The sequence below is a fragment of the Heteronotia binoei genome, chromosome 21, assembly GCF_032191835.1.
Source record: "Heteronotia binoei isolate CCM8104 ecotype False Entrance Well chromosome 21, APGP_CSIRO_Hbin_v1, whole genome shotgun sequence".
In the NCBI taxonomy this organism is placed as follows: domain Eukaryota; kingdom Metazoa; phylum Chordata; class Lepidosauria; order Squamata; family Gekkonidae; genus Heteronotia; species Heteronotia binoei.
Genome location: NC_083243.1, coordinates 86,778,535 through 86,850,623, shown reverse-complemented (window position 1 = coordinate 86,850,623; position 72,089 = coordinate 86,778,535). Strand labels below are relative to the sequence as shown.

General features: G+C 43.6%; 3 protein-coding genes across 3 annotated transcripts; all 3 read right to left on the bottom strand.

Annotated features, from left to right (window-relative positions):
* Positions 1-13,337: 13,337 nt before the first annotated feature.
* Positions 13,338-16,226, bottom strand: LOC132589613 (disintegrin and metalloproteinase domain-containing protein 20-like). The gene is made up of 2 exons (XM_060262362.1): positions 14,176-16,226; positions 13,338-13,439 (listed from the first exon to the last, which is right to left on the bottom strand). Exons 1-2 carry the CDS (start codon positions 16,201-16,203, stop codon positions 13,338-13,340), a joined length of 2,130 nt encoding a protein of 709 aa, XP_060118345.1. The 5' UTR covers positions 16,204-16,226.
* Positions 16,227-33,862: 17,636 nt separating this feature from the next.
* On the bottom strand, positions 33,863-36,058 carry LOC132589827 (disintegrin and metalloproteinase domain-containing protein 20-like). Its single transcript, XM_060262570.1, has one exon. It carries the CDS (start codon positions 36,056-36,058, stop codon positions 33,941-33,943), a length of 2,118 nt encoding a protein of 705 aa, XP_060118553.1. The 3' UTR covers positions 33,863-33,940.
* A 6,969-nt stretch (positions 36,059-43,027) lies between these two features.
* Positions 43,028-66,006, bottom strand: MED6 (mediator complex subunit 6). Its single transcript, XM_060262554.1, has 8 exons — positions 65,888-66,006; positions 59,461-59,620; positions 58,187-58,278; positions 48,480-48,562; positions 47,802-47,910; positions 47,109-47,224; positions 45,090-45,117; positions 43,028-44,305 (listed from the first exon to the last, which is right to left on the bottom strand). The coding sequence occupies exons 1-8, from the start codon at positions 65,907-65,909 to the stop codon at positions 44,175-44,177; spliced, it is 741 nt and encodes a 246-aa protein (XP_060118537.1). The 5' UTR covers positions 65,910-66,006; the 3' UTR covers positions 43,028-44,174.
* Between the last annotated feature and the right edge of the window lie 6,083 nt (positions 66,007-72,089).

The window sequence follows — 72,089 nt, the reverse complement described above, 5'->3', positions numbered from 1 at the left end:
CTGTGGGTATATGTGAGTAACTCCCCCCCCCTGCTGTGTTGACGGCTAATGAGACTGTCCAGGCAGAAAAGGCTCTTGCCAACATTGTTCTGAGTGTCGGGGACAACCAGTTGATTTATGTTCGGGGCAAGGACTCTGCCAAGGATGTGTGGGATGCTCTAAGAGGAATCTATGTGCAGACCACTGCGGGCTCGTTAATGGCTTTGATCCTCAAAATGTACCGCACTCTCATGCCTGCCGGAGGATGTGTGCGGAAACATATTAAGGAGCTGACTGATTGTTTTGTGGAGCTGGAGACTTGAGGCAAGGTGGTCGCTGAGGATGACAGGGTGTCTATCCTGCTATCAGCGCTTCCTGCAGAGTTTTCTCCACTTATTACAGCTTTGGAAACTGTGGACACAGCTGTGCTGACCATGGAATATGTCTGCGCGCACCTGTATGACTTCCAGGCAAGAGCAGAGGCTGTTTTATGTCCAGGCACGTCTGCCAAGGAGCGTCTGTCTGGGGGAGTTCCTGCTCGAGCAGCGGCTGCTAAGCAACCGAAAGCAGAGGCTGAGCCAAGGGCTCTATCAGTGAGGAGGTGTTATCGCTGTGGCTCAAGTTCACATCTGCAGCATTTCTGCATGGAAACAGGATGGCAGAGGAAGCAGGGGAGAAGAGAAGCCCAGCACAGGAGGAATTACGAGGAGCAGGCTCAACTGGTGTCATCTGCAGCCTGTGCTGAATCTCCATGGCTATTTGACTCTGGGGCAGCCAGCCACATCTGTAATTCAAGAGGCTTGCTGCTGAACTCCCAGGACTCTAATCTCTCCCACGTAAGACTTGCTGACAGTTCTTTGGCTGCTGTCCAGTGCGAGGGAACTGTTGACTTTCCAGCCCTCGGGTGTCAGTTAAAAAATGTGTTGTGTGTCCCGTCAGTGAAATCTAATCTGTTAAGTGTTAGTTCACTGGACGATCAGGGGTTTGATGTGCTGTTTACCCATAGAAAGTGCAAAGTGTTAAAAGGAAACAGGGTACTTGCCACTGGCAACAGAGTTGATAAGATGTATGTGTTGGGAAGTGAATCTGTAGGAGTTGATTATGTGTCAAATGTGCCTGATCATGATCAGTGTTTACATCTTTTACACTGCAGATTAGGGCATTGTGGGTTCCATGCGTTGAACAAAACTTTGTCCCTACTACCAGACCTGAAAGTCAAACCTTGCAAGAAATATCTTGATTGCCAGGTGTGCAAAAAGGTAAAAAGCAAGGCTTGCACAGTGGCCAAACAGAGCTTGAGAGTCTCAAAACAAGCTCTTGAATTATTGCACTTAGACATAATAGGCCCTTTCCAAAGGAGCCATTCAGGTAACCGGTTCGCCCTAATTGTAACCAATGACCACTCTAGGTTTTGCTGGGTATTCAATATGAAGCATAAGGCTGATGCTTTTCAGTGCTTCACCCAGTGGGCTAAGACCATAGAGAAGCAGCTTGATCTGCAGATTAAAGCATTGCAGTCTGACAGAGGAGGGGAATTTACTTCCAAGAGTTTTGAAGCATGGGCAAAAGAACATGGTATTGTGCATAGGTTGTCTAATCCTGCAACTCCCGTGGAAAATGGCGTGGCCGAGCGAAAAGGGGGTGTCTGCTGCTGGGCTGCTCACTCCCATACACACATTCCAGCCACTGTCTATGACAGCTAACTCCTGCACTTGGTACTTCCTGCATGTCTGCCTGCCATTGGCAGAGTCTCTGACAGCGGGAGGGTGTGAGGGGATTGACAGCTTCTCTGTGGTCCTGTGCAGGCCTGTTTCACCCCCACCCCCGCCTCACCACCAAGCCAGGCTTCTCGTGCGCGCATGCCCAGCCTCACTCCTGTTCCCTCCCCGTGTTGGTGGGATGTCTCTCTTTTGCCTTTGATGGTCTGCCCATCATTGGCTCCGTTCTCTGTTTGGGGGCAGGTTGGGGATGGCTATCAGCCTCTCTGGGGCTGCCTCTCCCCATCCCTGACTGTCATGAGCCGCAGCACATGTGCCAGGACTGGCCAATGTCGGGGTGGGCTGGCCCTCCCCTCCAGTTGCCTCCGCCTCCCTTGTATGCCTATGCCAGCAGCGTTGCCATGGCGATGTCTCCCTCATGGCAAGCTACACCTGTCCCCTCCCCATGCTCCAGCGTGCCAAAGTCCTCAGGAAGTCTACTAGTGGTGCGGCAGCTATGCCACGGTAGGCTGCCACTTATGTCTGGATTGGGCTGTAACTTACTTAGGTGACCTCATATAACAGGGTATTTTTTATTATTAGGTTCTTTAATAGCATTATATTATAGGTGTAGGTTTACTGTACGTGATTTTTCTTCTTTTTCTGCTCCAAGTGTTAATTTAAAATAACATTAATTAAATAATAATATAAAAATTATTTAATTTTCTTTAACAAAAATAAAAAATCATTTTTAAAAAGTTATCTAAAATAAAAAATAACATATATATATACAAAAAACAAATGGTTACACAAATCTTGGAAACATTACAATAATAGAGTGATATACTTATATACAAAGGCATAGTTATAAAGCTAATAATCAAATCCAATTTTTAATTAAAAATAAATTAATTAAATAATTCACTATTCATCATCATTAGACAATGAATTTTTTCTACACGATCAACTCTATTAATGTATGTGGTTTAAATAATAAAATCAAACTTAAACGCATGGCATCATTTATTCTGAAAACTAAACCTGACATTGTCCTCCTTCAGGAGAATCATTTGAAATCTAATACCAACACAGTCTTGAAATCTTCTTGGTACAACCAACAATTTCACACACATGGTTCCTCAGAATCCTGTGGTGTGGCAATTCTATTAGCCAAAACACTGCACTTAATGTGCAAAGACATTCTTTTTGATTCCACAAATCCTATCTCTTCCTAAAAGAGACTCTAGATGACAAGCCTTTTACAGCCGCCACAATATATGCTCCCAACACTCAACAAGAATACTTAGAAAAAACATTTCAAGCCCTACAGAATTTCTCTGAAGGCCATGTACTAATTGGTGGGGATTTTAATTTCATTGCTGACTCTGCATTAGACAAATCTGGTCATAACAAAAAATCCAAGAAAAATAGAAAGGAAGAGTTACTAAACTATATGATTTGCTGGGAAAGATTCAATTTTGTGATATTTGGCAAAAAGTACACCCAACAGTATGTGGTTATACCCCATTTCCAGTCCTATACAAGAATTGATGTTCTTCTATGTTGTTATTCTCTAATTGACCAAATTACTGATGCCAAAATAGGACAGTTTGTGTGGTCTGACCATACTTTTGTTGAAGGTTCTCTTCAAAAAACTGACCATATCCCAAAACAGTTCAATTGGAAATTGCCTAAATGGATCTTAGCACAGGAAAGCTGTAAAACAGAATTGACTTAACTAATAACAAATTATTTTAAAGAAAATGACAATGGTAAGGTAGATTCTCCGGTAGTTTAGAATGCCTCTAAGACAGTCATGAGGGGTAAGATTATTGCTTTAACAGCTCACTTTAAAAAAGAACAAAGACACAAGATTAAAGACTTATTTGACAGAATTCGTGACGTTGAAATCAAACAAAAAAAATCTATAAACGTTTATTAGCAGAAGGTAAAGTTCTAGAGATGTTAGAGACCTATAACATTAAAAAAAAAACTGTTGTACTTAAAACAGCAGCTGTGGCAAAAGTTCCCCTGAAATATCAAACTATTAGCCTGGAGAGTCCGGAAAAAGGTTCTATCACATTGTATTTTCTTCATGCTAGACAATAATGTAAGGCACACTGATACTATACATATTAGCAAGTGCTTCATGGACTACTATCAGTCATTGTATACCTCTTCAGCTCCAACAAATGAGTCTATATATGACTTCTTTTCTAAAAATGACTTGGTCAAAAAATTGTCCATGGAACATTGGAACTTTATGGACAGACCTATCTCTGAAGCAGAACTATCTAATACCATCTCACAATTAAAATCTCAAACAGCACCAGGCCAGGATGGATTTCCCTGGAATTTAAAACTTTTTTTTAAAGTTGAACTAACTCCTCATCTTACCAAAGTATGTAATCACATACTAGACTCACAAAACATGTCTTTTACATGGAATGAGGCCAACATAGTAACAAACCTTAAAAAGGGTAAAAAATTAAAAAATCCAGCCAATTACAGACCCATCGCCTTACTAAATTGTGGTGCCAAAATCTTTTCTAAAATTCTGGCTAATTGTTTACAGACTATCATAACAAATTATATAAACCCAGATCAGACTGGCTTTATGCCCGATCGTTTGCTTATGAATAATATTCAAAAGGTTTTAAATGTGATCTACTGTAAATTTAAAAATCTGGAATCCATCTTGTTAACCATAGACTTGAAAAATGCCTTTGACAGTGTTAAGCTCCCATACTTACTTCAGATGTTAACAGAAATAAATTTTGGCCCAAAATTTCATAATGCAATAAGAACAATTTTTCAAATCCCACAGCTAAAATACAAATAACTACCTAAGTGATAACATACATTTATACAGAGGGACCAGAGAAGGCTGTCCAATGTCCCCTTTACTGTTTGCTTTAGCAATAGAGCCCCTTGCTGAGGCTATCCACTCTGATAATGGGATCACAAGACTCTCAATAAATAATGAGATTCACACAGTAAGCCTCTATGAAGATGCCTTGATAATCTTTTTGTCCAACCTGGAAACTTCTCTGCCAAAACTATCCTCTATTTTTTCCTCCATTAATTCTATCTCTGCCCTTAAAGTAAACATCAACAAATCCAGTCTTATTACAATCTGCCTAAAGCCAGGTAAAAGGACGACTATGGAAAAATTTCCAGTTTGTTTGGAAAGATGATCACTGGAGATGTCTGGGTATTCAGATCCCACAAAATCTCAATTATCTTCTTTCTTGCAATTTTGGAAAGGTCTATGAAGAAATAAATAACAAACTGAAATCCTGGGATGCTATGGGATTCTCCTGGTCTTGCCTAATTAAGTTTTATTCTTCTGAAATTCATATTTCTTTTTGGGCTTTCCCTGTCTCTGTTTCTAAAGCTGAATTAGATAAATGACAAAAAAACAACAACAATTTTTTGGGGCATTCAAAAAACCTCAGATTAATTTCTCATCACTAAGATGCCACAGCAAGAAGGGAGGTTTAGGTTTTTCTGACCTCTCAGCTATAGATTTAGCATCTGTAATGAGATAAAAAACTAATATCCCTGATGTATATGGTTGTTTGTTTTTGTTTTTTCATTGAAAGGACTTCTTTATTTTGCTATCCCTTTTGTTGTAGCCCCTATTTGTTTCAATAAAGGTTGATTTATGTGTTTATTTTTTTAAAAAAGGAAGTACTTCTTCACCCAAAGGGTGATTAACATATGGAATTCACTGCCACAGGAGGTGGTGGCAGCTACAAGCATAGGCAGCTTCAAGAAGGGATTGTATAAACATATGAAGCAGAGGTCCATCAGCAGCTATTAGCCACAGTTTATCGTTAAAACTCTCTGTCTGGGACAGTGATGCTTTGTATTCTTGGTGCTTGGGGGGGGGGCATCGTGAGAGGACTTCTAGTGTCCTGGCCCCACTGGTGAACCTCCTGATGGCACTTGGTTTTTTTGGCCACTTTGTGATACAGAGTGTTGGGCTGGATCCAACATGGCTTCTCTTATGTTCAGTGCGGCCTGGGAGTTGTGCTGTTGCTGGCGGAATCTGAACCCATGACTGCCTTTTCCAAGTGGAGTTACTGGCAACAGGACTGCCTTTTATGAATGTGCAGTTGTGTGTTTCCTTGTTGCTTCTCTCAGTGTCTGTATTCCCCTTGAGTGATAAAAAGACTGGTGCTTTGAAACACCCGCCCCCCCCCCCAAAAAAAAAAAAAATACCTGAAACATTCTGAGGGAGAACATTTTGGGTGTTCCATTGTCACTGCCTCTCCTGAGTGAGTTATGTGCATGCAACTGCTTGGCAAGAGTGCAGAGTTTATTCCCCACCCCACCCCCCTCTCTCTGTGCCTGGCACTTGGTTACAATAACAGGCTCAAATCTGCATCTGCAGAACTCCCTGGAGTACTTTCTCTCCACAGCTTCTTCTCCTGGTCAATGCTATAGTGCTCATTTTGTTCAAAAATACTGTGTTCCATTTATCATCTTCCTTAGGATGTTCTGCAGTTGTGTGGAAATGACCTGATGTCAAGGAAAGTGGCCACATCAGCATGTACTGATTGGCTCTCTCTATCAGCTTGCTACATAGTGACACTGGCATGGTGCTCCACAATAGGTAATTTGTGGTAGGGTTTCGTGTTCATTGCACTTTACTGGCAGATGTTCTTTTCACTTATTTTCCCTGTGCAGAGAAGGAATTGTATACCAACTGGTGGCACCAGCCACACCCTGCTCCAAGCAATGTGATATTTATTATTTGTGCATGAGCTTTTCAAAAATGATTCAAAGTACTGATTGAAATAAAATTTACAATAATGCCATATTATAAAATCTAAAATGCACAAACTTTGCTTATAACAGAAAAAAGACAGAGTAGCAGATAAGACCATCATTCATAGTTATTCATCACTAGGAATAAGGCCTGTTATGAAGAACTAGGAGTAAGGGTCTGTTGTGAAAAAAAATACAACAGGCTCTAGAAGGAGACTCTGGGTGAGTGCCCACCACCTTTGCTGTCTTCCCACCCACCCAAGCGAAGGCATTGACTCCCCCCCACCCACCATCTCAAGGGGAGGTGCTCTCTGCCATCTAGAGAGCAATTGTAAAGCTGAGTGCAATAAAAAAGGCCAACACCATGCTGGGAATTATTAGGAAGGGAATTGAAAACAAATCAGCCAGTATCATAATGCCCCTGTATAAATCGATGGTGCAGTCTCATTTGGAGTACTGTGTGCAGTTCTGGTCACCGCACCTCAAAAAGGATATTATAGCATTGGAGAAAGTCCAGAAAAGGGCAACTAGAATGATTAAAGGGCTGGAACACTTTCCCTCTGAAGAAAGGTTGAAACGCTTGGGACTTTTTAGCTGGGAGAAACGTAGACTGCGGGGTGACATGATAGAGGTTTACAAGATTATGCATGGTATGGAGAAAGTAGAGAAAGAAGTACTTTTTTCCCTTTCTCACAATACAAGAACTCGTGGGCATTCGATGAAATTGCTGAGCAGACAGGTTAAAACGGATAAAAGGAAGTACTTCTTCACCCAAAGGGTGATTAACATGTGGAATTCACTGCCACAGGAGGTGGTGGCGGCCACAAGCATGGCCACCTTCAAGAGGGGTTTAGATAAAAATATGGAGCAGAGGTCCATCAGTGGCTATTAGCCACAGTGTGTGTGTATATATAAAAAATTTTGCCACTGTGTGACACAGAGTGTTGGACTGGATGGGCCATTGGCCTGATCCAACATGGCTTCTCTTATGTTCTTATGAGTGATCTTCAGTAGTACCCCTGGAGGAAATGTACCTGTCTGAGGTCCCCACCCCTCTTCAAACCCCTCCCTCTCCAGGCCCCACCCCTTAAATCTCCCATAATTTCTTAACCTGCAGTTGGTAACCCTATCTCCTTCCCTTTACCTGCCCCTCTGACTTCAGCTTTCCATCACCTTCCCCCTCCCTGCAGCCTCTGCATAGGAAATTGACAGTCTTTCTCCGAAGTTGGGGAGGACCAAAGCAGCTTACATCATTCTCCTCTGCCCCCTTTGATATGAATAGCCCTGTGAGGCAGATTAGGCTGAAAGTCTGTGACTGGTCCAAAATCACCCAGTCAGCTTCCACAGCAAGAACCTGTGTCTGCCAGACCCTGCTCTGAAGCCCTAACTCCTATGCCCCCCTCAGATTCCACAACAGAATCTCCAGGAATTTCCCACCAACCTGGAAAGGTATCACTAAAGGCCTCTGGGTGAGTGCCCCCTTACCCTTGCTGTCTTCCAACCCACCCAAGTGAAGGCATTCACTCCGCTCCCCACCTCAAGGGGAACTGATCTCTGCCATCTAGATAGCAGCTGTAATTCTGAGTGATCTCCAACCTTCACCTGGAGATTGGTGGCAGTGGTTCCCCAGGAGGAAAGGCCTCTCCCTCAGAGGCCTGTAGGAATTTCCCACCAACCTGGAAAGGTACCACTGAAGGCCTCTGGGCAAGGGGCCCTCCAGCCTTGCTGTCTTCCCACCCACCAAGTGAAGGCATTAATCCCCCCCCCCTCAAGGGGAGGTGATCTCTGCTATCTGGAATTTCCTAACCTGGAGCTGGCAACCCTGCAGCCTCTAGATAGGAAAAGGACAGTCTTTCTTCACAGTGGGGGGGGGGGGGGCAAGGCAGCTTACATAATTCTATTTCCTCTCCCCCCTTTGATTTGAACAACAACCCTGTGAGGCTTCCCTATCTCCTTCTCAGGCAACCGTCCTGGGCCGAGGCTGAGGGAAGGAGGGAGAGAGGGAGTGAAAGACAGTAAAGGTGGGACAGCCATGTCCTCTGAGGTGGTGCCAGGCTCCCTTGCTATTGCAGTGGCCTTTGGAGTCTGTGTGTGCTGGGAGACCGTTTGTGTGGGATGTTGATAGGGCCTTTTGTGAGACCACAGGAACTCTGCAGCCCTTTTTGAGGCTGGTTGACAGAGAACAGCTGGTGATGTGGCTGTCTCTGAGGTAAGACTGCTTTTGCCAGTGTGTTCAACCTTCCTGGGCCCACAGGAGGTGGGGGCAAGGGAGTCAGCCAATGGGAGGCCAGAGATGGGTGACCAACGTGTGATGGGCCAATAGTAACTGCCAGAACTAAGGTTGGTTGCGTTTTACTGACAGAATCAGCCTTGCTGGCTGGCAACAGCCATTCAGGTGGGAGAGAGGAGGGACACAACCAATGGCACACAAGTACTCTTGATTGATAGTTTGATGTGCCAAAGGTTTGTACCATACAGTCCCCCTGAGTTGCAATGAATCAAGGTGGTAAGATTTGCCACCATGCCAGGAGGATTATTTATAACAGATAATACAACAGGCTCTAGAAAGAGGCTCTGGACAAGTGCCCCCCACCTTTTAAAAGTGTATAACAATTATACCTTGTGAGTACTTTCCATTGCATAGAATCTGCTTCTGAATATCGGCCAAACAGAGCTCCTAAAAGTCAGCAAGTCCTCCTAAAAATATTTTAACAAGTTGGTTTGTGTGGGAGAAGATGCTCCCCAAAATATACTAAAACAAGGGTAGGCAACTTTTTGAGGCTAAGTGCTCCCCTCCCCACACTCCAATGCCATTGAAGATATTAGTGTATTGCAAATTCTGGGTGGAATGGAGGGATGCACTTGGAGAGACACAAGGGAACAAGCTGAGCCCCAGCAGTACACTTTGGACCCAGCTGGCTGCTTTGTGGGGTTGAAAGGGGATGACATGCTTCTGGCTCCAGATGTAGGGCCAAAATACAAGTTACTTGTGATGTGTGTGAGGAAAAACCCCTTACAGAACATCGTAATCACCAACTTGGTTGTCAGAGCACCTGGAGAAGTAGCTCACCTATCCAGGGGCGAAAGGGACTTATGCAGTACTAGCAGCCATAACGCTATGAAGGCACTCAAGACCGGTACAAGAGTGCCCACCAGGAGAGCAGAGGGCTTTCTGCCGTTCTGTATGACGTCCATCTCAGCCATGGAGCGGAGGAGACTGCGCCGCCAGGAGCTATCCAGGTGAACGGTTCTGAAGCACTGGCCATAGAATCCACTGTGGAAGGCTAACACCACACGCAGCCATCTTCCTTCTAGGCCAGACTCCATTCCAGCGAAGCGAACGGCTCACGTGCTCACCAGTTGTCACCTGTGATTGTAGGCAATCGACCCACCCCAGGCATGGCTAATCGCCTAACCGCCACTGTCTTTGTCCAGCAGAACTCAAGACAAAGACTGGTGCCAAGAAGAAGACAGAAGAAGAGGAAGACCATCTTCAGCCAGAGCCAAGTTTCTTTGTGTAAACAGGGTGTTACCTTAGATAACAATTTGACCCTCTATTGTCACCCTCTTAGATAAGTGTGATAAACTCAAGCACACCTCCACCCAGTGATTTCCCCCATTCTTCTCTGTACTGTCCCCTTGGAGCACCCCCACCCTGGTCCATTTCAACCTGAAAGTTCACTCAGGTATCCAGGACCCAAGCCTGTTCATTGGTCAGGAATGGGCACCCAATTAGATGCCGCCAATGAACTTTCTATTGGCTATCGCGGTAGTCCAGCCCTTATGGTCACTGCGAAGCCTCCCCTTTTTGGGAGGTCATGCATCAGCTGACCACCTCCCTCCTCCCTCGTACCTCCCATCCCCTAAGGGCTCAAGATAGTCCTTATAACATGTGGACTAGCTATCCACAGGTGTGCTTCTAGCAGTATCCCAATCCCACTGTCTAGATCCATCCCCGATTCTAAGGCCAAGTTTCGGGTCCCCTCTTCCACTTCCTCGCTGGTCGCGATTGGAGCCTTGCTTGAAGACTACAATTGGTAAATATCACCCTGTTCGTCTACCCATGTATTTCTCTATCTCTCTCTTTATTTTTCTTAGGATTGCATGAATGATTTTATGAGTATTTTATCTTGTATGTAAGTCTAGATTTTTCTGGAATAAATTTTAATTGTTTTACTTAATTAGAATCCCTAATATTTTTAAGCATTAATTTCTGGACGTGGAATCCTGTATACACAGGTAAAAGATCCTGATTAAGCCAGGTGCCCACCTGACAATTCCCCAACCTCGTTTTGAGGGCATTTTGGCTTACATGTGTATCATATCACAGGTGCTAGATTTGACATTTAGGCACACACTCACATGAGTACTAACCTTCAAAAATATCTTCATTTCTTCATTGCTCCACACAACCCCAAATGTCGATGTGGAAAGGAGGTACTTCACACTTCCTTCCTGCTCTATTTTTGCCAGCAGAAAAAGCCATGATGGGATCTCCTTGTCCCTTTCTCAGGCTTCACATGTCCATCCTAGTGTATGTAGAACCCAAGGAAGAGGCAAACAGATATAGCTATTTCTGCTGGTGACAACAATGGAGGAGGGAAGCCTGATGCTGCTGCTTCCCCTGGAGCCAGGAACCAAACTGGCAATTAGTCCAGTTTGGACAAGGTAGATGAGGGAAGAAACACAACTCATCAGCCATGCTATTCTGCCTCTTCACTTCTCTAAGTATATACTGAGGTTTTAAAAATGCTTATTTTTGTCCAAAGGACTGATGCAGACAGCTCAGAGACTGGCTGTAGACAGTGACCAATTCCCCACTCACCTTGTTCTGGTCTCGCTGCTCCTTTTCCAACAGCACTTCTGCTGGATTTCGCACAAGCTGCTCTAGGGCGCTGAGTTGCCCCACCTCTTTTCAAGTTCCCTCCACAGCAGGCAGGATCCTCTGAAAACTGGTTTCTGCCTGTCGTGGAGGAAATTTGAAAAGACTGCAGTGCAGCTTGCTGCCCTGGGGTAAAAAAGGTAAAGGAAGTCCCCTGCGCAAGCACCAGTCATTGTCAACTCTGGGGTGACGTTGCTTTTACAGCAAATTTTTTTATGGGGTGGTTTGCCATTGCCTTCCCCAGTTATCTACACTTTCCCCCCAGCAAGCTAGGTACTCATTTTACCGACCTCAGTAGGATGGAAGGCTGAGTCAACATGGAGCCAGCTACTTGAACCAGCTTCCGCTGGGATCGAATTCAGGTCGTGACAGAGGGCTCTGACTGTAGTACTGTAGCTTTACCACTCTGCGCCACAGGGGTCCTGGGGTAGCTTGTGCAAAATCCAGCAGAAGCGCCATGGGAAAACGAGCAGCGAGACTGGAACAAGGTTAGTGGAGAAGCAGTCTGTCTCTTGCCATGATCTGGTCTAAATGGAGCTTCTGTCTGTAACTTTCTGGATCCTGCTTAGCCTGCTATCAGTATATTCTCATGTACACTGGTCTATTATGTCTGCAACACATTAAATATCCATTTCAACCCTGGGACTAGGAAACAGGCAGCTCCAAGGCCACCCAGTGTTATCTGACTCCCAGAGACTTTCACAGTTTCATTTCTTCATGCTTAGGGGGGCTTGGAATGTTTAGGGGGGATGCTATTGGTAGATTTTGGCACTTAGCAGTTTGCATGTATAATGAACAGATCCATGGGTATATCTATGCTTTAGTTTCAGCAAGAACCGTCTTGCACTGTAACTATCTAGCTTATTCAATAAAACACCTTTATTCAGCCATGAAGTATTGATTGGTGAAGATTGTGCAGTACTTGACATCTGCCAGTTAAGATCTTCCTCACAAGACCTGGTCTCTGTGTCCCTGCTTGCAGAAGTGAGGGAGGCAGGCAACCATAGACAGAACTTTTTTCTGTAGTGATATCTTGGGCCTATTGAACCTTGCTTACCTGACACCTCCCAAATTCTGTCTGAGGCACCTGATAAAAACATTTTTAGTCATCTGTGAATCTGAAATAAAGCAGGGGCATTTGTGAAACGATTCTGAGGAAGCACTGCTGTCAGTATGCCAAAATATATTGGAATCCTGTTGGCCTACAAAGCGATCCTTTGAAACAAGATATAAATTAAAAATGGACTCCTGGCCACAGTTTCCACTTCTCAAAAAGCAGGTCTAGATCTAAGAGTCCACCTTGACAAATGACCAGGGCCGACGCGTGGGAATCGACCAACTAGGCGGCTGCCTGGGGTGCCACAGGCCTAGGGGCACCAAAAGGCGCCCCCTCTCCCACTCCGTCCGGCTGCTGCTGCTAACTTCCCGACCTTGCAGAGGCTTGCAAAACCTCCACAACGTTGGGGAAAAAGCGGGTGCGGTCAGAGCCTCCTCCGCCCCAGCATCGGCAAAGTCAGGGAGGCAGTGTGGCAGCGAACGCGCTGCGGCCGCTGTCTCCGACCTCGTCAAGGCTTCAGCGAGGTTGCGGGGGGGTGGGGTGGGCGTGGAGAGTGAGCGGCTCTTACTAAGTCTTTGCAAGTCTCGGCAAGGTGGGGGGGGGGCAGAGAGCGAGTGCACTCAGAGCCAGTGGCAATCCTCGGCATGGTCGGGGCGGGGTGCCCGGCTCTCTCTTGCTGTGGGAGAGAGCCGAGAATAGGGGGGCCTGCCCGCGCAGCCTGATGACATCATCATGACGTCGTTGGGCCGCGCGCTCAAAAGTCTATTAAAAAAGAGGGGGCAGGAAACAGATTTTGGCCCGGGCACTGGAAACCTCAGCACCGAGCCTGCTCATGACTTCATCAGAAATGGCAACAGAAAATAATTCTGGGATACATTTGTCCCATCCAGAATGCCAGCATCCCCACTAGCATTACCGCTTACTTGTCTGGATTCAGTTTGTTTTTTCACCCTTTGTTCACCTGATCATTAATTCTGGGTTGGACTGAATCCTCAAATTTCAACCGTGAGTCATCTATCCTTGAGGGTGTTAAATATACCTGCCCGACCTGTAGTCAGAGAGAAAAAAGGTAAAGGCGCAAGCACTGAGTACTTGCCGATCCATGGGGTGATGTGGCATATTGGCAGACTTTCTATGGGGTGGTTTGCCATTGTGTTCCTCAGTCATCTACACTTTACCCCCAGCAAACTGGGTACTCATTTTACTGACCTTGGAAGGATAGAAGGCTGAGTCAACCTTAAGCCAGCTACCTGAATCCAGCTTCTGTCAGGACTAAGCTCAGTTTTTGAGCAGAGCTTGGACTGCAGTACTGCAGCTTACCACTCTGTTCCACGAAAAACTAGCTGAAGAGGAAGAGTTACCAGGCTATAAAACTGTTGTATCGGGAGGGGGGGTTCCTCCTCCACATATGCCTCCAACATTTTCATGTTGATGTGCCTAGGAGAGACATTCCATCCAAAACAGTTTTTTAAAAGAGCCTAGAGGCACAGTCTAAATATATTTGTGTAATGTTACAGATATATTACCAGAATGCATGTGTATACATATGTGTGTGTGTGCTAATTTAAAATAATAAATGTGCGTTATTTCCTGTGTAAAGTTGTACTGATATGTATTATTCACTTTGGTGATACTCTGTGGCCTTCTTTTCTTCATGACATTGGATAGAGCCTTCCACTCAGTCTTCTATACCATAGCATCAGTCTAGGTTTGCAGTATACACCCAGGCCTATACCAGCAGCAACACAAAGAAGAATTAGAATTCCTCCAACAATAGTTCCTACACTAATAACCTTATGGGGCAGAGGGGGACCACTGTCAATGCTGCCACCATAACCTTTATCTACACAGTATGGAGGAGCTGAGCCATAATCACAGTGGCAATGTTTGCGGTTGTTGCATATTCCTCGATGATGGCACTTTGTTACATTACAATCATACTTCAGTGCAGAAACACTGGCACATTCCCTGTTAATACATATCATGCCTTTGCCACAAGGCGTTCCATCTCTAACGGCTCCAATGTCAGCTATCCCCATTCCTTTATGGTAATCTGTTCCCCAGCATAGCCTACGATCAATACGAGTTTGAATTATGGTATTGTGCTCCTCCAATGAAGGTAAAGAATTAATGTTTTCACACTGGATCCTGCCGCAAAAAACGTTTTGAGCTTTGCACTCCTTAAAAACTGAGTCTGTTGTAATGCCACAGTGGCCAAAACGATCATGTCGAGCATTCAATTCTCTGAAGCAGACCTCTGAAGCAACTGTTGCTTGTGAACCAAAGATCACTTTGCACTGTTCTTTGTGAGTAGAGCAATTCCCATGATAACAGTAGGCACCATCTGGACATGGGGCACCATCTTGTACATAAGCATCTTCAGGACACCATTCTGAAGTCCCGTTGCAATACTCTGGAAGATCACAGACACTAACACTTTGCCTGCAAACCGTTCCAGCCGGAAGATATTGGCATTTTGAACAGCACTCTCCAAAAGCACAAGTGACACCGGAACGCAACTTGCAATCTGACAGGCAACATGGATCTGATTCACATTTAAATTTTGAACCACAGTCACATTCCTCTCCATGTTCCACTATTCCATTTCCACAGTATTTGAGCTTAAACAGTTTATGGGGATCTGGCTGTTTTTTCATACATTCTTTTCTACCCCAAATTATTTCTGTATAATAATCATTATAACTGCAGTTGCTAAATTTATGAGAGAGGGTATGTCGTCTGGCCATAATGCAGTCTGGTAGTTCACAAATACAATCCCTGTCATCATGCTTCATGCCAAGGTTGTGACCCAACTCATGGGAAAAAATGGTAGCAAATGAGACCAAAATAGAAGTAACATATGATTCAACACCAGATGCAGAATCAGGTTTGCACATACTTGCAACATATGCTAATCCAAGATCAGATCCGAACCTTTTATATATAAATAAATGACCTGCATCATGCTCCAGACGTGGTGCAAACATATTTTGTCTCCACTGATTGAAATCACTAAGCACAGTTTCCAAGTTATCAGCAATTGGAATGAGGTTTTTTTCAGACCATATTTCCATCCCAACCAGGGATACATGAACACCAAGTGGAGCATAAATTGAATTTGCAATATGGATAATATCCAACAGTTGCATAGCAACAAGAGTTTCATTTCTGTCAAACTGGACATATCTTTCATGATCCACCACAATTGCTACTTTTGCATATCTGATGTGTGTCCACCAGGGTCCATTCAGTGAACTTTTAGCCACAACATTGGCTGTGTTTCTGATCATGGCCATTTGATGATGTTGCTTTTCCATTGTTAACCCACACGTCATGTGTATAGCCTCTTCCTCTTCTTCCAGTCTGTACACCACATGTTGAAAGGTAGAAGATGCCTGGATAGGTTTAATTTCATAAGTTTTATTTCCTATTCGCAAGAGACCTCTGAGACCCCTTGAGCAAATGCTGAGGGCGACCCAAGCAAGAGGTCTACCATGTATTAAACCATCATAGAAACAGTCTTCCCTGATGAAAGGATAGTCCACCTGGATGTCCCCCTCCTTACTGTAAGTGAAAACAGGAAAATGTTTACGGACCAGGTCTCTCTTTTGTCTGAGCTGCACCACGTGGCTTTCCCCCTCAATCTTCAGCAAGTAGGTCACTTCCTGAGGATCTTGTCTGTACCTGGGGGTCTGTCTCCTGGGGATGATTACCTCATAAGAGGCATATCTAAAGCCTTGAGGTGGTATTTGATCAGCAGTCACAATGTTTCTCAGGACCACCATCAGCAACCAGGCTAGATCACTAGACATTTTCCTGACTGGGAGAAAGACTCCTGCAGGATACTCTGATCCTGCTTCTCATCCAGGACAAAGAATTTCCCTGCAGCAGCTGATAGACCAGAACCAAAATGGGAAGGAAGTTCCATACAAGGCAGCAGAAGAGGGTTCTGACCATAGTAACTGCCAGTGAGATTAGCTTTGGAATGGGGGTGGAGCTTGGAATCAGGAACAGAATAGAACCAATGGAGAGTGGCTGATTAAAGGGATGCTTGCCAAAGCAATTAATGAAATAAAGGGCTGAGAAATCAAAGACAACCCAGGAATAGGGAGGAGGGAACAGGAAGGGACAGGAGTTCAGAGGTAGCAACTGTAAGCTCATTACTTATTTCCTAGTAGCAGAAGTGGCAATCCTGGTTGTGCTAAAAGGTAAGCACATCACCCCCCCCCCCTTTGAGCAGTGGGGAGATAGCATTGTTGGGGGGAGGGTGCCATCCAGTTGTAAGCGACTTATGGTGATCCTATAGGGTTTTCAAGGCAAGAGATATTAAGAGGTAGTTTGGCACTTCCTGGCTCAGCATAGCAACCCTGGTATTCCTTGGTGGTCTCCCATCCAAACACTAACCAAGGCTGACCTTGCTTAGCTGAATAGCTTCTGAGATCTAATATGACTGGGTTCTCCTGGGCTACTCAGGTTAGGGCAGATATTTCTGTAGCCAGAAATCTGTCATAGTTGGATCTCAGGGGGATACAGTATATGCTTGGGTGGGTAGGGGGTAATGTCGTAAGACAACGCACAGAGCAAAACCCCTAATACTTAAAGGTTAATTTATCAAATAATTTAATGCAATAACGCAATTCTCAATACAAAAATGGCAATGATTGCAAACCAAAACTAAGTTTATTTCTTACTGAATTAGGATAGTACAAGAGGAAGACTCGCAAGAACTTGCAGGGGGCATCTCATTTTCCAGCCCCCACTATTTCTTCTTTCCCTTCCTAGAATGCGCCATAGTTTTCTCATTTTCTTGCTTCCTTCTTACACACCAGCCAACCCACTTTTACCTGTCTCCCTGTCTTGCACTTTCTTTTCTTCCTCCACCTGGCAGCCTCTACCAAAGAAAATTATAGCCAAGCTGCACATTATATCTTTTGGCTGATAATGACAGGCATGCTACTTTGTGTATTGTAAAGTTTGTATTTTGTGCCCTTAGAATTAGACAGGCTTATGTTAAAAATATCTCTGAGGATCACATGTTAGTGGGGCTGTTGTTTTATTAGTTTCACCAATGTGCTTTGGAGCACATAGGTTGTCTGATTTTGAAACAGGAACAAGCCAAGTTGCACTGCTGGGCACTGGACTAGGCCCACATGTGTTTCTGGCAGCTGGGCTTAGTGCACAGTGGAGAAACTACAACTTGCAGGGGCAACTCATTTTCTCCTGTATCCCCTCCCCACACTATTTCCTCTTTTCCCTCCTTCTGGCAACCCATGGAAGCTTTTACCAGCTTCTTTCTCCCCTTCATGCTCACCGACAAACTTACTTTTTATTTGCCCCCTATCTTCAGCTATATTTGTTATTTCATTTATACCCTAGATTTCTCCACAATGGGGATCGAAAATAGGTTACAGTGTTCTCTCTTCCATTTTATCCTCACAACAGTCTAGGGCTGCAAAGCCCCCGATCCGGGCAGGGGTTCCCCAGCGCTGGAGGTTCCCAACCTGCCAGCCCACATTGGGCCAGCAGGGGGAACCTCTCCCTATGTCACTGATGCAATGACGTCACCTGGAAGTGATGTCATCACAGAGGTGACATCACACGGCAGCCACTCTAGCCATTTCCTGGAAAATTCTATGGTTTTCTTGGACGCTCTAGCCATTTTGGGAGGGAAAACTCTATGGTATTGTACCATAGAGTTTTCCCTCCCAAATGGCTAGAGCGTCCAGGAAAACCATAGAGTTTTCCCGGAAATGCTTAGAGTGGCCGTGCACAACATCGTCAGCACAATGACGTCACTTCTGGGTGACTTCATTGCATTGCACGTGTGAGAAAGTCCCCCACTGCAGAACGCAGGGGACTTGGGAACCCTACAACTGTCCTGTAAGGTAGGTTAGACTGAGAATGTGTAACTGATCCACTGTGAGCTTCCATGGTAGAATGGGGGTTTGAATCTGGGTCTCCCATACCTTGCGCTGAAACTTTTCTATACAACACTGGTTTTTATGGAGTGTCTGCTGTTGAACAGTAGCAAACAGCCAGGCCTGCGTGAGTAATGTCAGTTGTAGCAAGTCACCTTAGTTACATCTGGACTGGACTATTGCAATGTACTCTACTTGGGCTATCCTTAAGGAGTGTTCAAAGTGCAGAATGCTTCAGCTACACTACTTGTCAGGGCCAGCTATCAGAAGCATGAGACCCTGATAATATAGCAACTATACTGACTACCAACCCATTCCCAAGCTCAGTTCAAGGTGGTGGTTTTTACCTTTATTTATTTATTTATTTATTTTATTACATTTGACTTATATCCCGCCCTCTCCGCAAGCGGACTCAGGGCGGCTCACAGTATCATATCTACACAGTTAAACCAATAAAATATATAAAAGCATAATTTACATTTTCCAGTTTAAAAACATATTACAATTTTTAAAACCATTATATAGTGCTGAATCCATACATTATAAGCGGCATTAAAAATTCCAAGCAGTGATCACCAGCATTTTGTGTGATGTCCGGTGGCAGCCATATTTTCGTCAAGCATCAAAGGCCTGCTTGAACAACTCGGTCTTACAGGCCCTGCGGAACACAGACAGATCTCGCAGGGCCCGCATGGCTTCTGGAAGGGCATTCCAAAGCTCTGGTGCTGCCACCGAAAAAGCCCTAGATCTTGTCACGCATAACCTGGCTTCTTTTGGTCCGGGGGCAGAGAGTAGGTTTTTTGCCCCTGAACGCAGTACTCTCTGGGGGATATACGGAGAAAGGCGGTCCCGTAGATATGCAGGTCCCTGGCCATAAAGGGCTTTAAAGGTCAATACCAACACCTTGAAGTGAACTCGGAACACAACAGGTAGCCAGTGCAGCTCTTTCAGCACTGGCTGAATGTGCTCCCATCGTGGCAGCCTCATTAGCAGCCGTGCCGCAGCATTCTGCACTAGCTGTAGTCTCCGGGTTTGCGTCAAGGGTAGCCCCATGTAGAGAGCATTACAGTGATCTATTCTTGAGGTGACCGTAGCATGGATTACCATCGCTAAATCGTTGTGCTCCAGGAAAGGAGCCAGCTGCCGCACCCGCCGAAGATTTAAAAAGGCAGATCTAACAGTGGCTGTTACCTGGGCCTCTATTGTAAAGGAGGACTCAAGGAGCACGCCTAAACTCCTGACCTTAGGGACCGGTGTTAGTGGCACCCCGTCAAGAGTCGGCAGATGGATCTCTCCCCTTGGACCACCCCGACTCAGGTAGAGAACCTCCGTCTTCATCGGATTCAGTTTCAGTCGACTCAGTCTGAGCCAAGATGCCACGGCTTGTAGAGCCAGGTCTAGATTTTCCGGGGTACAGTCGGACCGGCCACCCATCAATAGATAAAGCTGGGTGTCATCCGCATATTGGAGCTCAGTCAAGTTTAATACGGTCATAGACCAGTCAAATTAAATACAAATAACTTAATAAAATACAATCAGGTAAAACAATAATCAGAATAAAACATACACAGTATGATATAATTTCCCTCCAGAATACTAGTTAGGTTCCATAGCCAAGGCATTCAGTTGGATATTTCCCTTAGGAATTGCTTCCGGAGACTTATAGCTCGCGAAGCAAATTTTGCCACACATAAAGTGGTTCTTTTATTCCTATCCGCCAATAATTTGTCTAGCTGATATCTAATATTTCTCCCAGGGACACTGGAACAGATCGGGAGTATATAGTCGGCCCTAATACACTGATATAATTTACTTGGAATAATACATATTCCCTATCTTCCGGTTTCTTGTCCCCACAAATACACAATCTTTCCTCGTATGGTTGTCCTGTGTATCTGCCTTCAATAATAGCTGACGGTAACATATCAAGTCTGAGAAGGGTAAATGCTCTCCTATACTCAACTTTATCAAGATTATGCAAGTATGGCATCGGTGTTATTTTATGTAGCTCCTCTATTCCTGGTAAATAACCTTTAAGCTGATTCAAATCATGCTGTCTTTCGACATCCAAGATTCTCTGTTTAAGAAAGGGTTTAACCAGATTGTACTCCATGTTGAGCAAATATTGTTTAGATAGTCCATAATAACCCAACTTGGACTCCGTTTCTCTAATCCACGGAGGCACAAACGCGTCTCTTGCTATCAGCCCCGCCAAACTGGTGGGCTGAGTCATTAGTTTATACCAGTAAAGAATAGCAGCAATCCACAGTCTTGCTTTCACAGTGACCATACCCGTTTCTACTCTGATAAATGAGTTGGGAGCACATGGAGGGACTTGTAGTATATGCCTAAGGAACTTTGATTGCACTTTCTCCGCTAAATACCAGAGATGCTGATATGGTGTTATATTCAAGGGTGCCCCATATAGAATTTGGGCGAGGGCCTTGGCCTTAAAGACCTTAACTGCAGCCGCCACGTTCTGCCCCCCAGAGGTCCAATAGAATTTCTCTATGGCTCCTGAACTTTTTGCTGCACTTGTTGTAACATATCCGCATATTGATGTCAACCCAGTCCATACCTCCTGACAATCTGGGCAAGGGGGCGCATATAGATATTAAATAGCATCGGGGATAGGACCGCTCCCTGTGGCACCCCACAACTAAGAGAGTGCCTCTGGGATACTTCCTCCCCGATCACCACCCTTTGTCCCCGATCTTGGAGAAAAGAGGTCAGCCACTGTGAGGCAGATCCCTGAATCCCCACATCGGCAAGGCGGCTAGTCAGTAGCTGATGGTCAACCGTATCGAAAGCGGCTGACAGGTCTAATAACAACAGCACCACTGAGCCGCCCTGATCCAGATGTCGCATGAGGTCATCTATGAGGGCGACCAGAACCGTCTCCGTCTCGTGACCTGGCCGAAAGCCGGACTGGAATGGATCCAGTGTGGAAGTGTCCTCCAGGAACCCCTGTAGCTGAATTGCCACCGCCCGCTCTATAACCTTACCCAGAAAGGGAAGGTTCGACACCAGCCGATAGTTCGCCAATACGGCCGGGTCCGATGATGGTTTTTTTAAGAGAGGGCGGACCACTGCCTCTTTAAGAGGCGTGGGAAAGATCCCTTCTACTAGGGACCTGTTGACAATACCTTGTAGTGGTTCACGCAGCCACGTCTGGGTCGCTTTTATAAGCCAAGACAAGTCGTAGGGCGCACAGCTACAAGGATCCTGTCGACCTCCTCCAGGCTGAGTGGAGTGAAAGAATCCAGAATTGGACCAAAAGACGCGCTTGGTGCCTCAAGTTCTTCTACTGTATCAATTATAGCGGGTAAGTCACGTTGGAGCGACGAGACCTTATCTGCGAAAAAACTCGCAAAAGCCTCACAGCCTATTTCCAATTCTCTAATATTTTGTTTGCCCTGCAGCAAATTTGTTAATGACCGAATTATACTAAACAATTGTGCTGGGCGCGAGGTCGCAGATGCAATTCTGGATGCAAAGTGAGCCTTCTTTGCGGCCTGAACTGCCATCTCATAGGTCCACATAAATGACCTATGTTCTCGTAGCTTCGTCACGAGTGTGACGCCATTGTCTCTCTAGTCGTCCTAATCGCCGTTTCATTGATCACAGCTCCAGGGTATACCATGGAGCGGATCGTGATCGAGGATGAAGAGGACATCGGGAGCAATTTCGTCGATAGCCATGGAGAGCTGGTCATTCCAGATCTCCACTAGCTCATCCAGCGAATCGCCAGAGGGCCAGGGATCCCGCATGGCCATTTGAAGCCGCAACGGGTCCATCTGGCTATGCGGGCGAGCTAAAACCTGCTCACCGCCTAAACGGGATAGCGGCGGCATGTTCACACGAGCCTTCAAGGTCTGGTGGTCAGACCATGGCACTGCCTCGGCAGATATCTGATCCACCACTACTCCCGCCGCAAAGATCAGGTCTAGTGTGTGCCCAGCCTGGTGCGTGGGCGCTGTTATATATTGGGAAAGTCCCAGTGCTGCCATGGAAAGCACTAGGTCCGTCGCCCAAGTGGAAGCCGCGTCCTCGGCATGGACATTGAAGTCGCCCAAGACTATAAGTCGAGGGTGCTCCAATGCCCAGCCTGCCACAGCCTCCATCAGGGACAGTAAGGCACTGGCCGGTGCGTTAGGCGGACGGTACACCAGCCAGATAGCCAAACTTTCCCCAGCGTCCCACACCAGGCCACACACTCCACGCCCTTGATCTCTGGCGGCGGAAGTCTCCTGAAGGAGCAATCCTCCCGTATGAAAAAAGCCACCCCTCCCCCCCCCGCCCACTAGTCCAAGCCTGGTGAAGGACGGAGAACCCAGGTGGGGCCACTTGGGAGAGAGCAACTGTCTCCCCATCCCGCACCCAGGTCTCCGTCACGCAAGCCAGGTCCATGTCCTGCCTGATAAGAAAATCTTGCAGGACTGAGGTTTTATTATTTATGGACCTGGCATTGCACATTACCAGGGACGGAGGTGAGTATTTCCACTTGGCCCTCTTACCTGCTATCCTTGGGATGGGACACAGGCTGGAAGGGGAGCGAGCTCTTTTGTGTCTCAGGCTCCTTCCGTTCAAACTTTGCCTGCTCCCACCGCTGTACTTTCCCCTCCCCAGGAGCACTGGAATCCTCTGACCCGACATCACTTACCAAGGATCTTCCAAAAATCCGGGTCACTTATATCAGATCGACAATCGCAACATAAACATATTCTATTCCTTTGCCCACTCCACCTAATAAATTAATTCTAGCCACTACTAATTTCCTACTAATTTCCTCAGCCAATTAAAAAAATTTTTTTTAAAATTAAATTAAGTTCATCCCCTCCCCCCACCCCCACCTTCTAATTAATTGGCTGATTATATCACCTCTCAACTTAGTGGATAAATAATCCCTTAGGTCTAAAGAAAATCAGTCATTCAGTTTACAATCAATCAATTTATAATCAATTTTAGAACCTAAAATAACAATAAATAATAGGTGGGTGGTAAAAGCAAAAAGTTTGTTTGCTGGAAAGGAGGTAAACTGGTACGCTGCAGTTCTTAAAGTGCTAGATGGATTTTGCATAGAGTGTTCTCCATTTCTTTAAAGTGTCAGTGCAGAGAGGAAGGAAGGTACTGGTGTGCTGCAGATCTTAAAGTGCTAGATGGATATTTTAATATAGAATGTTCTCCGGCTCTTTAAAGTGTCAGTGCAGAAAAGAGGGCGCAGAGATAGTGCAGAGGTAGTAGGACATAAAGTCTCAGCTCGTCAAGTGCTTCAGGCAGTTCTTAAGGCATCATAATGATCGTCCTTTATACGATGCCAGTGCAACCATCAAGTACATTCTTTGATAATACATTCCTGCCCGCTTGTCATTCGCCACCGGGTTGGGTTAGCCCCTGTCCCCCTTCAGGGCCAGGCGTCCCAGCCTTCTGGCTCCTGCACGGGTCTCCTCCACACCGTATATCCACCAGCTCATTGTTCTAAAGCCCGGTCTTCACTCCTCTGCCCCTCCGCACCTTTCTCGCTCCCTCTCTCAGCCGCCCGGCCACTCAAGCCGCTCACCCTGGCTGCAGCTGAAACGGCCACAACCTCCAACCTCCGGCAGCCTCCTGTCTTATTGCCGTGTCTTTTCACTGCGCGCTCCGCTCAGCCGGCTTCCAAGGCCCCTCTCTAGTTGACTCTGTATGCCTCAGCCGCCCACCAGCAACCTCCGCTGCGCGCTCCGCACCAGCCACACTCCCCGGCTCTCCGCCTCTGCCGCCCGGCCAGTCGCTCACCCCAGACTGTGGCTGCGGCGGCCGGCCACAGCCTCCAGTACTTCCCGCACGTTCTGCTCAGCCAGCCTCCGAGGCCCCTCTCCAGTCGCCTCCGCGTGCCCCGTCGCCAATGCTCCTCCAGACAAACATCAAGGGGGACCAACGCCTGTTTACTCTTCTCCTCAGCCCGCTTTCAGGTTTAATATCATTTTGCTCTATATTGCTTCCAAGGAGACCTTCCTGCAACGCTTTCCCTTCCGGCTGCTGCTTTAAAGCTCTACATGGCTTGGGTATCTGAAAGACTGTCTTCTCCCATATGTTCCTGCCCAGGGTTTAAGATCTTAGGGAAAGGCCCTTCTTATTGCCACATCAAATCAAAGAAGCTTTCATGGCAAAAAACTATCCCTCTGAAGGGAGGGAGGGGCGCTCTTGGTAGTTGGTGATTCAATCCTAAAGCATGTAGATAGATGGGTTGGAAGCCCGCATACTGACTGCATGGTAACTTGGCTTCCTGGTGCAAAGGTAGCTGGGAGTAATTGGTGCTTGGGGAGCAACAGTGGGAGGGCTTCTGACGTTCTGGCCTGCTGGTGGACCTTCTGATGGCACCTGGGTTTTGGCCACTGTGTGACACAGAATGTTGGACTGGATGGGCCATTGTCCTGATCCAACATGGCTTCTCTTATGTTGTTAAGTTTGTTTGGTGGGTAAACAAGAGAGGGCCTTTTCAGTAGCAGTCCTATCGTTATGGAAAAGCTTCCCCAGGGAGCTGTATCTTGCCCCCTCATTTTTGATCTTTAGGATGCAATTGAAGATGGTTTTATTTAGGACCACATTTGATTAACAGTCCTGTTGTGATTTAAAATTTAAAATTGTAATGTATTCTATGGTATTATTTTATCTATGTCATAAACTGGCCTTACTGTAAACTGGCCTTACTGTAGCCTTTCTCTCCATCTGGCCCAATCTGAAAAAGCTCTTTAATGACCAGCGGCTCTGACCCAGGTTCATCACATCCTAATTCAATGGCTTTCTGTTTTATATTTATATTTTAACTGTTTTAACTTGTTGCATTATTGTTACTTTATTTATACTATCTGATGTAATCTGCTCTGAGCCTGCTTGCAAGGAAGGCGGAATATAAATCAAAATAAATAAATAAGCCACCTCAAGCTCTATCAAGAAGAAAAGTAGTTAATAATTAAATAAAATAGGCTGCTGCTGGGCCTTACTCTGATGTGTCCTCCTTCAAAGGCCATAACAGCCCTGAAAAGGGCCCTGCCCCCTTCTCTCTGCCTTTTGCAGTCAGAAATTGGAAGATTAGCAATACTGTTATTGTTATTCCATGGAAACAATTGCCACTGAGGGCATTCATTTCTTAAAACTACAGGTTAGGGTTGCCAAGTCCAATTCAAGAAATATCTGGGGACTTTGGGGGTGGAGCCAGGAGACATTGGGGGCAGAGCCAGGAGCAAGGGTGTGACAAGCATAACTGAACTCCAAAGGGAGTTCTGGCCATCACATTTAAAGGACTGCACACCTTTTAAATGCCTTCTCTCCAGTGGAAATAATGAAGGACCCCCTGGTCCAATCCTTTTGAAACTTGGAGGGTATTTTTGGGAGAGGCACGCTATGCGGCAAATTCAGTGCTCTACCTCAAAGAACAGGCCCCTCATAGCCCAAGATACCAGTGGATCAATTTTCCATTATCCGCTATGGGAATTGGTCTCCACAGGGAATAATGGAGTGCAGACATCTCCCGCCCCCCTGGTTTCTGATGACCCTGAAGCAGGGGGAGGGCCTTTAAACTGGAGGATCCCCTGCCCCCACCTAGGGATTGAGCAACCCACAAAGAGCAACGCAGTTAATGCTTAATATTTTGTACGGATAAATATTTTGTATGGTTGATTTTAAAAAGTTTTATTCGTTTAAACTACAAAACAGAAGCATTGCAGAGGATACATAAAAAGAGGGGAAAAGAAGTAAAAGGGGACTTTACAGAGTGGGAAAAACAGAAACAGAAACCAGTACAAATATATCAGTTATAATTCTACCTTCCAATATAATACTCAAATCTTCTGACCTACAAGTATAAAAATCTCCTTAAATGTTACCTTCCTTTCTTCTTTTACCAAGATAAAAAAAGAATAATTCTTTTAATAAACTAGTAAAGCAATATACAACTAAACAGTTCTTCTTAAACACAAATTGAATATAGCCAATTAATAAATATAGCCAATTAATTCTTACAAGACTGTCTCAACATCAAATTTTACTAATTTAACTTACGCCTATAACAAGCACAAATTAGGTTGTTGATTTAGCAAAATTCTTATTAAAAAAACACATGAAAATCCTTTCTTTGTTCATAGCAAATTACATGAGATACATCAAATACAACTGATTACTTTGTCTATCTCAGTCTAAATAATTTCTCCTGCTAATGTATTAAAAGCAAATCTGCCAAACTACCAAGTCTATCAAATTCTGCAGCAGTTATGCTTTCTGCCTTTTCACCATTGATCCTATTTTCACATCATTAGAAGCAGTCTCATTAAATAGGCAAACTGTCAGTACAATCTACTACATAGAGAGTTATGTTAATTAGACTCATTAACGTCACTTTTTCAAAATCTCTCTTATTCTTTGTTTATTGTTTATAGTTACATGTTTACTTATTCACCAAGAGAAGAAAAAACAACAACAGATTCCAGAGTCCTTCTTCCCAAGGATTAAAAACTTTTAAGTTCCTTTAATTTCTGCTTCCAAATTGTATTCGAGGCAGCCCATTTGTCCACAATTTATCTTTTGGTGTCACCTTACACTTCTTAGTCAGAATTCCTTGTTCAGCCATGCACCAAAGCAGAAGCAAAAAATCCAAAATCCGAATACCTTCCAAATCCAAATTTGTTGATTAAGGTACAGTTTTTCTCTTCTCAAGATGGCCTGCCTCCTCAACCACCAAAGAGAGAATTCATCACCATTTTCCCTTCTCCATTTGATTTTATTACAGCTTAACTTCCGGTGTAGTTTTGAAACTGCATCAGAAGAGACGATCTTATTTTTCCTTTGTTTGTTTTACATAGTAACAGTTTCCCCTTCTGCTTTCACTGCCACCAATTCACTCTCTTTAGTGCTGGACCCCTGTAGATTTGCCATTTCATTAGCTGTCGGATCTTCTTCGCTCAAATCATTAGCTGTGAGCATAAAATAATCTCTAAGAAGCTGCATAAATGAGATAAAATCTTCCTTCAAAGATCTGAGATTTGCACAAATATCTTTTCCATGTGTCATTTCATAAAATGATGCCATTTTAAAACTCAGATTGTGCATTCAGAACTCAGTCTCTTAGGTCAGATTGTATTTTCGCTTCTCTCCTGTTAGTCCCCATTCTACAGCAGCTTCAACTGAAGTTTTAAGAGGCAATCTTTCAGTTACAGTCAGATAGTAGAGACAGAACACTTTTCTTTGTATCTCTTTTGTGTTCAGATCATATTGCAAATTCTTGATAATCTCTGTAATATATATCCAATTAAAGTCCGGGTCAATTTTAATAATTGTATTCAAACCAGTTTAAATAGTTAAGACTGCTCATGACATTCCGAGGCCTTTTGAAGTAATCCCTGAGCTAGCCTTTTGTTGATATGCAGAGTGACCCATCGGGGAGGGGGGGGTAAAGTTAGGAAAAACACCTACTTGTTAAGTAGAGTCATCGCTTTAGAAGTGGAGAAATGTTGCTTTAAAGATGTACTGGAGAAAGTGAAAGCATAAAAGCGACTGGGAGTTCTTTTTCTGCTGATATAGCAGCTTTCATAGCTGCAGAGCTTCAGGACACACGACAAGCACAGGGGGCAGTTGCCGCTGACCCCCCCCCCCGTGAAGTTCCCATGCCGAAGAGAAAGCCCTCCAGACCTTCTCTATGGGAGCATCACTTCTGTGACACCGCTCCAACGACCAGACTCAGAGTTGCCGCACGGAGAAAAACTGAAGGCAACTCTGAAGCCAAGATGACGGATCCCGGAACAATATTTTGTATGGTTTAAACTTTAATATTTCATTTTTGTATACAGCTTGTATAAGCAAGTGCGAAATGTGGGACCAAAGTACCACTGTGTCGCGTTCTAAAACTTATGTGCCTTGCGGTACAAAAGGATAAGTTCTTTGGAGCTTCGTACTCTATTTGAAATTCTTCAATGCAAAAAATCTTATTCTGGAAGCATTGTTCTTTATGAAAGACTTGACCGTTTGAATTTCTGCCTTCATCCATCCTTTGGAATTTCCTGGACATTGATTTGTCTGTAAATGACTTTGGGTGAAGGTTTATGTTCTTTATTTGCCATTTATATATGGAATGCTTTTGCACAACTGAATATAAATTTCTAGTATTTGTATTTATTTGGTATTAGTATTTGGCAATTTGAGGCTGGGTTTTGTGGAGGTTTATTACCTTAATTTCCTGCCCCACCTGGGGATTGGCAAGCCTACTACAGGCGCTGCTTCCTTCCCTTCCAATGCATTTTGTTACATTTCAGGGTTTCCCTGAAACCTGAAGCTTTTCTCAAGTTTTTATAAATATATGTCTTGTCTGTTCATGGCTCCAGTCTCCAGATTTAATTATTCACAGATGGGGCCTTGTTAGATCTATTGACATTAATGGTACATTTTCCCTTTATTTATTTGCTTTTTGTATTTGTATTATGCTTTTTAACCAAAAGCAACTCACAGGAATCTGTATGTAATACAAATGACAGTTATTCAGTACAAGTATTTCTCAGATAGGATATTTCCAGCTGGAGCTGGAAATGTTATCTATATAATGTTGCTTGGCTACCACCTCCCCTCCAACTGTTGGCCTCATCAATGGCAGCTGAAAGATGAAGATTAGGTTGGGGATCCCAGTATGGTTGGATTCAGGCATGGTAGAAGAGTGCCACAGCCTGACTGCTTCCTACCTTCCCTCTGATTGCTATAGTAATTGCAGCCGAAAGCTGATGGTAAGGAGTCCTCAGCTAGAACTGGCTCCAGATATAATGAAAGGGTGTCGGGTTGACACCACCCTACTCACTGATGGTCTTGTAATGGAATTGGCCTGATATGCCTTCCAGACCCAGTCCCATCAGTTCCCTCTCGGTCTTATGCCCCTTCTGGAGGGTGCTATTCCACTTCCTGCCTCTAGGGCATGTTGCCACCACCTGCTAGTTTAAGGATCTGGACTGAGAGGAACAGTTCTGAGGCCTGGCCTCAAGGTCCTCTATTACCCTGCACCTGGATGAGAGCAAAGTCCTTCTTTGGGAGCCCCCTGGAGGATTGTATCCCTGCCAACTGCATGCCTTCCCACTTCCTAGGACGCCTCTCTTAAAGTAGTGTGGTCTAAGGCAGTTGGGGAACTATGTGGTACAGAGCTTTGCTACCATCATTCAAAATAGTAAAATGCTTTTTTAAAAAAAGAAGAAAGTTACAAGCATAATCTTAGCACAGAACACAATCAGCAATCAGAACAAATAAAAGTTGGGTTTAAGTACATCTTTCTGTCCCTGGTTTAAAACATTCCCTACCAGATGTTTAAGCAGAGCAGGCACATCTAAGCTTAATAAGTTACAAAATGTTCTAAGGATACCTCATTGCTTCAGGCTGCCTACATCCAGCCAGGCGCAGCCACATGGTCAAATATGGCTGCTGGATACTGGCTGGAGCATAGCAGTCTGTTCTTTTCCAAGGCCCGTCTCCCCAAGAGAGAAGGAGAGAGATGGAGTGCTCTTCTGAGCAAGCACTTTTATTAATCCCGACTCCACTCCTTTTACATCACTCTCCACCCTATTACCTGGTCCGCCTAGGACCCAGATGCATTCTGGGATCACCCAGGAGCATCCTGGGAGCCCCCCAGCAGGAATTCTGGGAAATCCTACCTCCAGATACCTCAGTTCCTCCACAAGCCCAGACATTTGCATAACTATGGCTGGCAACAGAACTAGTTTCCTGCTCTTCCAGAGAGCAGAGATAAAGAATGACACCTTTGAAACTCAGAGTTGGGGGCGGGACTAAGGATGCTTTCACACAGCGACTGTTTGCAAGTGGATTTTGCCTTTCTTACACAGTAAAAATCCAGTGGCAAAGCACGTTAGTGTGTGTGAATGCCCCCTAAGTCCTTGTTTGAACACAGAACCATCTCTTGTTAAATTATTGCCTAAAGCTCATGCAGGGCCGGCCCTAAGGTGCACACTGCCCCAGGCAGAGTTGCCACCTGCTGCCCTTTCATGGCGCTGCCCCCCTCCCCTCCTCTCTTGCACTCAGGCCCCCACCGCCACTGAGAGTGATACAAAGAGAGCCCTTGTAGGCAGCAAAATTTGGACATTTGCCTATGGTACCAGGCCAAGAGGGCCCAATTTGCAGCCCTCCCCAGCCCGGCGCCCTGGACAAATGCCTGATTTGCCTAGAGGGAGGGCCAGCGTGAGCTCATGTCTGAAGACTTCTATTCTGTAGGAAAAATTAGCTGCCTGACTTCTTTTACTTTCCACAATGCCATTCCCTCCCTGTTTCTGCTGCTAACATCTATCCTATAAAGTCACTAATCAATCTCCTTCACATTCTTACCAATCTTTGGTGAGCATTTGTGAGGGATATAGGAGGGAGAAGAGCAGGGTATTTCACTTGAGAGAATATCCATAATCTCATGAATAGGCTAACTTTGGTTTTGCACATTCCCATTGGATTCTATGGGACTAGCAGTGTAATCCTAAACAACTCTATGCAGAATCCTACTCACTTCTATTCAATGGGGCTTACTCTCTGGAAAATGTCTTCAGATTCACTGAAAGTAAATGGGTTGCAACTGGGGACACAATGGATCTGCGTCCCAGGAAAGTGTCTTTGGATTTCACTGAAAGTAAATAGATTGCAGTCAGGGACGTAGTTAAGAAGCAAGATCTCCTGCAGTCAGGGACGTAGTTAAGAAGCAAGATCTCCTACAAACTAATATCATATTGGGCAGATTTCGACACCTATCTCAATTGTTTCCCTTAGCTCATGCCTTTACTTCTTCCATATCAGTGAATGGCTAAGGAAAGAAAATGTTATGCTTTGGAACAATTTGGAAGTTGGAGGAAATAACCAACACTGAGTGACCTGGTCACTAGCAGAAGGGATGCCATGGAAGACCACAATGTTCCTCTGATTCCACCTGACTGTATTACAAGGGAAATATGACTTTGATTTCTTTTAATTTCCACCTACACACCAGGAATAGGGTTGAAGGGAGGCCAGGGGACTCAGGAAAGAAAAAAAAAAGTAAGATATGTCTTAACATATAACATTGTCATTTTCTACCTTCTCAATTGACTAAAAAGGCATGGGAAGCCGCTGTTAATGCTAGATTGCTTCATCCTGGAAAGTACTGGAGTCAAGTAGCTGCCAAGACAGTTCTTATATTCATTGGTTCCATTAGACCAGCACAATAAATCATGTAAAGCAAGTATAAAATGTATTTAATTGCATAATTTATGCAGAAATGTGTCACCTAATTCAACCATTGTAGGTTAAAAATTTGGAGTACTTTGAGCACATTTGTTAAAAATTTATTTTAGCACAAATTATAGAATGTCCTCCTCTTGCTCTGTAAGAAAGATAGAAAAAAATCATTCACTCCTTGAGGTTATGCAGACCTCACACTTACAAGTCTCCTCTGTTGAGGCTATAAAATTTGAGATGAGGTATGATTTTCATATGGAAGCTTTAAACAAGAGGCTTCTCACATAAAACTGAAGTGGTAGGATAAAAATATAACAACTCAAATGGTAAATGGATTACCCATTCCTCAGAACAATTGTTATATATATTTCCTCTCTATTTTGCTCCCAGCAATATTTGAATCCTGTGTGGTATCTAGATAAAGGAGACATCACACTAGTTTGGAAAATACTAAGAGCAGAAACTCACAATTTATTTATAGAAATGTACACCTTTTCCTTGTGGCTGTCACCATCATAGAATAAGAACCAAAAACTTTGTAAATAACATTCTTTTTAATAAGTATCTGAAATAATTTGTAAATAGTTTTCATGGTTATATGTCACTAAAAGCACATTCTAAAGTAGCTACAATATTGTACAAAGTGATAATAATAAAATAGACAAAATACGGTCAACCGTGTCTATTCTGAACAGATATCACTATTCAGAATTGTAATAATTTCTTACAGAAAGTCCATGTGCTAAACAATGCAGCCCAAACATACAGATTCTGAGAGGGAATTCACAGATAAATGTTTTGGGTTACATTTGAATGCATATTTGGGCTACATTAGAATACATTAAACTGAGTGAGACAGAATGTCAAAATTTGTTATAGGTGGAGCTATTTAATTAAACCAATTTAATTGGAGAAATTGCCTTACGCTACACTGAGCTTTGGTAATTCAAAGAACATAACTGCTATAGCATTCACACCACAAAAGTATGTTGGTTTGTATTTCTATATCCTGCAAAAAAAAACACCCAATAACAAGAGAGAGAGAGAAAAGAAAATGAAGAAATGTGACAGAACTGGAATAGTTTCCTATTCCAAGTGCCAATCATGTGTTTGTTCATGCTTGCAAGATAGTTTGTGGATATATATGCTAAACTGAAGTTTTGTACAGAACATAAGTCTCTCAGTTGTTCCACCAATAAAAGCTGCAGTTCTGAAAATACATAGACATGATACTGTACGTAGAAACATATAAAGCCTCACTAGATGAAATACATTTGCACAGATTAATTAAAGACACAACCTAGCAATCGATCTACCAGGATTAATATACACTGGATTATCTATGGAACGTCTCTGTGTAGTGTTTGCTTTAGTGATTGAAACTTCTGACAAAACCTATTGCTGATTGTATGTACACAAATCTTGAATGTGGGTACTGAATATGCAATTTTGAGCTGCTTTACCTCCCTCTAAAGAATTTTATATACACAAGGAAGCCAACATTATTGTCATTATTATAATTAGTAAAATTATTCATTATTCTGTATAAATACACCCTCTAAAGTTTGCCTCTGAATTTCTTTACTGCTTTAACTTTCCCAAGCCTTTTTCACTGACAGTCAAAAAATGTTGGTTCATGTAAAATTTTGCTCCCAATCAAATGAAAATTTAGAAAGATTCCTGTGGATGTTTATATGAAAATATTTTATCAGAATGGGTTATAGACATAATTTAATTGAAGATGAAACTGGGATCAAGCTGCTCAAGAATTTGACTTAACCAACTTGTAAGTGTCCAGCTACAACACCACACTTTGAAGCTGGTATATACATCGGAATAATTTCAAGAGCTATCTTGTGGACTAAAAATATCAGGCCAAAAATGACCCTGTTTGGTTATTGCCAACATGCTTGGTCAGCAACAAGGATTCCTCCTTACAGAGAACAGAGAATTTCTTTTTGTATTTTAATCCATAGAACCACTGTTTGTGCTGCTTTCAAATGATCTGCAAATAATCTACCAGCCAGAGGCTATTAAAGAGAAGGAGCACTGCTATGTGTATGTGACACTCTGCAATAATCATGCTGTATCACAACAGGCACTGTATTGAAAGCATCCTCAGACATCACTTTCTGGGTGTCCCAAGCCTTTTCCTAAACTGATAGGCCTGAAAACTACAGAGGGACAACTTATTAAAAATTGTAAGGCCCATCTACTGTACAAAAAAAATTGCATTATCTGTGTTATAGTTAGCACTGAATAAACAGCCTCTCCGTATGCTCATTATCCCCTCTTCCATTATGTCACGTTTGACACTACGTGTGTCCTTATACGAACACTTACCAAGAATTTGTCATCTGACATTTTGGCAGGCAAAATACAGTAGTAATTTAAACAATTTCACCAGTGAAATCCCTTATAAAATACTAATCCCAGTACCAAGAACACCAGCAGCAGAAACAGAAAGGATTGTTACAGCACTTGTCATTCCTACATTGCCACTCTTGGGTGGAGGGGGTCCACTATCAATGCTACCACCATAACCTTCAGTTAGACAATATGGAGGGGCCCAGCCATAGTTACAATGACAATTTTTATGAGAGTTACATACTCCTCTGTTGTGACATTTTGTTTGATTACAATCATAGTTCAGAAGGGACACCTTGATGCATTCCCTATTAATACATATCATGTCATTGCCGCATTGTGTGCCATCTCTCACTACTCCAATATCATCTGTACCACTGTGGTAAGCTGTACCCCAGCAGAAGTTTGAATTCAGAGGAGTCTGAATTACACTGCTATTCTCATTCAAATTAGGAACTTCATTAATGTTAATACACTGAATTTTGCCACACAAGATATTGCTGTTTTCACATTTCTTATAAACATTAGCCCGAATAATTCCACAATTGCCAAAGCGGTCACCTCGAGTATTTACTTCTCTGAAACAGCCTAATGGGGCAACTGTTGCTTGCTTGCCAAACATCATTTTGCACAGGTGGTTGTGAGTAGAGCATTTTCCATGATAGCAGAAGGCATTGTCATGGCATGGAGTACCATCCTGTACATAAACATCTTCAGGACACCACTCAGAAATTCCAGTGCAGTATTCAGGAAGATCACAGATGCTAGTCCTTTTCCTACAATCTGTTCCAGCTGGAAGAAACTGACAGTTTGCACAGCATGTTCCAATTGCACAATTGGCTCCTGAATGGAACATGCAATTAGGCTGGCAACACACATCTGATTTACAATGAAGTGGTGACCCACAGTCACATTGTTCTCCACTCTCTACCACCTTATTGCCACAATTTTTGAGTTCATACAGTTTCTCATGTTCCAGTGGAATCAGTAGACATTGTTTCCTTCCACTATTTATCAGATTAGAATAACCGTTATAACTGCAATTGCTAAACTTGCTTGTGATACTCTGTGATGTAGTCATAATGCAAGAACGCTGATTACAAGTACAGTATTTCTCATCATGTTGCATGCCAAGGTTATGGCCCAACTGATGAGCAAATGTTATAGAGAATGAAAACAAGCTAGAAGTAATAAATATTTCAACAGCAGATGCCCAAATGGGATCACACACTGTTCCTACAAATGATAATCCAAGTTTAACTCCAAAATGCTTATATACAAATAAGTGGCCAAGGTCATGCCTTAGATGCTGAACTAGTGTCTTTTTTCTCCAAGCATTGAAAATGTCAAGCAATTCATCTAAACTTTCGTTAATTTCTATGAGATTCTTTTGAGACCAAATCTCCAGTCCAACCATGGCTACATGCACACCAAGCGCCTTATATAATGAATCTGCTATATGAATGGCTTCCAGCACCTGCATAACAACAACAGTTTCATTTCTGCCAAACTGGACATATCGTTCATGTTCCACTACAACTGCCACCTTTGCGTACCTGGTGTTTGACCACCAGACTCTTCCCGGAGAAATTTTAGCTACTATATTCTCTGTGTTTTGCATCACAGATATTTGGCGATTTTGCTCTTCCTCTGTTAGCCCACACCTCATGTGAACAGCAGGCTCCTTTTCATCCCAGAGATACACCACGTGCTGAAAGGTAACAGATGCTGGGACAGGCTCAATTTCATAGGTCTTACTTTCCACCAGCAGGAGACCCCGGAGTCCTCCTGAGCAAGAACTGAGGGCCACCAGTGAGGAAGGCCTGCCTTCTACAAAGCCATGGTAGAAACAGTCAGCACGGACAAACGGGTAATCCACCTGGAGCTCTCCCTCCTCGCTGTAGGTGAAGACCGGGAAGTGTTTAGGGATCAAGCCCCTCTTCTGCCTGAGGTGCACCACCAGGCTCTTCCCTTCAATCTCCAGCAGGTAGGTCAGGTCCTGGGGTACTCTCCCCCGCCGCAGCACTAGCCTCTTGGGGATGAACACTTCATAGGAGACGAGCCTGAAGCCCTGGGGAGGTGTCTGGCCAACTGCCTGGCTCAGGAAGAGTCCCCACGCCAGCATAAGCCACAGGAAAGCTCCTCCCACGGCGCTGTCCACCCCCATTCTCCCTCAGGGGGCGAAGGGGCTGAAGGCCTCGCCTCACGGCGGAGGGCGACAGAGGCAAGAGCAGCAACGCCGGCGGCGGCGGCAGATAAGAACAGGGTTCCTGCGCCGGAGCAGGAAGGGGAACGCCATCGATGACTCCTCTTCGCATCTACAATAACCGGCTTTTCCCTCATCGAACTTAGGGGGATAGGAGGGAAGGTCGAACGGAGCAGGGCGGAAAGGGGCGGGGCTTAGAGAGACTGGACCCCCCAGGAGAGGGCAGGATGGGGTGAAGGGCTGGGCGAGTTGAGCTTCGGGAAAGGCAGAGAATTTGAAGCGAAGTAGAAATGACAATTTTTCATTCCGTCAGTGCAGAGCAGAGGAATCCAGTAGCTCATTAACAACTAGCAAAATTCACTGTATCATAAACTTTCCCGCATCATCAGATGCACGGAGTGTAAATCCATCAGGCCAATAATATATGCACAACAGAAAGGGGGAGGGGGGGTTCGAAGAGCAAAACGAGATCCAGTCCAAAGAGTAATCAGGTTAAGTTCACAGTGGGTGTCAGGCCTAACGTAGTGCGGGATTAATACGGATATCAGTCATCAAAAGAGGGAACTAAAGTGGCAAAAGGTTCTTTTAAAGCAGCAGGGATCCCACAGAACCGAGCAGACCAGAATTGGCGGGAAAGGCACGGCGATTTAAAATGGGCGGCAAATTGGCCCCTTCGGGAGGCAAAAGACGGACGTGGGTTGACCTGCTGCTCTCTAAATGACGTTCAATCCTAAAGCGAAACTGTTAGTTAGCCTATTGAGAAACGTCCCACAGATCCTTGCTCATTGGACATTATTTGAGGACGTTTACTTCAAAAAGGAGTCCGATCTAGGGTTGCCAGCATCCAGGTGGGGCCTGGAGATCTTCCGCTTTTACTGATCTTCGGCTGGCAGAGATCAGCTCCCCTGGAGAAAATGGCTGCTTTGAAGGGTGGACTTTATGGCATTGTACTATGTTGAGGCCCTTCCCCTCCCCAAACCCCGCTCTCTCCCGGTGTAGCATCGATAATGGCAGACGCTTAAGCCCAAGCCCTCTCCCTACCCTCACTTCTGCTCAGCGTTACTGCATGTAAAATGTTTTCAATGTTACATGTTATCTTCCGTAAGCTACTTTCAATATGTTTTTGCATCAATTCCCCAAAGAGGCATAGTAATATACTTAAGGTTCTTATATAAAATTAACCATCGCATGCCAATCAAGTTCCTAGTTTGGAAGACAGCACCTTTCTAATTCAAAAGTTGTCAAAGAACATCGCCTTTTCAATGTTTGGTGCATACTCTCAGTATGTGAGACAGCAGGATACTAGGAGATTCTGCTCATGGCTGCTAAAATCCCAGGGGGGGGGGGTGGCACAGGTGACTCAGGGAGTAAATGCCTCCCTAAAGAGGAAGGTTTGAAGCAAACAGTGATGGTTTGTCCCTCAAGAAACCTAATCTAAACCTGAGACAGTTGAATAACTATCACACAATCTCAAATGTACCAATCTTGAGCAAGGTGCCTGAAAAAGTGGTAGCTAAGCAACTTCAGGTATTCCTGAATTGATTATTTAGATCCATTTAAATCTGGGCATGGGACTAAAATGACCTTGGTTGCCCTAGTGGATGACCTGCACAGAGAGATGGATAGGGAAGTATGTAACCCTGTTAATTCTCCTGGACCTCTCAGCAACTTTTGATATCATCTGTCAGTAGTATCTTGGACCACCTTTTGGATTCAGAAGCACTGTGCTGCAGTGACTTTGTTTCTTCCTCAAAGATAGGTTTCAGAGTGCAGTGCTAGGGTTCTACAAGTATCTGTCTTTGCCCCATACCCATGCTTTTCAACATCTACTTAAAGCTGCTGGGAGAGGTGGAGTGCTGGTCTAAGTTACAACCAGTGTTCCTTCTAAGCTGTTTTTAAGCCTCTGGCTCACACATTTTTGTCCTAGCTCAGGAAAAATGGCCCCTAGAACCAGGCTTCAGATTCAGCAGGAACTCACAGGAGCACAGCTCCTGAACCTTTCTGAGAGTTCCACTTCCTCCTTCCCACCCTGTCCATTGAATAGTAGGTGCAGCTGCATAAGAATCCCTGGATGAGCTCCACCACCTACAAAATGACCCCTGCCTAGAACAAACTAATTTATGCAGTAAGAACATAAGAGAAGCCATGTTGGATCAGGCCAATGGCCCATTCAGTCCAACACTCTGTATCACACAGTGGCCAAAATTTTATATATATATATATAAATATATACACATTGTGGCTAATAGCCACAGATGGACCTCTGCTCCATATTTTTATCTAACCCCCTCTTGAAGCTGGCTATGCTTGTAGCTGCCACCACCTCCTGTGGTAGTGAATTCCACATGTTAATCACCCTTTGGGTGAAGAAGTACCTCCTTTTATCCGTTCTAACCCGACTGCTCAGCAATTTCATCGAATGCCCACGAGTTCTTGTATTGTGAGAAAGGGAGAAAAGTACTTCTTTCTCTACCTTCTCCATCCCATGCATAATCTTGTAAACCTCTATCATGTCACCCCGCAGTCCACGTTTCTCCAAACTAAAGAGCCCCAAGTGTTTTAACCTTTCTTCATAGGGAAAGTGTTCCAAACCTGTAATCATTCTAGTTGCCCTTTCCTGCACTTCTATAATATCCTTTTTGAGGTGCGGTGACCAGAATTGCACACAGTATTCCAAATGAGACCGCACCATCGATTTATACAGGGACATTATGATACTGGCTGATTTGTTTTCAATTCCCTTCCTAATAATACCCAGCATGGTGTTGGCCTTTTTTATTGCAATGCAATCGCACACTGTCTTGACATTTTCAGTGAGTTATCTACCACAACCCCAAGAGCTCTCTCTTGGTCAGTTTCTGCCAGTTCACACCCCATCAACTTGTATTTGTAGCTGGGATTCTTGGCCCCAATGTGCATTACTTTGCACTTGGCCACACTGAACCTCATCTGCCACGTTGACGCCCACTCACCCAGCCTCAACAGATCCGTTTGGAGTTCCTCACAATCCTCTCTGGTTCTTACCACCCTGAACAATTTAGTGTCATCCACAAACTCGGCCACTTCACTGCTTACTCTCAACTCCAAATCATTTATGAACAAGTTAAAGAGCATGGGACCCAGTACTGAGCCCTGCGGCACCCCACTGCTTACCGTCCTCCACTGCGAAGACTGCCCATGTATACTCACTCTCTGCTTCCTATTAATTAGCCAGTTTTTGATCTACAAGAGGTCCTGTCCTTTTACTCCATGACTCTCGAGCTTACTAAGGAGCCTTTGATGAGGAACTTTAATGCCAGTAGCTCACAAAACAGAATTTTTGCTCACAAGACTTCGCAGCTTAGAGGGAGTATTGGTTACCTATCACCAATATGAGAATGATGCTCAGCTCTGTCTGATGCTTCCAGCAGATCCCTGAGAGGCTGTAGAAACCATAAACAAGTGCCTGGAGGCAGTTTTGGAAAAGATGGGGGCTAACAAACTGAAACACAAGATTTTGGTCCAATCTAGCCACTCCTCCCATCCAGATTTAATGTGCTCGATCGATGTCTGAATGGCCAGACATCTGCTACACCCGCACCCACCCAGCATGTGCATGAGCAATCTGAATGCTCCTCTTGTGTGTATACAACCTGTATCTCTCCTGCCAGCAGGGTGGGGACTGTGTGAATGCCAGATAAAAGAGAACCAGCTTTTTCAGAGCTTTGATACTGCTGCCCTAAATCTCTAATGTGATTGCACCCTTAGTCTGAAAAAACAGAAGTGCTACTGAGGGAGGGGGGAAGGTTTGACCTAATTGGAACACCTCCTATTTTGGATGGATGGGGTTGCACTCTCCCTAAAGCAACGGGTTCATAGCTTGAGGGGGTGCTAAACTGCCCAGGCCTCCTATCAGATAACCGGCTAGCAGTGGTGGCTAGGGCTGACTTTCACCAGCCTTGGCTAGTGAGCCATCTGTGGCCCCTTCTTGGGCAGGAAAAATCTTGCCATTGTGCTGCATGACTAGATTACTGTGATGTATCCTGTGTGGGGCTACTCTTGAAAAGGGTTTGCAGACTTCATTTGAAACAGAATGCTGCAGCCAGGATATTGCCTGGAGTGGGTTGTAGGGAACATCTTGCTCCTGCCATTCCATCTACACAAGCTCCTGGTTTGCTTCTGGGCTCAGTTTATGGTACTGATATTGACCTTTGATGCCCTTTATGGCTTGGGGCCAGCATACTTGAAGAAATGTCTTCTCCCTCATGAAACTACCCATCTACTTCTCTCATCTTCAGAAGCTCTGCTCCAGGTGCCACTGTTGGCAACCCAAGAAAGACTTTCATGGTCATGGCACCCAAGTTTTGAGTTTCATCTGTCTCCTGTCATTCTCTTCCATTAGCAAATGAAGACTGTTTGGTTTGGTATAGTCCCCAATAACTGTTAATGTAACTTCTCCCTGGTTGTAATGTGTTTATTTGTTTGTATTGGATTGTTTACATATTTTATTTATACTCTTTTAAATGTTGTTTGAATGTCTTAAATGTTTTAATGTTTTGGTGCTTGCTACCTTGGGACCCCTATTTGGGTGGAAAGGCAACATAATAACATTTTAAATAAAATTAATATTGCTACTGGAGGCCTGGAAGATCTAGTCTGCTTTGACAGTTTATTCCTGCCTTGTTTGTATTACCAGAAACTTATCAAACTAGTGTAGCAAGACAGCATTGGACAGATATTTGTACTGGAAAATTCATGTCATTTTAGAAATACTAAGCAATATAATTTCACCATCACTTCCTTCTTCCCATTTTCTCTTGTAGATTGTAAACCTTCACAAGCACAGCTCCACCTAAATATTATATATAAACGTTTCTTGCCCCAAGCAAAAGACATTAATAAAGCCTCAGACTAGGTCTGTCATGAAGTCTGACAGGCTTCTGATATACACAGCCTAGCTAGCTTTACACAGCTGCTCCAAAGCCTTCTTTATGACAAGTGGAGGCTGTGATTCAGCAAACAGCTGTGGGAAATAGATTTGATTCAATTGCCATACTCCATGCTATTCATGTTGTACATTTTAGCTGAAGAATATAAAACAGCTTACAACAATTGACAAGCAGAGATATTCTATATATGCTACTTTATAGCTTTCCATTTCTGCATATAAAACTTGTGCTTACTATGATATATAAAGTAAAAGGCAAGTGTTTATGTACAAAAAAACCATCCACTGCCACTCACCATAGAACACACCTGCACTACACTTTGAACATATGCATAGGATTATGGATACCAACCATATTCCACTTCAGCCAGCATTTATTTGACTTCAGACAGCAATTGTTTTCAGTGATTAAATGATATGGTGCCACCCCCTTGTCCAGCCAAGTGAAGCAGGGTAACAGTTTCAACATCTGAACTGAACTCCCAGTTCAGATAGTAGTAGTAACTATAAAGCAGAAAACTGAAGAGTTAATTGAGGGGCATAAGCATTATAGGTTTGGCAGGGAACAGTTGCCTAATGAAGAAAAGATCTCCATTCTATAACAGCAATTCACAAAATTTACAGCCATTGAGAAACTCAACAGGCTCCAATGTTTTATGGGTCATATTTCTGAAACTGCCACTACTTCATCTCAGTTCTCTTATCACATTACACTTGAGTTGAATGCTAGAATGAGTTGAGCATTTTGTATCTCAGCTAACAGTCTGATGTTCTAAAATGTTAAAGATAAGAAACAAGTTTTTTCAAATGTCTTTGTAGCTTATTTGGAAAAAATGACACATGTTGCTATAGGCAAAGAAGGAAGTCATGGGGCAATTCTACAATCATAGTAAGAACCAAGGATTTTTAAAAAAAAGTTTAAATCTTTAAAATAAAATTCTTATTAAGGTTAGATTAAAAACTGGCAGCTGGTAATAAATTATTGCAACTAGCAATTCATTTTGAAACTTGCATAATAGAGATTTCATAGTGTATAGAAGGAAATATACACTGGAATCTCTCAGGGTCTATGAACAGTCTGACTTGGCTCATTTACACCATTTTTAGAAAACCTCACAAACTCCTTGCACTTCTGAGGATGCATCTTTCCATTGAGAATGTATTTTCTCACTAAGCATCTAACTGATAGATTATTAAATGGAAGCTGCAATCTGATTTCTGCTAAACATCCACTGAAACTCAGGGGGTTAATTAGGCTTTTTAAAAAAAGAAATAAGCCCATAAATGATAACTAGCTGGGCATGGTCCAACAAGACACAGACAACAGTCTTGCTGGAGGTACAAAAGAGCCTCCACTTGTCATAAAGAACACCCTTCCCACAGGAACAGACATGCACTCTAGAGGCATCTATAACACCACAGGAGTCTCTAGGGCAATTTTTCATTTCCTGGTCAAAGAAGCACCACAGAGTATTGCTCAACATGACAACTAAGAAGAAGAGATTGGATTTATACCCCACCCTTCACTACCCAAAGGAGTCTCAGAATCTCCTTTCCCTTCCCCTCACCACAATAGACATGCTGTGAGATAGGTGGGGCTGAGAGCTCTGACAGAAGCTGCTCTTTCCAGAACAGCCTCTGACAGAGTTATGACTGACCCAAGGTCTCTCCGGCAGTTGCATGTCAAGTGGGGAATGAAATCCGATTCTCCCAGATAAGATCCCATTCACTTAACCTCTACACCAAACTGGCTCTCTACATTCTGCTGTTCCCAGAAACTTCTTTCTGTGGGAAATTTCAGAAGTGTTTTGGGGTCTCCTACAGCAATTAGCCATTCCTGAAGGGAGCAGATGGAATATCTGTGCACAACAGTGAGCTTTCTGTGGGCGTGGGACTCAGCAGTGTCCAGCCATGCTGACCATTAATGCTATCCCTGCTGCCAAAACTAAGTCTATGTACTAAGTACAGCCAAATAAGCAGAAAAAAATAATACAGAACATATATTTCCACAAAAATAATTTATTCCTGCTCCTTCTATCAATTAAAACAATATACCATTTACAAACTGGAGATATCATACAAAGCAATACCTTCAGGGCAGGCAGCTGCCATTATAGTTGTGATCTGACATGTTGATTTCTTAGTTATAAAGCATTTCAAAAGGGCTGAAAACAGAAGGAGCTCAAACAGCACAAAATTTATGAAATTTATTTTTTATTACCAGGCACCATATCTAAGTAGTTAATGGCTGCTGAAAGCAGTAAAGTTTAAACTATGTTCTGGACACAGTCTCTTCTATACCTGAAGGACCATACTTTGCTGTTAAAGAGAAAATATCTGAAGTCCACCAAATACTACTGTGACCCAATTAAGTTCAACCACTGGTTACATTGGTTGCCAATGTAAGTACTATGCCATCAGATGGACAAAAAGAGTAGCATAACACTCCAACCCTTCCTAATCTATTCTCTTTTTATGTCTAATTTGGGGATCAGGAACAAAATTTCAAGTTCAGAAAAATGTAATCAGGTTGATTCATGTGCCCTTCTGTATCATTATTTTTTAAAAATGAATACAAAACATTTTTATTTGACATCATGAACTCATAACCTTGTATTAATTAGAAAGAAGAGTGAATGTTCAGTGTGCGTTAGAGAAAGATCAAGGAGAATAGGAAATTTAGCAAGAGTCTGAAGTCCAATTATATGGATTTAAAAAGCAGTTGTGAAAACTGTCTCATCTATAGCTGACATCTTCATTCTTCAGTACCAAAATACAGTTTGCACCTCTCCCCATATAAGCCCAACAGGTAATGGTTGCTCTCCTTAAGGCAGATCTACTAATCAGAGCCAGAAGAAGCAGTCTTCCCCGAAGCGAGATGATGAAAAAATACGTAAGGTGAAATTTAGCCATGAACATTAAAATAGCAAGGGGATGTGCCATTGCTTCCTGTGTACAAACAGTTTGCTAACTGTTTTCTAAATATTTAATTCAGGGTAAAAAGTTCAGTTCAAAGGAGAAAACAAAATTCCATATGCTTTAGTCTTTAAATGTTAGAGTCCTCAGGGCAATGTTCAGACCACAACAACAGAGAAGAAACGTCATTTACTAATTTCTTTCTTCTACGTTGGAGTGTCATTGCATCACTTTTCACTGCAATCTCATCCTTTTTTCCGGTGGGCCTTTGGTGCTAGTGCTCTGCTGACTGATCTTGGCAGCCTCTTTCTCCTCTTGCTTGACAACTTCAGGGGCTGGATCAGGCTCCTTTTTGATCTGATCCACTGGTGAAACAAAATATGCACAGTTTAATCCAAAACACTTAAATGAAGAGAACTACATTGAATGGTAGCAGAAACATCCAGGATCACATTTCTTCTTGTTCCACTTTTGTAGGAACAGAACAATAATCAACTGAACCCCCTAGCCAAGGTAAAATAATTTTCTGATCAATACTCCCTCTAAACTGTGGAGTCCTGTGAGCAAAAATTGTACTTCGTGAGCTACTGGCATTAAAGTTGTGAGCCACTGCATAAATTAGTTTGCTCTGGGGCCATTTTTCCTGAGCTAAGACAAAAATGTGTGAGCCGGAGGCTAACAAACTGCGAGCTAGCTCACACTAACTCAGCTTAGAAGGAACACTGTTTTTGAGCTTCCCTAATTTGCATGCATCCCCAACATTATGCTCTAGACTGATCCTGCATTGAGCAGAGGGTTGGACTAGATGGCCTGTACGGCCCCTTCCAACTCTGTAATTTGATAAGAAATGTCACTGAAGCAGTATAAAACTTCCAGGACTCAGACATCACAAGAACTGCTATTATTCAGTTGTCCTACCTATGAATCATGGCTCCCTGCAACCAGGACATTTGCAAGAATTCACAGTCTTTTTGTGTGTGTTTTTCCTTTGAGAATTCTTTGAAATTCTACTATAGTTAATCTTTACATTTAAAGACTTTTCATAGGCATGAGCTTGGTGCTAGCAATGGCAATCTTCCTAATAGCCCCAGTAGAAACACAATGTCTGAATTTGGCCCTTTAAAAAAAAAAAGGTAACCAAATTCTTACCTGGGATAGGTTTTTCTCCAGGCTTTTGCTGTGGGGAAAAAAATGAAAAAACAGGTTCATGAATCAGAAGGCTATGGCCTGGCTTCGACATAGTCTTTGTAAACAGATCTTTATATTTACAAGATGCCCTATACAGAGGCTCAGAAGGACAAAGCTGGAATAGGCTGTCACACATCTGTGATGTGTGCCACCTCTCTTTCGAGTACTGAAACAGGAATACCATGGTAATCACAGAGAGACAAGTACCTACTGTTACATCACAGCTGAGGAACTGGCCACTGCTTCTTGTCTGGAAATATTCCCTTATGTACACAATATTAAATGAAGCCATTAATGGATGCATAGGTAGGAATGCCCACTGATTCAAGCCCATGTCTTTATGATCCCACTGTCTTCCCCTCAGACAAGAAAAAGGATACACTAAAATGAACAAACCACTCTGAGGGTCCTGTCTTAAATCAACCACATCACAGACCAGCAGCATTGTATTAAGGCCAAGATTTAAGATGTGGGACACAAAAAGGCATAATCCACAGGTGTGAATCACAATGCTCAGACAGATGAATGGGAAAAGCTACTGTGAAGGCTTTCACTTCCACTGAACTCACACAAGAGATGTTTCCAGTAAGGCAGGGGTGTCAAACATGTGGCCTAGGGGCTAAATCAGGCCCCTGGAGGGCTCCTATCAGGCCCCCAAGCAACTGGCTGTCATCTGCTTCCTTCTTCCTATCTCTTGCTTCCTTCTGCATAACAGCTTGCTTTGCGAGGCTTGCTCAGTTGCACAGGAGCTACAGAGCAAAGCCTCCATTTCTCCATTGGCTGAGGTTCCTCCCTTGGAGAGGAGAAGGGGATGGCAGAGCTTGTTTTTCCAGTCTCTCTCAATCACACAACAGAGCTACTGAGCCAAGCCTCTCTTCCCCAGGGGACCACGAGGGGGAAGGAAGGAAGGAAGGAAGGAAGGAAGGAAGGAAGGAAGGAAGGAAGGAAGGAAGGAAGGAAGGAAGGAAGGAAGGAAGGAAGGAAGGAAGGAAGGAAGGAAGGAAGGAAGGAAGGAAGGAGCCAGAGCTTCCTTTGCCCAGTTCCCTGGGAGATACAAAGAAAGAACCTTTAATACCAACAAGTGCTAACATTTTAAGCATGTTTTAAGGGTTGTTTTTTAAAAAACTATTTGTTTTTGTTTGTGTCCTTTATGAAGGTTATATCTCTGCTACGTAATCTTAAATAGATATACATATGGCCTGGCCCAACATAGCTCAGCCCAAGATGACATGGCCCGGAACAACAAGGTATCATTATATCAGATCTGATCCTCTTAACAAATGAGTTCAACACCCCTGCTAAGGCTTCCCAGATTGTTATAGCGGAAAGCTAATAATTTCTTTCTTTTTTTCTGACACTACCAGGGAAAAAACTGTAGGTTTTTTAGGGGGTGCTGCTGCCAAGTCACAGCTGACTTAATGGTAAGCCCATGAGGTTTTCAAGGTAAGAGACATTCAGAGGCAGTTTGCCATTGAAGAAGAGAAGAGAAAAAGAGATTGTCCATAATCATGTTTTTTTTAAAAAGATCACAACTAAGTCAGTATAAGCTAAAATACATTCCTGAGGTGCCCTGTGGCACAGAGTGGTAAGCTGCAGTATTGCAGTCCAAGCTCTGCCCATGACCTGAGTTTGATCCTGGCAGAAGCTGGGTTCAGGCTGACTTAGCCTTCCATCTTTCCGAGGTCTGTAAAATGAGTACCCAGCTTGCTGTGGGTAAAGTGTAGATGACTGGGGAAGAGAATGGCAAACCACCCTGTAAAAAGTCTGTCATGAAAATGTTGCGATGCGATGTCACCCCAGAATCAGAAATGACTGGTGCTTGCACAGGGGACTTTCTTTACCTTTTTACCTTTAAAATACATTCCTAGAGAATACATCTAACCCTAGCAAAATGTTCTACCCTTTAGGCTGGGTAACACAGCTCTACCACCTTTATAAAGACCCCCAGCACACCCACCTGAACACAATTTAACTTAATACCTGCACAAATTTAGGAGGAAACTTTTGCCGCAGATCAAGAAGTAACGCATCCACACGTTGCCTCTGGAAAATAGAGCTTGGCTCTTCCTTCTTCTTAGCTTTGGGTTTGGCTTTATCTGAAAATGAAAGTTGAGAAAATAATGAAGCACTCCATCAAATCAATTTTTTAAAATCCATCTTTAACTCACTTATGGATTCAGCTTCTCATCTTCCCGTTTTTTCACTGTTCATTGTTTCCCTGACTTTTTTTTAACAGTAGTCAGCTTTCATTTCCACAATTTTCTACCAATTCCACTGATAACTTTTTCTATGGAGATTAGTCCCTCCTCCCTCCCTGTATTTGCTTCCTCAAATTTCAACTTACCAATCATACAGGGATGCTAACTCAAAAACAATCATGTGACTTTTCTTTAGTATGAATCCCTTTCATGGTGTAGAATGAAGACCTTCCCCCCCTTGCTGTCCCTACCCACAAATTTAAGGTCCTAAAACAATAACACTAATCAAAACTGGGAGCCCACTCCAGCACTATGCTGATCCAGAACATGGCCTTAATATTTTACCTCTTTTTGGCTGTTTTAAACAAAATCAACAGTATTAACTAATTTCAGCACAGACCACACCTAATCTTAGAATGCATCCTGATGAAAAAGGGGGGAGTGATTTTAGAGCCCAGACCCCTTGAAATCCTACCTCGTTCTTCTTGATCTTTGAAGTGCCACCAATAGCCTTTGGATGGGTGATAGCGGCAGTAGGATAAGGCTTCCTCAAAAGCTGACTGGATTCCATGTACTGCAGTGAGCTTTATAAAGTATAGATAACAAAATGTATCATTTCTCTTGCACTGCGGTAAGTTAGCCATACAAAACAAAGCACACAAAATGAAATCCCACACATATTCAGTACAAAATGTTGGGCTAGTTTGGTGCCTACTGTCTTCCTTTGGGTTCTTATACCAAAATCAGAAAGGGGAATGAAACAGTTACTGTATGCTAGATCCCCTGCCAGTCAATGAAGCAAAAGGGATAGAGACATATAGGGGGCAAGAAAGACTATCTGTTAGTACATATATTTAATGACTGCATTTTTACACATATTTAAAGGTTAGATTTAGAAGCGATAGGACCAGATCCTGGTACATTTTAAGCACCGTTCATGTCATTTCCACCTTTAATATAAAAATACAGTATGTAACAATCCAAAGATAAGCTTAATCTCTTTTTTTTCCTTCTCTGTTGCTCATGGGCTCTTGTACATTTTCCAAAAAAAGATTAAAGAAGGCTAGCCTTGAGGGGAAAATTTAAGCAATCAGGGAACAAACAAAGTACTACGCAGGCAACTCTTATTATTATTTAAAAGAAGAAGACTTACCACTCTAGAGTTCACAACTGAACCCAAGTCAGGTGCCTGATAAATCACTCCAGCAATAATGTAGTAATCAGCCAATGGGATAACTGTAAAAGAGTAACCCAAAGCCCTGGATAAGGGTGACTTGGTTCAACTTACAACTTAAGGATCAGTAGCTGAAAGTTTACTGAACTTTCATGGTACTTTCAAAGACATCTTCCAAACAGAAAAAAATACATACAGTGTGCTCTCTCGCTGTATATATACAGAGTGGGGAAACAACAGGACTTGTGGTGGGAAATTTCATTTCACCCTGTATCCCCTTTACCATACTACTCCTTCTTTCTTTCCTCCTGGCAGCCCCCCTATAGTCTCCCTTTTCCAATCTTCCCATTCACCAACCAAACTTTCTTTTACCTGTCTCCCCCCACTCTTCAGCTTAATTTATTATTTCTTATACCCCACCTTTCTCCCTAATGGGTACCCAAAGCAGCATCACTCTCCTCTATTCACTTTAATCTTTGCAACAACCCTGTGAGGTAGGGTCAGAGAGTGAGTGGCTCAAGGTCACCCAACAAACTTTTATGACAGAGTAGGGATTTCAACCTGAGTCCCCCAGATCCTGGTGTGACACTCTAACCATGATATCACACTGACTCTCTAGTTCCTTCTTTCCCACTCTGGCAGCCTCTCCCCAGGAAAAGTCTGGCAAAGATGCTAAAGATGAAGAGTAACAAGTTGATCTTCATTGTGGTCTCTGTGCAGTCACACACATGGGTTTTCCGCCTGGAACGAATCCGACCTCGGAGAATTTAAAGCTAGCCTAGGTGTTTATTTTGGTGCTCGTCCTGGGGAGCAGGCATCCACTATGCATGCCTGGAGCAAGGGGGAGGTGCTCCACCCACCCAGTTTCTTTCTAACCGCTGCTCGGAATAGTCTCTCCTCGTTGCGTCTCCTCAACTTCACCTAGCCTTGCTACCTTCTTCACAAATACCTGCTTCTTTGTTGTCGTCGTCTTCTTCGGACTTCTATTGGTATCGTTAAAAAAAAAAAGAACTTTATCTTCTTTTACTATCGTCCCATCTCCTCCCCACCCCACCCCACCCCCAGGTGTATGGAAGGGAAGGATCCTAAAACGACTTTCAAAAAGTGTACTCGGTGTGGGACCAAAATCCCCTCAACAGATGGACACCTTCTGTGCTTATTTTGTTTGGGGGAGGCCCAAAGGGCTGACACTTGTACCCATTGTAGCCAATTCGGGAAGCAGGCAAGAAAAAACCGTGCTGCTAGGCTGAGGAGTCATCTCTTAGAGTCTTCATTGCGGCCTGTGATGTCCCATGCCTCTGGGTCCCAAAACTCACCACCTTCCCTGACTCCGCTAAGGGACGTGGTTAAACCGGCAGGTTCTATGGCATCGGCTCCCAGTAAGCCTAAGTCAGGAGAACACACTAAGAAGTCGGATGACTCCAAGAAAAAACACCGCTTGGAATCTTTGTCGAAACAACATTCGGAGTCGAAATCTACATCGAAGTCGGCTTTGAAGAGTCACTCGGACCTGAGACCATTGGATACCATGACCTTGCATTCGACAACCTCCACCTTGGTATCAATATCCACGGCACCGACTGTTCCACCCGAACTCTTGATCCCTACCGATGTTATTGCCGATGAAGTCATCCGTATTTGATCCTGGTCACCGTCTATTCACGAGTCTTTGCCTGAAGACATCTTGGCCATGGAGTCTCTGGAACCGTCACCTCAACTCTGAGCTCAACGAGCCAACCTACTTGGGTTGCATTCATTCCGTGAGGTATCGGCACCGCATACATTTAAAGATTCTGCTGTCTCCCCACTCCATCGGGAGTCCCCAGCTCGTCGGTACCTTGAACGGTCTCCAAGTCGGCACAGGGATAGCTATTATTGTTACAGCCCGTCCAGATCTCCATCTCCATATTGATGCCATCGATATTACAGACCCTCTAGATCACCATCTGTGGAACATCGACCTCAGTACCGTGAGGAAACTCATCAATACAAGCATACTGAACCTCGGTACCATGAGGATGCACACCGTCATCAGTACCATGAAGAAGTTTACTATCGACCCCGACATTTCAGTCAGGAACCGAAGCAAACATCACCGGCTCCTTCAACATCTGCTCCATTGAAGCAGCAAACACTACAACCTGACCAACCTACCCCCTTAGGTAAGGCCTTACCATTGTCTACGCCTACACATGACTGACCTACGACTCCCATGGATGCTCCAGAGGATTCCGAAGCCGAGCACTCGAGTCTTCACAATCGATCTCGTCACCAAAATCACCTACGTCTGACATTACAAAGCCAGCTGACCTCTCTCCATCTGAGGGATCCAAAGCATACCTGGACCTGCTCACAAACATGGCAAATACTCTCAACATAAACTTACCACAGACCTACCAAGAGTATCAGATGTAGTCCATGACCTGGTCCATGCGGACCTATCTGCAGGATCCTTCTTACCTATGTTACCCGTCCACTTGGAAGGACTAAAGGAGGCTTGGGACAAGCCTGCATCGGTACCACCTATGCCTATACAAGATACATGCACCGGATTCAAAAATTTTATTCAATCACCCTGCAACCAATTCGATGATTGTGCATTCATCCTCAAAGTCAAAACAAACACGCCATCCTGTCCCACCCGAGAAAGAGGGAAAGAAGTTGGACACCTTGGGAAGAAAACTTTACTCCCTCTCGACTGCCACTTCCAAGATCCATAATTACCTGGCTTACTTCTCAGCATATACTTTTAATTTAACATCTCAACTCAATACACTGGTTCTGTCTTTACCTGACCCTGAACTGAAGCAAGCATCACAGATATTACAGGAGCTCTCCCGAGTAAGCAAACAACAGATTAATTCGGTCCGCCACACTGTTGCTTGTTCTTCTAGAACCATAGCCACCTCCATTGCCTTACGTCGGCACGCCTGGCTCCGCTCTTCATCACTACAGCCTAACATTAAATTCAAAATTGAAGATCTCCCTTTTGATGGTCAAGGTCTTTTTAATGCGACTACTGATGACATTCTAACTACAGTGGATGACAGCAGGAAGAAAGCCAAGAGATTAGGGGTTAGTCAGCAACAGCCACAAGCCAACAGACAAAGAGGCTGGAAACCATCCTTCTACAAGCGTCCCCGTTCACCCAGACAGGCCGACTACTGGAAACGCAAAGCTCCACCAGTTAAGCAACTATTCCATCAACGACCTCGACCACAACCGACTAAGAAGGCGACTACTGCCCCAAAACAGTCTCTTTGACTTGCTGGTACCACCTCCATTTCTACCACACCATCTCCATCTTCATACAACAAGACTGCTCCCCTTTTATCCCCATGTGGGAATCCATAACATCGGATTCATAGGTCCTGGCGATCATCCACAGGGGTTACACCATAGAGTTCGATTGCCCCCGAGGCATCATCGCTTTATACGTACCCCTCCTTCTCTACCTCTCCAGGAAGAGATCGCTACCTTGCTGGCCAAGGCAGCCAAAGAACCAGTCCCACCGCAATTCCATCGCACAGGGTTCTATTCTCGATACTTCCTGGTTCCAAAGAAGGATGGAGGACAACGTCCAATATTGGACCTCCGCAAACTCAACCGTCATATCTGGTACAAAAAATTCCGCACGATTACCCTGCAGTCTGTTCTCCCATTAATCCCCAAAGATGCTTGGATGGCACTCATAGACCTTCAAGACACCTATTTCCACCTTACCATCAACCACTGCCACAAAAGATTCCTGAGATTTGCTGTCGGGAACCAACACTATCAGTTCCGCACTCTCCCCTTCGGCCTATCAACAGCACCATGAGTCTTCACAAAGTGTATGGCGGTAGTGGCGGCGTTGCTTCAACAACAAAAAATCTCCATATATCCCTACATAGACGACTGGCTCATTGGGGCCCAATTTCAAGAGCAACTTCAACAGGACATTTCCACTACTCTAGCACTTCTATCCTCACTGGGCCTTCAAGTCAACCTTCAAAAGTCCAACCTTGTCCCAACACAAGACATCCAATTCATAGGCGCACACCTATCAATGGTACCTCACAAGGCCTACCTTCCTACAGAAAGGGTTCACAATATTCAGTCTCTGGCCACTACCATCATATCTCATCCTACCCAGACAGCTCTCATCTTTCAACGCATGCTGGGTCTTAAGGCAGCCACAACTTCCGTCCTTTGCCATGCAAGACTCCGCATGAGACCCCTACAATTATGGTTCGTACAGATGTTCCATCCTCATCGACAATGCCAACGAACTTTATTAACCGTTCCACATCACATCCTTCCAGCACTGGAATGGTGGACAATAGGACATCACCTTCTGGCGGGGATGCCATTCATAAGATCACCTCCATCAGCCATTGTCATGACAGATGCCTCGAGGTGGGGTTGGGGAGCCCACTTTGACACACTAATGGTACAAAGACAGTGGACAGCCTACGAAAAATCCCTCCATATCAATTGTCTAGAGCTGTTGGCGGTCCACAGGGCACTCAAGTCATTCCTACCATCTCTTCACGGCCAGGTCACTTCAGACAATGTTGCAACTGTATTTTACATCAACCAGCAAGGGAGCACTGCATATGCCCGTCTATGCAAACAAGCTTTAGTCCTCTGGCATTGGAGCATTGCTCACAACATATATCTAACAGCTGTTCATTTACCGGGAATCCAAAATACCCAAGCAGATACACTAAGTCGCCAACTCGTGAACGACCACGAATGGACTCTCAAACGACGCTACCTCCAGCCAGTTTTCGCAATGTTCGGAGTTCCGGTCATAGATATGTTTGCCTCTCCGGACAATGCCCAATGCCCACACTTTTATACCCGGGGCCCTCCATCAACTCAGTCTGCGGGAGATGCCTTCCTCCATCAGTGGGAGGGACCGCTACACTATCTCTTTCCACCCATTCCACTGATAATGAGAACACTTCAGAAAATCAGATCAGACTGGACCAATTGCATCCTAGTCACACCCTGGTGGCCCCGTCAACTGTGGTTCACCACACTCCTCCTTCTCTCCAACAGTGTGTTTCATCACTTCCCTCAAACTCGGGATCTCATTTCGCAACAGGATGGCAAGGTCCTACATCACGATCTGGGACTTCTGTGACTGACTGCTTGGAGAATCAGTTTCTAGAATTTCCTGCAGAAGTCCGACACGTCCTATTAAATGCCAGAAAACCGTCCACCAGAAAGTCTTACTCCCAAAAGTGAAAGCGATTTGCAGAGTATGCTGCTGAACACAATTTTCTGCCTACATCATGATGGCTCAGATCTTGTCATACACCTTGTCTCTCTCTAACTCAGGCCTGGCTTACTCCTCTTTAAAGGTTCACCTGGCCGCTATTTCAGCCCTTCACCCGCATATTGAAGGACGCACAGTTTTTTCTCATCCTGCTTCCTAAAGGGCATTCTACATCTACGACCCCCAATTCGTCAACTACAACCTACGTGGAGTTTATCTCTTGTTCTGAGCCAACTAATGAAACCTCCCTTTGAACCAATGGCATCAATTCCACTGCACCTCTTATCATGGAAGACAGCACTACTAGTGGCACTTACATCTGGCAGAAGAGTTAACAATGTTTGTGCCTTTCAGACAGACCCACCTTACACTGTCTTCCACCATGACAGAGTGGTTCTACGTCCTGACCCTACTTTCCTGCCAAAGGTCATTTCACCTTACCATCTGGGAAAGTCGACCATTCTACACTCCTTTTTTCAGAAACCTAGTGACGCGGGCCAATGAACTTTACACAATCTTGATGTACGGCGGGCCCTCGCTTACTATATTGAAAGGACACGCCCCTTTTGTAAGGATTCTAGGCGTTTTGTAGCCTATGGAACTCCTAAGCATGGACACAAAATCTCTACCCAGAGACTTTCAAAGTGGGTTGTTGCTTTATGCTACCAATTAGCTAAACAGCCCGTACCCGAACATTTGCGAGCTCATTCCACTCAAGCCCTCTCCATGTCCTCGGCCTTCTGTAAGGGCGTACCGATGGAAGACATCTGGGCCACTGCGGTTTGGTCTTCTACATCGACATTTGCCACGCACTACACCTTAGACGTCCGTGCCCGGCGAGATGTGTCCTTCGCTCTATCTTTGATTGAAGCCTACAGTCTCTTCTACTGTAAGTACAATGCCTTGTATCTATATACATGCTTAACTCATGTCGTTCCTTTTCAGAACCACCACCCGCCTCCGTGCACTTCAGCTTACCAGTCACCCATGTGTGCGACTGCACAGAGACCATGATGAAGATAAACAGGTTGCTTACCTGTAACTGATGATCTTCAAGTGGTCATCTGAAGCCTTCCCCGCTGCTGGTTTATACTCTACCTTATTAATAATTTTCTCTATACAGCAGCTAGAAGAAACTGGGTGGGTGGAACGCCTCCCCCTCGCTCCAGGCATGAGCAGTAGATGCCTGCTCCCCAGGACGAGAGGGAATGCGCGCCAAAATAAACGCCTAGGCTAGCTTTAAATTCTCCGAGGTCGGGTTCGTTCCAGGCAGAAAACCCATGTGTGTGACTGCACAGATGATCACTCGAAGATCATCAGTTACAGGTAAGCAACCTGTTTTTTAGGTGAGTTGTAAAATCACCACTGTCAGGCCCAGGTAAGTTGTGCAGAGGCTACCATTGGTCCTGGACAGAGAGTTCCATCTATACCTTGTGGTTAATAGCCACTGATGGACCTCTGCTCCATATGTTTATCCAATCTCTTCTTGAAGCTGTCTATGCTTGTAGCCGCCGCCACCTCCTGTGGCAGTGAATTCCATGTGTTTGGGTAAAAAAGTACTTCCTTTTATCTATGCTAACCTGACTGCTCAGCAATTTCATTGAGTGTCTATGAGTTCTTGTATTGTGAGAAAGGGAGAAAAGTACTTCTTTCTCTACCTTCTCTATCCCATGCATAATCTTGTAAACCTCTATCATGTCAACCCTCAGCTGACATTTCTCCAAGCTAAAGAGGCCCAAGCTCTTTAATCTTTTTTCATAGGGAAATCTTTTAATCTTTCTTCGTTGTTATAGTTCTTATTTCTTGGAACACTTGACTTGATTAAGACACATCTCCTAGGTATGAATCACGTTTCAGAAGGAAAACCTTCCTCATGTCATAATAACAATTTGCAGATGGAACCCCTGTGGACTAATAGATGCTCTAAGTGAGGCACTAAGACTGTCAGCCTTACTGTGTCAATTAGAGAGACTATTAGTCTACAGGGGTTCCATCTATGTTATTCTGGACTATTCTAGCACCTGTGAACACATTCTTGTGACTTCTAAGTGACTAGTTATTTGTGTTAGTGTGGTTCAATGATTTGTATAAAAATTAAGAGATTGCATATAAAAATGACAAAGAGACTTCAGTAGTATTAAATCAGTATTTTATTTATGATATTGTATCTTTGGAGTATTCATTGTGGAGGTTAGTTACTTCCTGCTCAGTATTAGTTTCAAGTTTCAAGTTTATTTCAATTTATATCCCGCCCTTCCCACCGAAGTGGCTCAGGGCGGTTCACAACACATAAAATCTAACATAAATTTTGAATTTAAAACATCTTACACAGTTAAAACAGTAAAATAATAAAACATATAACAGCAGTCTATCAAAACCACACTCAGTTTCCAATGCCAGTTAGTTATAAGCCAGCCAGAAGAGGGCTGTCTTACAGGCCCTGCAGAACTGGCCAAGGTCCCACAGGGCCCTCACCTCCTCCGGCAGCTGGTTCCACCAGAAAGGAGCCATTACAGAGAAGGCCCTGTCCCTGGTGGATTTCAGGCGGGCCTCTTTTGGCCCGGGGATAACAAGCAGATTTTGAGATCCCGATTTCAGTACTCTCTGGGGAACATGTGGGGAGAGACGGTCCCTAAGGTAGGCAGGTCCTAGGCCATATAGGGCTTTAAAGGTAATAACCAGCACCTTGTACCGGACTCGGTATATTATTGGCAGCCAGTGCAGAATCCGGAGCCCTGGCCAAATGTGCTCCCATCTTGGAAGCCCCAATAACAACCAGGCTGCGGCATTCTGCACTAACTGCAACTTCCGGGTTCGGCACAAGGGCAGCCCCATGTAGAGGGCATTACAGTAGTCCAACCTTGAGGTGACCGTTGAATGGATCACCATTGCTAGATCGTCATGCTCCAGGAAAGGAGCCAACTGCCTCGCTCACCTAAGATGAAAAAAATGCGGACTTAGCAGTGGCTGCTATCTGAGCCTCCATCGTTAAGGAAGGCTCCAATAGTATCCCCAAACTCTTGACCTTGTGCGCCACTGTCAGTGGCACACCATCAAAAACTGGCAGGGGGATTTCCCCTCCCGGACCACGACGACCCAAGCAAAGGACCTCTGTCTTCGCCGGATTTAGCCTCAGCCCGCTCAGCCTGAGCCACCTAGCCATGGCCTGTAACACCCGGTCCAAATTTTCTGGGACGCAGGCCAGCCGGCCGTCCATAAGCAGATAGAGCTGGGTGTCATCAGCATACTGGTGATGACCCAGCCCATACCTTCGGGCAATCTGGGCAAGGGGGTGCATATAGATGTTAAATAACATCGGGGAGAGAATCGCCCCTTGAGGCACTCCGCAATCAAGTGTGTGTCTCCGGGACAGTTCACCCCCAATCGCGACCCTTTGTCCCGACCCTCATGGAAAGAGGAGAGCCATTGTAAGGCCAACCCCTGTATCCCCACGTCGGCGAGGCGGCAGGTCAGTAACCGATGGTCGACCGTGTCGAATGCTGCCGACAGGTCCAACAACATCAGCACCGCCGAGCCGCCCCGGTCCAGATGCCATTGAAGGTAATCTACCAGGGCAACCAACACCGTCTCCGTCCCGTGTCCCGGGCGAAAGCCGGACTGAAGGGGATCAAGGACGGAAGCATCCTCCAGTACTGTAAACTTTCGCATTCTAATACAGAGCAGTGGGCACAATCACAAAATAGCTGCTACAGCAGATGGAGAATAAAAAAATGTCAATGAGGTTAAAGATAACTCTAATATTAACAATTTGACATTTCAGGAAAAGCCACATTTAACAAGATGCATTTTAATCTGCACAGCCCTGAAGCCCAACTGGACAAATGCCTCCACCTAGCCCCTCCCACCTTCTAAAACCACTTGGCAGGTACCAGGAAAGGTGTTAGCAGGTACCATGGCACCCATGGACATCACATTGGAGACCCCTGATCTACCATGACAAAGTAACTACAGTACATTCCACCATTTTCAGAACCTCCTTCAAACCAAAGTAGGAAGCTGTAGGACTGCCAACTGCCTGGAGAAAAAGTGTCTGGTCCCTTTAACAGAGGCTTAATGGGATGGCATTCACCATATTAATCTTCTATTAAAGCAACAAGGCATTTTTCTCCAGGCCTCCTAGCAACCCTACTCATCTGCTCAGTACACTAGATACAACGTGGGACACAGTAAAGGTTCTCAAGACAGCTATGAAATCCTGAGCTATGCAGCACAGAAAGGCCTCAGCATTGATGCTGAAGTCCATCAAGAATATGCATTTCCTGTGTTCAGGTGGGTGGGAGGGATACAGCTATGTTGAACCCTACAGCAATCCCTCTGAGTGTGACAATAAACTTACATGCTGGATTGCTCCTTATTTTAAAAAGATAGGAACATTAAAAGGAACTGCAGCAATCCTTACCTTGAGTAGGGGATTGTCTTTGCTGCTTACGAATGATGAACAAAATAGGCTCTTGGGCATGGAGAAGAATATATTCTACACCAACCATCTGGCTGGAAGGAAGAAAAAAGATCCAATCAGAAGAGCCAATGATTACAATCTTATTGCATTCACCAGAGAAACCAACTGAGAAAGCCTGTCGCTAGCACTGCCAACAGCCCTTGAGAAAAATGTCCTGTCTCTTTAATAAAAGTATAACAGTTGGTGTGTCAGACTAAGATCCATCGTATACCCTTGACTGAAGAACAGTACAGTCCTTCTATCTGGGATAGTCGTCCTCTTCCACGGAGTGCACAGCTTCGGGAGGGATGCACATGGAGTAGTGAGGGAGGTAGGGAACACCTACCTAGCCAGCCAGGTCAGCTGAATCAACCCTGGCGATCAATGGGGTGACAGATGTTGCAGCCAGATCGCCCTCACATCCATCGGACTAAGATCTGGAAGAACCAGGTTTGAGCCTCCAACTCTGCCATGGAAGCTCACTGGGTGACCTTTGGCCAGTCACACACTCAGCCTAACCTACCTCACATGTTCATTGTGGACATAAAATGAAGGAGAGAACAATGATGTAAGTTACCCTTGGGTCCCCATTGGGGAGAAAGCTTGAATATAAATAACTGAATAAATAAATGTGTAAGAAATGGGCAGGTGAAGCTTTCTACAGCATGGAAGTGAAGTTTCTAAAAATAAAGGTACAGGACTTTTTCTCCAGACATGGCAACCCCACTTGTCACACACTCACTGATGGGTTAATGGGACAATAACATGATATAAAATCAGTGCTTAGGTTCAATCAGGCTTTGAACATCATTGGAAGCCTTAGATGCAACTCATGCACAAATCAACAAAATTTCAAAACATTCATAAAGAAAGCAGCAGCTTTATTATTAAGCATTTTCAAATAAAGCCCTGGGGAGTTTCTCATTAGCTACTTACTAATAAGATCACTGAAATTATTCTCTAGGGAGCATACTTTAAAATGCAAAAAGGCACAGTACTTCTCTGGTCTCATTAGTATTTCTTTTCCAAAAAATGCCTTAGTTCATTGTTTATTTGAAAAATGAATAATATTTTTAACTTCATTATTTGAAACTATAGGACACAGCTATTAATGAAAGGAAAAGGAAAACAGGACCCAAATATCTCTATTACAGTTACTGAATCCTTCACAGAAACCAACACAAACCATTCTGAAAACAGTCTGATAGATTGCTATTATATTTAGAGTAACTTACTTCAAGTGGTCCAAGGTAACCCGTTGCATTTTGACCATTTCATTGTTGCATGTTCTATCGTAAAATGGGTTACTACGTTCTGAGAAGTAGTCCAATACACTTCCACTGTTTAATATTGGAATCCAGGAGCTATCAACCCAGGAAATTCCCAGGAGATTATCTGGGCAGTGGGAAAGAAAAACCCAGAGTTAATACAAATATAGCACAATGGTGACATATTCCCTCAAATTAAAAAGCTTTTCCAATATCTACTGGGATTTCAAAACTAGCTGCTGCTGGGTAATTTTGTTAAAATTCTACCAGCATGAAACACGATAATAATCGTATATTAATAGATCCTAACAATACATGAATGATATTTAGAGTGATGGCTAACCAGTTATAGGAAAAACTGCATGTGTGAACAGTGACAGAAAAAGATCAGAGCTATTTAATAAGTTTCGGACGGGCTAGGGGATTATATCACTAATAAGCAGAGTCTTTTGCTCTTCCAGTAACCTTTGTTATGAGAATTCTTTATTCAAGCTCCATCGGGCTTCATGAATACTTCAAATAACATGCTATTTACAAAGAGTTATGTAGCAGGTAAATCATAGGAACACTGAATTCTCTTAGAACATAGTCTACATCCAGACAGCACAAAGGACACAAAGCAAAGCAAACAGCAACACTACTCTCAGCAAAATTAAAGGGAAGGAGACAAGAGTAAGTGAGAAGGAACCAGTAGCTCAGTGGAAATCACAAAAATCGCAGAAGGATTCAAACAAAGGAAATAAAGCAGCTGCTTTACAAAGTAAAAGCTCACTGGGCGAAAATGAATACAGGACTGCAATGAATTTGCATTGATATTGCTTGCAAACCCAGAAATCCCACTGTAAGTATTCTAACATGGATGTCTGATTTGAAAAGTTTTGAGTAAACAAGTAATGCAAGCCCAGCCACAACATATACAATTGTATAAAATATGAATACACTGCTTCAGAAATCTTTTAGAAAGCATACCTAGATGCTTGTGAAGCCATGATTAATGCATCATAAATAGGTCTATGCATAATGCATACACCATACCAGTCTTTAATATGCTGGTCTAACTCTTGCATAAAATAGAGGCAGGCAAAGAGATATTCAAATTATTATGCAAATACATCTGTTACGTTCTGCCTCTGTGAAAGCTGGTTTTATTCAATGTAGCAATTTACCAATCTTTTTTTTTACGTGTCACCTAGAATAAAGATGTGTTCTTGAAACAAGAACATATAAAAGAGCACAGGTTCAAGAAGTATGTATTATGTATAGTCATTATTGGCTGCTATCCACATGAAAAATTAACAGCTTAGGAATACTCCCCAAAGTCACTCATATGTACAATCATGCTTATGTTAGGGAATGCCTGGCAAGAGGACACAGGAGAGCCAGTTTGGTGTAGTGGTTAAGTGTGTGGACTCTTATCTGGGAGAACCAGGTTTGATTCCCCATTCCTCCACTTGCACCTGCTGGAATGGCCTTGGGTCAGCCAAAGCTCTCGTAGGAATTGTCCTTGAAAGGGCAGCTGCTGCAACAGCTCTCTCAGCCCCACCCACCTCACAGGGTGCCTGTTGTGGGGGAGGGGGGAGGTAAAGGAGATTGTGACTGCTCTGAGACTGAGATTTCAGAGTATAGGGTGGGATATAAATCCAATATTATCATCTTCTTCATTAACTCATAATGCAAAATGACAGGAGATTTAAAGCAGCGTACAGCAAGCAGCACAGAACACAGGCAAGAAATGGATGCGTGCACAGAGACAGTAACATTACAGCAACCAAAAAAAAGTCAGTATAATTTCTTGTGACTATTAATTGTGGTCACTATTTTAATGTACTTGGAAGAGTGGCCATGGGCAATATGACAATAAAATCTTACTTTTAAAAGTCACTTTTCCTCCTGTATAGGAAATACTTATTGGTATGTGTCAGAAATGCTGGTTTCACTCTTTTTGAAAGAATCAATCATTTTCCTCGGTTCACCTAAATGATAGTATATTTTAAAATATTCTTATTCTTGATGAGATTTTCTGCAGTGCAGCTCATTCTTTTATACCATTTGTTCACAGTGATCATACCACTTGTTTGTCTAGTCCAGAGGTTGCCAGACTGCAACTTGGGAATCACATGCGGCTCTTTCACACATATTATGCAGCTCCTGGAGGTTGAGGAGGAACTTAATGCAGGCTTATTCTCAAGTAATCATGCTTAGAATCAGGATCTCCTCCACCATAGAGGTTGCCCAGAGACCTAGAGCAGGGAAAGAAAGTGCAAGAGCCGAGGGAGCCACAGGAAAGAGGGACAGAATTAAAGAGGACTGCTCAGAGCTCCCCCCTAGTTTCATAGCTCTTGTAGCAACTGTATTTACTAACTTTGGTGTCAAGGCAGATGCATAACGATGCAAATGGTGGTCAGTGATTTATATGGTACATGTGTGTTTCCTTCTCCCACTAGTGCCAAAAAATAAGTCCCTAACCTTTCCCTTTGCTTGTCTTATGGGGACTGCTATTCCCAGTTTTTGTTTTGTTTTTTTAAAACGTCTGTTTAAGCACAGTCCTATTGTAAAGTGCATACATATGTATTTTATCTTTCTGCGTAAAGGAAGTATTAAAGCATTTTGATAAAGATGTGTGTAATGTTTGTTCATGTATTACGGCAAACACCTGACTTTATTCTGTGTGGCTCTTATGTTAAGCAAGTTTGGCCACTCCTGGTCTAGCCCCTTAACCTGACAGATTAGAAGCCATGCCTGTGTTTTAACACTGAAATATATAAAATAAAATTTTAAAAAACAAAAATGCCTGTGCTGATTATTATGCCAGTGTCTAAATACCTGCCCAGGCTTTACAAATATGATGTTTTGATATTGCTCTTACTGAAGTAGTCATGTTTGTCCAATGCTTTCAAAAATTTTCCTGTTCAAAATTTCCTTTTGTAATCTCACAAAATTACATTTTTAATCTCACGAAGAAGCACAGAGTTTGATAGCTCCAATACACAGAAGCAATAGAGCACACTTAACTTCTTATATAATTTTGTGAGAACAAAAGCAAACCCAAAGACCCAAACTCAGTGCAGAATGGCTCACTTGATCAGCTGCCTGCCTTTTGTGCTCATCAGAACAAGGTAGCAGTAACAAAGGAGAAAGGAGACTAACTCAATTCACCGCATGGCAGTGTTTCCAGCCAAGCAGTAAAGTATATGTAATTCTGGATTTTGATCCACACCTGATTCTGAGCTCTCCAGCAGCAGCAAAATCTGCCTTTCTTCAGAATGGTGAAACTTCAACAGTCCCATCTACTAGCACTTGCATACAATTCCAAATGTTTTGCTAGCTGCAATCAAAATCCAATTCAGCTCAACACTGGGCACCAGTAAACTTGCAGCATTTTGAGCAAAGAAGTATTTTAAACATCTAATTATACCCTCCCCACCTTCCTTTTCAAACTCACTCAATATTTTAAAAAGATTCCATAGTTTGCTTGTACCTCATACTTGCCCCAAAACTTATGACAAACAGCACATTTAAAGTTGACCCCAATGCTAACAGAAAATATTTAAGTTTTGACAAGTTGATACAGTAGAGAAAGGAAATTCAGTCACTGTAGAACACACTCATTGATAATATCTATCATTGATAATAACATTAATGTATTTGTTATCAGAACATGGTGAGTGGCATAGTTAAGATGTTTATGTTTTACCAATGATTCTATGGAATGGGAGTAGAACAATGTACACTATCCTGATCTCCTTTGGGGTAGGGTAGAATAAAAATAAGAGAGTTCTGTACCCCAAGTTCTGTCCAACTTAGCTTAACCAACTACACCAGCTAGTTCATCATGACCATCCCAATTGTTCAAGGTAGCATTGCATCTGCTGACTCCTAAAGTTGAGCCTTCATTGTATCAGGAACAGACAATTGGCTGCAATATGTTTGCAAAATATTGCTGATAAAATATTGAGAATACACTCTGACTTAGCCAATTGTAACATAAGTTGACCAGCAGAAATGCCTAATAGACTGCTTGTTCTATTTGTGAACCACTTTAACCCAGTTTCCATAAATGATATTGATTCATGAAAGTCACTACTTCTGCCCTGGATCCCTGTCCAATCATATAATGACCATATCAACAAGTCCTTAGTATCTATCATAAGAACATAAGAGACACTATGTTGGATCAGGCCAATGGTCCACTCTGTGTTGCACAGTGGCCAAAAAACCAGGCACCATCATGAGGTCCATCCAGGATACTAAAAGCCCTCCCACTGTGCCCCCCCCCACCAGCAGCAAGAATACAGAGCATCACTGCCACAGACAGAGAGTTCCAGCAATATGCTGCGGCTAATAGCCGCTCATGGACTCCGTATGTTTGTCCAATCCCCTCTTGAAGCTGTCTATGTTTGTAGCTGCCGCCACCTCCTGTGGAAGTGAATTCCATGTGTTAATCACCCTTTGGGTGAAGAAGTACTTCCTTTCATCTGTTCTAACCCAAATGCTCAGCAACTTCATTGAATGTCCATGAGTTCTCATATTGTGAGAAAGGGAGAAAAGTACTTCTTTCTCTACCTTCTCTATCCCATGCATAATCTTGTAAACCTCTATCATGTCACCCCGCAATTGACATTTCTCCAAGCTAAAGAGCCCCAAGCATTTTAACCTTCCTTCATAGGTAAAGTCAATCACTAACAGGGCACCTTACCTCAACTACTCAAAGAAGTCCGCCTTTTTTCATCTTAGACGGGCGAGGTCTGCCTTTTTTCATCTTAGACGGGCGAGGCAGTTGGCCCCCTTCCTGGAGCGCAACGACCTGGCAACAGTGATCCATGCAACGGTCACCTCAAGGTTAGACTACTGTAATGCCCTCTACATGGGGCTGCCCCTGTACCGAACCCGGAAACTGCAGCTAGTGCAGAACGCAGCAGCCAGGCTGTTATTGGGACTGCCTCGGTGGGAACATGTGCAGCCTGGGCTGCGGGAGTTGCACTGGCTGCCAATTGTTTAACGGGTCCGTTACAAGGTGCTGGTCATTACCTTTAAAGCCGTATATGGTCGAGGAACTGCCTACCTTAGGGACCGCCTCTCTCCATATGTTCCCCAGAGAGCACTACGATCAAGTTAAAAAAATCTTCTCGAAATCCCTGGGCCAAAAGAAACCAAACTAAAAACTACCAGCGAACAGGCGTTCTCTATGAAGGCCCCCCAATGGTGGAATCAACTGCCGGAAGAGGTGCGGGCCCTGTGGGATTTTAACCAATTCCGTAGGGCCTGCAAAACTGTCCTCTTCCAGCTAGCTTTTTAAGACGGAACCCCTGATAACATCAATAACACCGAGCCATCTGATACACAATTTGATTATATTATAATGTTATATAGTTTTATTGGTTTTACTGTTTAAATTATTAAGTATATTATATATTGTTTTATTGTATCATGGTTTTACCATGTCTTGTTAGCCGCCCTGAGCCTGCCTTGGCGGGGAGGGCGGGATATAAATAAAAGTTTATTATTATTATTATTAAGTGGATATCCATACAACACTTTTAAAAAATCCCTACAGAAAATTGATGTAGGTAGTTTTTCCCCATATCTAACCTGCCCTTTCCAGACAAAGCAATTGTGAGAATAGCAGCAGCAAACCAACTGAAAGCCTTCTTTAATAACTCATCTGTTCTAGAGTCCTTTCAATCTGGAACTAGGCTATAGTAGGAGAAGGCTCTGCTAGCTTTAGCTGACAACCTCCATCTAAATGTAGACACAAGTCACCTGGTTGCTCTTACTGGATTTATCTGCCACCTTTGATACAATGGACCATGCCATCGTTAAGGTACTTGGAGATCTAAGTAGACCTCAAGGGTTGTGCATTGAAAGAATTCAAATAATTCCTTTCAGACTGACTGTAGATATGTTCATACAATCCTCACCTTCCATCTGACCCACCAGTGACGGGATAGGGAGGGCTGGCATCTTGCCTTCGCCTGTGTCCGATGATGGCACCCTCCCTCACCATTAACCCAGCGACACCAATCTACTCGCCTCCCCCAGGCCGTGCGGGAGAGAGGCAAAAGAGGCAGCACGTCATCAGTCCGCTGCGATTCTTCCCAACTGTGCCTGACATAAGCCATGTGGCGAACACGTTCTATTTGTTCCGCTACGCTCAGCGGTCCCGTGGCCTTATGCCTGCTCTCCGCTCTCCATTCCCCACCCCCTCGTCAAACCAGAGGTTGCCAGATGTCATTGTCACCTCGGCCTACTCTGGGACTAGTGAGGAAATTGTGCATTGAAACAAACATATCAGTAAAGGGAACTAAGCTGGGTCCGAGGGTCCATTTCCAACCAATGCTGCCGCATATCAAGCAATCAAATCCAAGCAACGACACATACAACTATTTTCAAATACCTCGTATATCCACCGTCGCCATGATTTTCAAGACGAAACGTCGCTCCACCGGGCGCAAAGCTATGACCTCATTGGAACATAGAGAAGGTACCGGCTAGAGAGACAATTATTATACCGGCGAGAGAAGCAACATGAGGTATGCGCAGTTATTTCTTCAGTTGCCCCAGCAACCCGAAGCTGGTTTGTTAACGACATTCTTAGTTTGTGTAGAAACTCCAGCGAGTTCGAGTTGTACAAAGTTTAACTACACACATTTTAGCTGATCAGTGGGGGAGAAGGGAAGGAAACTAAACTGTGGATGCATGGGGTAGGGTTGAATGAGCTATACAGATCTATACATGTCTAAGTAATCCAAATAATGACGTGAGAAGCAACTATAATGCAAAACATAAATATATTTACCTAACTTCGTATGGGGTTGTGAATAGGGCTGCCAGTCAACAAAGAATAAACCTGTCTACTGTATTTTAGTTGCTTTTACAACTCTTAGCTGCAGAAATCAAGCAATGGCGCGTTTAGGACAAGAACATACATGTTTAAATCAGACCAAGCTGCTTTTAAAGGTAGATGGAGCAGGGGGCTGTAAAAGAAAAAAAAAAAAAAACCTTGCTAACCCCACCTGCAAACGACAATTTTTCAATTACTAGCTGCATCCTAAGCATATAAGCAGGTGATAAAATAGCATAGCAGTGACCCCAACACTACATAGGATTGTGTTATACATTACTTACTGACATCCTGAAGCAGCTACCTAGATCTAGTTACTTGTTGCTCTGACTTTGTTCTTGTAAGACATGTGCTTGAAATGGAGGAATGTAACTGTTTAGGATTGCACATGTAATGCTAGTTCGTTTTGCCTTAACATTTTGTAACCCCATCCATTTTATTACATAGAGTGGTAAAAAATGCCTAGAAGTAGATTTTTAAAAAATAAAAATGTTTGTTGATAAGGTTCCACACAATATTCTTGTTACCAAGTTGGTAAAATGTGTTTGGATCCGCTAGGTGGATCTGTAACTGGTTGACAGATTGCACCCAAAGAGTGCTTGTGAATGGTTCCTCATCCTCTTGGAGAGGAGTGACAAGTGGAGTGCTTCAAGGATCTGTCCTGGAACCTGTTTTGTTTAATATCTTTATAAATGATTTGGATAAAGGAACAGAGGGAATGCTTATTAAATTTGCAGATGATACTAAATTGGGAATGGTCATAAATACAGTAGAGAAGACAGACTCAGGATACAGGATGATCTTGACAGGCTAGAAAACTGGGCTAAGACAAAATGAATTTTAAGAGGGATAAATGTAAAAGTTCTGCATTTAGGTAGGAAAAATCCAATGCATAATTATAGGATGGAGGAGGCTTGTCTTGATAGTAGTATGTCTGAAAAAGAACTAGGGGACTAGATGACCCTGGAGATCCCTTCCAATTCTACGATTCTATGTTAATTATTGCAGTGCAGAGCTAAACATAAGTATGGCTACAATTCTAAGAAGGCTTTCCTGGGAGTAAGTACCACTGAATAAAATGGGGTTTACTTCTGAGTAGACCTAATTAGATCCTTTCTACATTTTCTTTGAAATCCTCTTGAACTTTGTGGAACTTAACACAGTATTTCTCAACTCTCTTAATAAATGAGGAACTTTATGTTATTCTGAATTAAAACTGAAGACACATGTCACTCTTATATTTCAAAAGATTCTCTCTTGGGTTGTGGAAGAATAACAATTAGCTGCCTTCTGAGGAGCTTCTGGTTTTCTTCATGAATCATTCTTTTAGATGTGCCTTCCAAATGAAAGGACAAAAACTGGTATCATACAGAGATGCTACAATGAGGGCAATGGTATGAGGGCTTCTAGTGTCCTGGCCCCACTGATGGACCTCCTGATGGAACTTGGAGTTTTGGGCCACTGTGTGACACAGTGTTGGACTGGATGGGTCATTGGCCTGATCCAGCATGGCTTCTCTTATGTTCTTAACAGCAGCTTCCTCTGAAAGGCAAGAAATGCTGCACTAGCTCAGGATGTTTCAGTGCTGCAATTACACCCATTGCAGAGAGGGGACAGGATTACTTATTCCCAGTGAAGGCTGATTGAAAGCAAGCAATGGGCAGCTTTGTCTGTTAATGGCTATTCCAGCACCATAGCAGTTCTCATATGACGCACAGTTTCAGGTGTTGTAATCTTTAGTATGTTTAGGACTGTGCCTTTTCAAATATGTTTAGGAAAGAAACATGATGCCACACACACACCCTCCCCCCAAAAGTATTTTGTCAATAAAGAAGAAACCATGATGAATTTTTTGAAAGCATTTCTATGAAAAAAGTAGTATTTTATCTGAATATCAAAACTAATGGTGTCAACTTTGCTACCACAAACACCCAGACAACACAATCATTGGATCTAACAACATCAACTACACCATCTCAGGCTTGTTTACTTGTACATTTTCTAACACTGTATCCAGGGGTGGCCAACAGTAGCTCTCCAGATGTTTTTGCCCCCATCTTTAAAAAGGGTTCCAAAGGAGATCCAGGAAACTACAGGCCAGTCAGTCTGACTTCAATACCGGGAAAGTTGGTAGAAACCATTATCAAGGACAGAATGATTAGGCACATTGATGAACACGAGTTATTGAGGAAGACTCAGCATGGGTTCTGTAAGGGAAGATCTTGCCTCTCTAACCTGTTACATTTCTTTGAGAGGGTGAACAAACATATGGACAAAGGAGACCCGATAGATATTGTTTACCTTGACTTCCAGAAAGCTTTTGATAAAGTTCCTCATCAAAGGCTCCTTAGTAAGCTCAAGAGTCAAGGAGTAAAAGGACAGGTCCTCTTGTGGATCAAAAACTGGCTAATTAATAGGAAGCAGAGAGTGAGTATAAATGGGCAGTCTTCGCAGTGGAGGACGGTAAGCAGTGGGGTGCCGCAGGGCTCGGTACTGGGTCCCAAGCTCTTTAACTTGTTCATAAATGATTTAGAGTTGGGAGTGAGCAGTGAAGTGGCCAAGTTTGCGGATGACACTAAATTGTTCAGGGTGGTGAGAACCAGAGAGGATTGTGAGGAACTTCAAAGGGATCTGTTGAGGCTGGGTGAGTGGGTGTCAACGTGGCAGATGCGGTTCAATGTGGCCAAGTGCAAAGTAATGCACATTGGGGCCAAGAATCCCAGCTACATATACAAGTTGATGGGGTGTGAACTGGGAGAGACTGACCAAGGGAGAGATCTTGGGGTCACGGTAGATAACTCACTGAAAATGTCAAGACAGTGTGCATTTGCAATAAAAAAGGCCAACGCCATGCTGGGAATTATTAGGAAGGGAATTGAAAACAAATCAGCCAGTATCATAATCAGCCTGTATAAATCAATGGTGCGGTCTCATTTGGAATACTGTGTGCAATTCTGGTCACCGCACCTCAAAAAGGATTTTATAGCATTGGAAAAAGTGCAAAAAAGGGCAGCTAGAATGATTAAAGGTTTGGAACACTTTCCCTATGAAGAAAGGTTAAAACGCTTGGGGCTCTTTAACTTGGAGAAACGACTGCGGGGTGACATGATAGAGGTTTACAAGATTTTGCATGGGATGGAGAAGGTAGAGAAAGAAGTACTTTTCTCCCTTTCTCGCAATACAAGAACTTGTGGGCATTTGATGAAATTGCTGAGCAGTCGGGTTAGAACGGATAAAAGGAGGTACTTCACCCAAAGGATGATTAACAAGTGGAATTCACTGCCACAGGAGGTGGTAGCAGCTACAAGCATAGCCAGCTTCAAGAGGGGTTTAGATAAAAATATGGAGCAGAGGTCCATCAGTGGCTATTAGCCACAGTGTGTGTGTGTGTGTATAAAAAAATTTGACCACTGTGTGACACAGAGTGTTGAATTAGATGGGCCATTGGCCTGATCCAACATGGCTTCTCTTATGTTATGTTAACTCCCATCAACCCCAGCCAGCATGGCCAATGGCTGGGGCTGATGGGAGTTGTAGGCAAAATACATCTGGAGAGCTACTGTTGGCCACCCCTTGATATGCTATTAAATGCCAACAATGCCCTTCAGTGCTCTGCATACAATAAACAGGGTAAACCCTACACCAAAGGATAAATGGACACAAATCCAACATCACGAATCACAAAACAGAGAAACCTGTAGGAGAACATTTCAGCCTCCCAGGGCAGTCAGTGGGGGACCTCTGAGTAGCTGCTTTATTGCAAAGGAATTTCAGAAACAGACTGAAATGGGAGATTGCTGGATTACAATTTATTACAACACTTAGGATAATGGAACCTCCAGGGCTTAACAGAGATATTGGTTTCTTATCTCACTACACATACTAAGTCACTCAGTTGGTCTTAAAGATGCCACTGGACTCAAAATTAGTTCTCACCAGTGTTCCCTCTAAGCTGAATTCATGTGAGCTAGTTTACAGTTTTTTAGCCTCTGTCTCACACATTTTTGTCTTAGCTCAGCCTGCTCAGAAAGGATTGCCCCTAAGCACACTGATTTATGCAGTAGCTCACAACTTTAATGTCAGTAGTTCACAAAGTAGAATTTTTGCTCACAGGACTCCACTGCTTAAAGGGAACGTTGGTTCTCACATCTGTTGTTAACTATTTTATTATCTGTATGCCAATTTGATGCTATGCACAGGTCTTATCAAATGCATTATTCCTATCTTAATTGTATTTATTGCTCATTTATGCATCTTTAATTAGCCCTTTCTGGCAACTAACCCATTCCCTCTACCTATATGTAATGTCTGAGGAAATCTATTTCAGTGTATCCGTAGAAGTGTGCATCTATACATTCTAAGTCTCTCAGTTCTTGCTTATACTCCAAATTGAACTTTTTTGGTCTTGGGATGCCTCTGGGCTCAAACTTAGTTCCGAGATCTGTTTGTTAACTCTTGTACTTGTATGGTAATTTACTGCTATTAATAGATTTTTCCAACTGTTTGAATCCAATCTCAGCTATAATCTCCAAGTTACTTATGCATCTGGACTCTAACTACCCTTGCCTGTCAACTAACCACCCTCCACCACCTATATGTAATGGTTGAGGAAGTCTGATTTCACAGTATCTGAAGAAGTGTGCATGCAGATGAAAGCTTATACCATAAATAAAACTTAGTTGGTCTTCTTGCCACTGGACTCCAACTTTGTTCTGCCACTTCAGACCAACACGGCTACCCACCTGATTCTGGTTCATGACAGTAGGAGAATGAAAAGGATGTTAGTCACTAGGCTAAATTCATGATGAAACTTTGTATGTCTTTGATCCAAAGATCTAAATATATTTTTCCTCCTGAGAACAGTAATTATATTCTGCAATGCATCTTTTAGGTGGATGCAGATAAATTCTATTTAATCTTCATGTTGCTTTTTATGTTTTCAAAGAGCTATGCTAACAAAACTTCAAATTACATGTTTAGAAAGCCACAGAAGTACCAATTGCATCATGGGAAAGTAGCAATCATGCATCATGGGCAACAACACTTTTGATGTCTTACATAATATTTAGCCACAGTTCTGGGTGAATTTCTCTAGCGCCTGCTAATACTGATGAGGAGTGGAAAGATGTCAGGAAGAGGCCATATCTACATGCCATAGACTTCTTACCCAGTTACAATGACAGAGAAAGATTAAAGTAATGCGTGTTTCTTGTTCCTTTTGTCACATGTTCTTATGAAGCTACCTCATGCTGAATCAGACCATTGGTCCATCAAGGTCAGTACTGTCTACTGGCAGCAGCTCTTTGAGGTCTTTCACATCTCCTACTACCTACGCCTTTTAACTGGAGGTGCAGAGACTGAACCTGGCACCTTTTGTGTGTCAAGCAGGTGCTCTGCTATGAGCCACAGACCGTCTCTTCTCGCTGTCTGAGAACTTGATAGCACAGTAATAACTACAAGTGGTTGAAGCAGGATTGCCCTCTCAGCCTACCCTTCTCACCTCTCTGGCTAACACTTGGCTACATGACAAGCCATTCTCTCTCAGCCTCTGCAGTATGGGAATCTTAACTGTGGCTGGTATTATAGGCTACTTGTTGGGCCGTTTATGTAGCAGCTCAAATTATCCCTAGAAATAGTCTAATCCATACTTCCTAAGGAGTTGTAAGGTAGTAGGAAAAGAACATTTACACACAATCCTGTATGTGTTTAAGAGTAAATAAACTCCACTGAGTTCACTGGGGCTTACTGTTGAGTA

Excerpts from the sequence above, each read along its gene's own strand:
- LOC132589613 (XM_060262362.1), bottom strand. The coding sequence starts at position 16,203 with ATGTCTAGTGATCTAGCCTGGTTGCTGATGGTGGTCCTGAGAAACATT. Across the intron at positions 13,440-14,175 it reads TGCCCCATAAGGTTATTAGT|GTCGGGCAGGTATATTTAAC; the intron begins GTAGGAACTATT and ends CTCTGACTACAG.
- LOC132589827 (XM_060262570.1), bottom strand. The coding sequence starts at position 36,058 with ATGGGGGTGGACAGCGCCGTGGGAGGAGCTTTCCTGTGGCTTATGCTG.
- MED6 (XM_060262554.1), bottom strand. The coding sequence starts at position 65,909 with ATGGCGACGGTGGATATACGAG. Across the intron at positions 47,911-48,479 it reads CAGTTGTGAACTCTAGAGTG|CTCACTGCAGTACATGGAAT; the intron begins GTAAGTCTTCTT and ends TACTTTATAAAG. Across the intron at positions 44,306-45,089 it reads TGGAGAAAAACCTATCCCAG|TGGATCAGATCAAAAAGGAG; the intron begins GTAAGAATTTGG and ends TTGTTTCACCAG.